General features: G+C 43.1%; 3 protein-coding genes and 1 long non-coding RNA gene across 5 annotated transcripts; 2 read left to right on the top strand and 2 right to left on the bottom strand.

Annotated features, from left to right (window-relative positions):
• Positions 1-10,649: 10,649 nt before the first annotated feature.
• On the top strand, positions 10,650-13,753 carry LOC120720325. Of its 2 annotated transcripts, XM_040009942.1 has the most exons (5): positions 10,650-10,689; positions 10,943-11,046; positions 11,454-12,195; positions 12,515-12,733; positions 13,393-13,752. In XM_040009942.1, the coding sequence occupies exons 2-5, from the start codon at positions 10,950-10,952 to the stop codon at positions 13,589-13,591; spliced, it is 1,257 nt and encodes a 418-aa protein (XP_039865876.1). In that variant the 5' UTR covers positions 10,650-10,689; positions 10,943-10,949; the 3' UTR covers positions 13,592-13,752. The 2 variants fall into 2 exon arrangements, with proteins under 2 accessions (XP_039865876.1, XP_039865877.1); XM_040009943.1 differs by lacking the exon at positions 10,650-10,689 and having other exon boundaries at positions 10,755-11,046; positions 13,393-13,753.
• Positions 13,754-14,660: 907 nt separating this feature from the next.
• Positions 14,661-17,231, bottom strand: LOC120720350 (G2/M phase-specific E3 ubiquitin-protein ligase-like). Its single transcript, XM_040009993.1, has 6 exons — positions 17,156-17,231; positions 16,749-17,059; positions 16,417-16,604; positions 15,909-16,081; positions 14,765-14,979; positions 14,661-14,665 (listed from the first exon to the last, which is right to left on the bottom strand). Exons 2-6 carry the CDS (start codon positions 16,861-16,863, stop codon positions 14,661-14,663), a joined length of 696 nt encoding a protein of 231 aa, XP_039865927.1. The 5' UTR covers positions 16,864-17,059; positions 17,156-17,231.
• A 9,281-nt stretch (positions 17,232-26,512) lies between these two features.
• On the bottom strand, positions 26,513-54,723 carry LOC120720346 (immunoglobulin superfamily member 1-like). The gene is made up of 6 exons (XM_040009989.1): positions 54,349-54,723; positions 53,926-54,070; positions 53,297-53,647; positions 35,147-35,497; positions 27,802-28,140; positions 26,513-26,830 (listed from the first exon to the last, which is right to left on the bottom strand). Exons 1-6 carry the CDS (start codon positions 54,361-54,363, stop codon positions 26,730-26,732), a joined length of 1,302 nt encoding a protein of 433 aa, XP_039865923.1. The 5' UTR covers positions 54,364-54,723; the 3' UTR covers positions 26,513-26,729.
• Positions 41,436-60,490, top strand: LOC120720347. The gene is made up of 3 exons (XR_005692903.1): positions 41,436-41,618; positions 51,213-51,224; positions 60,480-60,490. It is a non-coding gene; the product is annotated as an uncharacterized LOC120720347 (long non-coding RNA).
• Positions 60,491-71,670: the final 11,180 nt, after the last annotated feature.

Below are 71,670 nucleotides of genomic sequence, written 5' to 3'. Positions count from 1 at the left end.
GACAGTGGGACTGGCCATCCTACCTGTGTCAGAGAAGAGCCAAGGTTAAAGCTGTTTACAGTTAATCATTTGTGAGTAACCTAAATAAGGTACTCACCTGTCCTGGTTGCTTCTTGCAGGATGTGGAGCATAAGAGTGAAAGCAGCTTAATCACCTGTTTAAGGGCTCTTGGAGCAGACCAGTGTGCCAGGTTAGGGAGTATGGATAAAGAGGGTTTTAATTTATATAGTAATGGGTGAAGCTTATGTACCCTGGTCTCAAATATCTATTTTAGACACTACAGGTTAAGAGGATATAAATATTGTCATGTAAAAACTTTATTGTAAATATTTCATATGTGTTTAAAAAACAAAACAAGAGTTCAAATGCATTAAAAACGTGTTTAAAATCACAATAAATAGAAGTCAAGTGTTCATGGAGTTAAAGTTACAAGAAACCCAAAGGTTTGTTATCTAATGTAAAACAAGGAAAACTTTGTATTTGCTTCAAGTTGTTTTACAAGCTCATTTTGGGTTGTCAATCTTGTATTTGTTCTTATCCCATTGGTTGATGTAAACCTATTGTCCAATCAGACATAAGGGAGGCGGGATCTAAGTGAGGCGAAGAAAAGAAAAACTAAGCTAGTGAGAGTCGGCAGCAGCACGTTACCGGAGGAGGTTGTGTACCAGAGCTAACGGGAGAATAGTCAAAACAATAGCCGTGGATGCAGAGTCTACGTTCCTGTTATGGACTGTTTTGCCCTGTGATGAGTGAGTACTGAATGTGGAGTTAGCATTGAGCTTAAACGGGATGTATAAGTACTTAAAATGTATGATGTTAATCGCGAGTTAGCATGTTAGCATTTTAGAGTCTGTATTAGCTATGTATGCTGAGTATGTAAGCTACAGATTACTCTATGGAACTAAATAGTAATCTCTAATGCACAGTGGACCGAGAGGAATTCTCTGGACCCTTCTGCTGTGGATAGGATTTCCTTGGGTTTGTCCCAGTGTGCTCAGCAGCCCATGTATGCCGCTAATTCCGACCACGTTGCCGAGTGGAGGCCGCATGGTCACAAACCGAGCCTGCCCCTCAGCTTGTCCTCGCACTTAGCCCAAAGGATTTGTGAGTAGCCACGAGCACGTGCGTTTTGTTTTCTGCTTATTTATCAAGCGAAGCGGCCATTTGTGTGTTTTTTCTGGCCCAACGAGCCCGAGCAACGATCAGGCCTGCAACGGTTTCAGTAAAGGAGCTCTAAAAGGTTACAAATTTGAACTGAACTTGAAAGGGAATATCTTGGATAAATGTGTTGTGTCTAAACATTGACTGTGAATTGTGAAGAGGGAAAAACCATCCAATTGTAAGGAAACACTTCAGAACTTGGAATATTGTTTTTTTATTTAAATCATACTTTGGTTTGACTAAATCTTACATTTTGAATTTAAAGTTTTGTGTTGTGTCATATTTATGATGTGCAGAGTTTATAAGTGATAAGGGTTATTAAAAAGGTAAAAGAGAGGTTTAGCATGTTAGATAAATTCATTATTCTTAGTGAAGATTAAACAGAACTCCTTATTTTCACTAAGTGGAGGCACCGCCAACATTAAGATTTCTAAGTACAAAGGTTAAAACTGGTTAGCTATCGTTTCTCCTGTTTACCAATAAAATAAGTAACGTACCCAGGGCCCCGCTCAGAGTACTATCACCATCTTAACCGAGGGTTAATCCAGAGCTACTTGAGTTGGGTGCTACACTTATGTTATTGGTTTGTTTATAGTACGTGTTGGAAATATGTATATGTTTGTGATGTGCTTTAATGTTATTGCATGTTTGTGTGTGTGGAGGGTTATGTTTTCATTTTGATTAGTTAACCCCCATACTTGGGCTATTCCGGAAGAGTATAAAAGTGGTAAATGGCCTGCATTTGTATAGCGCTTTTCTAGTCCATAGGACCCCAAAGCGCTTTACACTACATTCAGTCATTCACCCATTCACACACAGGTGATGGCAAGCTACATTGTAGCCACAGCTGCCCTGGGGCGCACTGACAGAGGCGAGGCTGCCGGACACAGGCGCCACCGGGCCCTCTGACCACCACCAGTAGGCAAACATGGGGTTAGTATCTTGCCCAAGGATATTTGGCATGCAGACAGGAGGCAGCCTGGGATCGAACCACCGACCTTCTGATTAGTGTCTGACCTGCTCTGCCACCTGAGCTACAGCCACCCCAAAAGGAAGCCATAGTTAGTGTTCTTGTGCTCCTATCATGTTCCTTCATTAATAAAGTGCCAATCCATGGATGTCTTTTACTCCAGTCTTGCGTCATATTATTGGACAGAACCTATGACCGCCGGCCAAAACTGACACTGTTATTGAACTATTTAGCCAGTAAGACACTGTAGAAGACAATGTGATGTGTTTATTGATATGAGTAAGGAAAGTAACTGTTATGAAAGAAGATGTTAATTAGAGAAAATGAACCAGTAAAGAGAGTATATTTCACTGAGGATGTGAAATAAGTAAATGTAATTGATGTGAATGAGGAACCTGCTGAATTATATATTGAAAGCTCATGGTAGTGTTTATATAGCATTTGTTTGTGTGAAATAAATCAGACTCAGACACAATCTGGAGGAATACAGAGACACATGGTGTCTTCCTTACTCCGCTCTTCACCTGCTTTTACAGGTAACATATTTGTCATCATGGTCTTCATCCTTGGGACCCGTAACAAATCTTGGGGGCTCGTCCAGGATTGTCGACACCTTGCAGTTGAGACTGATCCAAAAATGACATCTGGGACCAGGACGGGAGCTGATGCGAGCTGAAAGTTGGAGCCGAGACTGATCCATGGTTGCTAAGACGGTGGGTCCAGCGGGCCTGGGTCAGCAAGAGGTCGACGCAGAGAAGGCTTCCCTGATGCAGAGATAGTTCGTGGAGCGCTCAGGATATTAAGGCCTGGAACTTTTAAAGATATGTTAATCAATAAAGACGATTTGACTGTACTTGAACTGAAGGGGTTTCTCCATGCCCACCTGAGAGAGAAAAATAGTACAGAACTCTTTCAAGAATTAATGTGTGCCAGAAAAGATGAAAGTGAGACACCACAGCAGTTTCTCTACCGGGTGACAGGGTTGAAGCAGTGGGTCCTCTTCACATGGGACCCAACCTAACCTTAACAGTAGCAAACCAAGTCTCCCCTCGCCAGTCACATCAGAAGTAGTTAACCAGCAGCAGGGTGAGGCACTCGCTACGTCTGGTGTTATGGCACCCCACACTAAGTGTGGGGCAGTTGCTAAGCTAATCAGTAAGAAAGCTCTCATACATTGCAGTTTGAATGGCTTAGCAGTGAAAGCAGTACTTGACACATGTGCTCAAGTTTGCATCATAAGTAAACATTGGAAAGACTGATACTTGCCTGACTTAGTCATGCGACCTCTGTCTGAACTCATCAAGGAAATTGATGAGTTGAAAGTTTGCGCAGTCAACGGGGAAACCATATCATTTGATGGCTGGGTACCCATCATGATCAACTTATGGGGGGTGAAGACCCCAGCCTCTCCGTCAGTATTCCGGTCCTCGTCAGTACCTTGCCTGTGGACAAACCATTGATCGGTTTCAATGTCTTGGAACAGATCATTGAGGAGCAACTAGAGCAGTTGATACCTACTCTTGTTACCTTGCTGTGTAATGCCATCTGTCTTCCCCCTGAGAATGGTGAGGTGGTCAGAAGCTTCATTCAGACAGTAGAGCCAAACATTACACAAGGGTACTTGAGAACAGTTGAAAGGGATGTGATTCTCCCTCCTGAACAGGTCACCTGGTTAAAGTGCCCCGTTCCATCAACCATGAATCCGCTTGATTGTTTTTAGTGCTGTTTGAGGATGATGAGGGCAACCAGGCCCTAAAGCGGTTCGATGTCTTGACGGGGTTAGTTGAAATACAGAATCCAGCTAACCCATACATCACCATTGCTCTAAGTAATGACACCAAACATGATATGACCTTAACAATCAAGATGGCCCTGGGCACCTTACAGCCAGTTGAACGTATTGTGGAGGTTGAGGCCTCAAACGAGTGCCCACCTGCAATAACAGTTCGCAAGATAATGGTGGAGTCAGCTGGACCTCTCCCACTGTCGTGGTATCCGCCAGTGAATCTTGATCATTTGGAAGAGGAACAAAAAGAGATTGTCCAGAGAATGTTGTTTGATGAGTGCAGGGTCTTTGAGTGGGATGGGAACAATATTGGTTGTAATCCTGATCTGAAAATGGTGATAAACCTAAAGGATGTGTTACGAACTTGTATGTCCATGTGTTTGTTTGTGCAGGTGTTGTGTTTTTTCTATGTTAATTTAGCTGTGCCAGGGCCCTGTTCCGATTGGTGCGTGGATATACTGCCCCGGCGTGATTGGATCCAGCTGGAGGACCCGCCCATTAAAAGGAGGCTGGAGTGCTACAGCGGGAGAGGTCCTCGCGTTTCTCCTCATCACCCAGCAGTAGTCCTGTGGTAGCCGCTGGCTGCAGTATACGCTTGAAAGTTTTGGAAGTGGAGTGGGTAGGGGTGAGCTGCCGTTTCTTTTGATCACCCGTTTTCTCCTGTTTTGAGTTAGTTAAGGAGGTCAGACTCTGTCTTTATTTTTGACTTTGTTTTGATAAGGTCAGGGGTGCGGGATTTGTGTAGGTTTGTTTTGTTTATTGTTTTGGCCTTGGCTCACCCTGAAGTGTTGACACTCCCGTTTTGGTTCTCTTTACTCACATTGTAAATAAATCACCTCATATCTAACGGATTTGTTTCGTGTGACTGCTTGGGTCTTAGGGGGGAAGCGAGTGCCTCGCTCATGTTATGGCCTGGCCCTAGACGGGTCGTAACAGATGACAAACCAGTGCAGAGAGCATATACCTCCTTTGCGCGGTCTTGTAGACAGGGATACAACGTCCTCCCACGGATTCCTATCCTATTCCTGTCTAAACGGCCCATCTGTGTCTCCTAAAGGATGACATACCAGTGCAGAGAGCATATACCTCCTTTGTGCGGTCTTGTAGATGGGGATACAACTTCCTCCCATGGATTCCTATCCTATTCCTGTCTAAACGGCCCATCTGTGTCTCTGTTCCTGTCCGTGATGTGGCCTCCCATGATTTACTGTCTGTGTGGGCCTGGATCCTTGTGTCATCGATTCACAGAGAGTTGGGGAATGGCTCTCAACTCTCTGTGAATGGTACTCATGGCCATTGATCAGTGTGCTTTGGTCAGTGGGCTTTGGTCAGTGGTTGTTCTCAATGGTCATGAGAATTTGTATATTAATGATCAAGGAACTGACCTCCCAGATCATTGTTACTTCAGTGGGCTGTTTTCAGTCATTATGCAAATGTACTGTTTATAAGATTGGGGAATCCTGCAGTCAACTGAGACTGAAGAAGTCACATGGATGAGTGACAAAACGTTTCTCCCACTGAAAACGTTACATCCAGATGAACAGAATCAGCTTTTGGAGATTTACTTAACTGCTTGATTGAGCATGTATTAAGACACTTTAAAATTTAGTTTTTACTATTACTATTACTAGGATATTACCAGTAGAAGCTCACAAAGCTTTCTGCTATACTTCAGTTTCTCATTAAAATAAATAAATAAAACTTTCAGATCTTGGTACATCACAAAAACAGACATAAAAAAGGCCATTCATTTGGTTTACATGTAAATATTTATTTAGCCGCAGCTATTTTATTTATCTGGAGATGCCCGGGGAAGAGGTTCATCGCGTTGTGGGAAAGTGGCTTTGTGGTTTCCCCTTGGGTATTACACATTTCTTAATTAACTCCACCTTCTCCCTCCAATCAAGGCTGCTCACCGGTCCGGACAGCCGGTAAATTCACAGCCTGGTACGCTGGTCCCGTCGTCTACATGGAAGCTGCCACACCACCATTACCATCTGTTTGTCTGTGAAGGTTCTCAGTCATCCAGGTCATCGTAGTCAAAGGAGCTTGCAAAGAAAAGCGTCTGGACTTTGGTTGGGGTGTGGACAGTGGTTGTGCTTTTGTAACGTTGAGGTATGGAGAGCTACACACTGAGGCTTTGAGCCTCAGTCCTGCCTGTTCACATTTTATTCTGTAAAAACTAAATTTTCACTGCTTTTATAACCTTTAGTGGGGAGAACGTAGCTAGGATTTGATGATTTAACAAATCTTTTGAATCCTTTGTCCTCCACAATGCTAAATGGCTGGGAGTCCTCAATCACCATGCTGACCAGGTCTTCATCTATTTGAGATTGTTCTCCTGAGGAAAGACAATAAAGATAAAGCACAAATATAAATATCACACACGTAACTTATAACAGCTGTATAATATTGTTATATAATTTAATAACATTACTGCATGCTATATTATCATGGCATTTGATGACTCACCTGGTCTTGCTCCACAATCGGTGTTCCCCTTATTCTCATGCAAAGCTCTGTAGTGCCTAAACATGGATGAGGTGTTGTTGTTATATCCCAGCTCCCTGGCACATAGCAAACACTTCACCTTGTACAAAAGTAAAGCCGCTTAACATAAATTGTATTGCACCATCAGTATTATGAAAATACATCTTCTGTAGAAATGTACATACCTTGTTGGGAGGAATAAGATCAAAATGTTCCCACACGGGAGGACAGCCTCCTCTTCTTAGCTGGCTCCATTCTCTCCTGACTTTCTCTCCTCACTCTCATAAACCTCCAAACTTTCTCCAAACTCTCACTAACCGCAACTCTCCATCAAATACCTACATTTTGAATGAAGTCTGAGGGATTTATATCGCTGTCATATCTCGCGGCAAAGTTCGAACCACTTCATGAACCAGTCACGTGGTACAGCCGGGCAGCGAGGCTTTGGACGTCATCATTTTCTGCTCCTCCCATTAATGAAGCAAGCCTCGATATGCGCATCGCGGAAACGCCCCCTCCATTACTCGACACAAGCTTCGAAGCCTCGATACAGAACGTCACATCAGTAGTTGTGCTCATAAGAGTTGATTCTCAGTCTATTGAAGGTTTCAAGCTTTGTGAAGCGCGATGTCTTCACAATCTATTGTGAAGACATTGTAAGGTGATTTGGAGCAATGGAAGGTTAAAACAGCATTCACGCTTACAGACAAATATGATTTAAATGTAGACCTTTGTAAGCAAAGGCCTTGAATTCATTTAGCTTCTACCTGCAGTTGAGCTTGCCTAGTAAAAAGTGACAGAAGAAGAGTGAAGAAAGTGTAAAGTCCCCAGGGGCTAATCGGAGAATGAATTTAATTACCATGTATCGAAGAAAGTACTGGAAAGAGTAACATCTCTGTCTATTTTAGCTATTTTTAAGTGATGATTTACTGTAACTTAAGCATAATTATGTACATTTGTGACGCAGAAGGGGCTGAACCCTGAGATGAATAAAACTATTCTGAATTGAGTTGTTTGGAGAAGATCTATGCTGATGAGTTGCAGTGTACATCTTCCCACACGTATACTCAATCAATCATCATTTGACTGAACTCTTCTGGGCCAGTGTTGGTTTGTTCCTTGCCTCAATATTTCGAATCGGGACACTACCAATACAGATCATTCACAGCTAGGCTAAAATAGAAGGATCTCAGTGATCGTGAAAACAGAGCTATTTAGGAGCAATAAGGCAGCGCAGCTAAAAGAGCCGAAGATCTCAAACACACTGAACACTCCTCACTCACTTGGAGAACCAACTTTCAGATTGATGACGCTGATGAGCTTTAAAGGTTTTCCAGCTCTCTTGATGACACGACACTCGTATGTTCCAGCATCATCTTGTCTCACATTCTTCAGAATCAAAGACACGTCTCCATCAGCTATCTGTCTGTCCTTCAGATCCACCTGGTTCTCAAAAGATGGATGCTGGTAATCTGGAACAAGTCATCCATGCTGATATAAAAGGACAAGTTCTTCATCTTCCAGGTCAGTTCTGCTCCACTCTACAACTATGACGATGTGAGCTTGAGCTTGACATGTCAGAGTGACGTCCTGTCCAGACTCAGCTGTGATGATTTTGTGATCTGAAAAAGAGGAAACAACACAGCACAGCGAGGTTAAAGGTCAAAGTAACACTGTTCACTTCTACAGCAGTCAATCAGAGTGATGATCAGACAGCACTAAACTGTACTTAAACACAGAGAATTTTCAATAATATCACTTATCACAAAATTGATGTGTGCAGGCTCATGTTGCCTGCACACACACAGACAAACGGAATGAATATGAAATAATCCTACTCAATTTCTTTGTCTTTATCTATCATTGAAATGGCATTTATCTCCTGACAGGTAAAACTCACCTGCAGAGGTAAACATGCAGAGGCTGAATAACAACAAAGCTGAGCAGAGTGATGCAGTCACAGCAGACATTTCCTCTAGCACAGATGGTCTTAGTTTGTTCTAAATGTCTGTATTTTCAGTGAATAACAGAACGTGAGTTTAAACCTGATTGCATCAGATTAAATTTAACGTTTAGATGTTCTTATGTTTCAGGTACATGGGCCAGACGTGGCCGTCAAAAAGGCCAGGTGGGTCTGGTACCAGGTAGTTTCTTGAGCACCTCCTCTTTTTGCATTCTTCACTTCACTTCATTCTTCATACTAAGCGGAGGAAAAGAAACTAACAAGGATTCCCTGAGTTTACATAAACGTTAAATTTAATCTGGACTCAGCGCTCACAGAGAGAGAGGAGAAAATAATTTCGGCTACGTTCACACTGCAGGTCTTAATGCTTAATTCTGATTTTTTGATCAAATCTGATTTTTTTGTCTGCTTGTTCACACTATAAATAAAATGCGACAGCAAACGCGCTCTAGTGTGAACCCTCAAAGTGGCCCGCATGCGCAAAAGAAGACGTCACACACAATGCACTCTGTTTAGACCCAGAGCAAACAATATTTTGTCTTGATGCATTCTCAATCATCCAGCAAAGTAAATCTCCAAAGTTGAATCTGTTCATCTGGACGTAGCGTTTTGTGGGAGAAACGTTTCGTCACTCATCCAAGTGACTTCTTCAGTCTCAGCTGACTGCAGGTTTCCCCAAATCTTATAAACAGTACATTTGCATAATGAATGAAACCAGCCCACTGAATCAACAATGGGCTGGGAGGTCAGTTCCTTGATCATAATTATGCAAAGCTCTCATGACCATTGATCAACAACCACTAACCAAAACCCACTGATCGAAGACCACCATCATTTCCATCAGTAATGGGGAACATCTAAAAGCTGACGTGTACTGTAAACCTACGCATACGGATCAGTATCTAAGGTTTGACTCTCATCATCCACTGGAGCACAAACTGGATGTCATCAGGATCAGGACGCTACAATACAGAGCGAAAACCATCCCCACTGACACAGCGGCCAGGGAGGCAGAAGAACAGCACATCAAGAAGGCCCTGAGTTGGCTCAGGGCCAACAGGAGATGTTGGCTGTCCGATTGGCCTCCCTGCTGCGGAGCCTGGGACGGTCTGCTTGCCTCCACCCCGGGGGGTGGTTAAACCCAACAATTTATTAATGACCCCATATGAGGAAGCATTTAGTCAAAGTCAGAAGCAAAAACTCCATTTGGAAAGGTAGAAACCTCCGGCAGAACCAGGCTCAGGGAGGGACAGCCATCTACTGTGACTGGTTGAGGTTGATGGGAAGGAGGCAGGACAACACACACTGTGGAAGAGAGCAAGAGATACATACTAACTAATGATTAAATGCAGAGAGGTGTACAAACACAGAGCGAGTGAATAAGAAAAACTACATATATCGTGGGAGATCGTCCCTCTTCTGTGGAACCAGCTTCCAGTTTGGATTCAGGACACAGACACTATCTCTACTTTCAAGATTAGGCTTAAAACTTTTCTATTTGAATATACCAGGCACTGCATCTACAAGGACAACACTCCCTTCCACTCTTTACTTGAAGCAGCTAAAGGTGAGTTATTTTTTTTTCTCATTTAGTCCAAAGTTCAAGAAGGCAGATCTGTAGTAAGTCATCTGCCTCTTTTCACAGGTGTTTGGTTTCTTTCTGTTCTTTACATCACTACCACTTTCCCACGCTGTCACTCTCAATACTTTTGTAGTTACTCTAGTTCAGTCATCTTCTTGCCTGCCCTTCAAACTTCATGCAACCCACATCCTCCCCATCTAACACGGTTTATTTTGAGGAGATAAACTACGGTGGCCCCTAGAGACAAAGCACATGCAAAATACAAAACACATGCAAAATACAAAACACATGCAAAATACAAAGCACATGCAAAATACAAAGCACATGCAAAATCAAAAACACATGCAAAATACAAAGCACATGCAAAATACAAAACACACGCAAAATCCAAAACACATGCAAAATACAAAACACACGCAAAATACAAAACACATGCAAAATACAAAGCACATGCAAAATATAAAACACACGCAAAATATAAAACACACGCAAAATCCAAAACACATGCAAAATACAAAACACATGCAAAATCCAAAACACACGCAAAATACAAAACACGTGCAAAATACAAAACACACGCAAAATCCAAAACACACGCAAAATACAAAACACATGCAAAATACAAAGCACAACGGAAGTGCTCCAGGACGCTAGGGGCAGTGTTGAGTTTTTGTTACCTAGTGGCTACATAAGCCATGACGTTTCTAATGACCGGATTTGGTGTGTGGCAGTAAAAGGTAAATCAACCTTCTTTTTTTTTTTAATTATTTGAATATATATTAGTGTTTGTCTATAAATCAACAACTAATACACATATGCTCTCGATTGTGTAATTTAAGTTATGTAGGTAGTTGTGTTTTGGAAGTTCTGTTTTACGCTAGCAACGTAGCTGTTGTGTTGGAAATGCGTTTGTGTATATACACTTTAGCTTAGGTCTGCCCTTTGCCGTTTTAATACTCTATTTTAAAAGAAAAATGCTGTGTCTTTCAGGATAAGAATGTTTTGTCCATATTGTGGCCATAACGTGGGAGAAGTTGTCAAGTTCTGCGGTTCATGTGGCAAACATATTGAGTTTTTGGCGTTTGTCGACAACAGTAAGTATTTCACAAATTACATATTTAAAAAAAAGGTTGTCTCAACCAGTTCACAAAGCTGCCATTTGGCTGTTTACAGTTTATTTACATTTGAATGCAGTCCTTATGTACTATATTATTTTTATGTTATATAAATTGCATACACGTTATTTTGCAATCATTTAAACCATTAAGGTATATCTGTGAAGATTCTTAGTCGTCCAGGTTAGGGTTATAGTTGTAGACTTTATTTGTCTTGAATTTACTGAGGCCCAAATAAGCAACATATTAATTTAGTTTAATAATGAAACAATACATTGGTTTTAAAATGTCATTGTTATTTAAAAATGCACATTTCTTGTCTGATGATCTATTTTACCATTTCCCATCTTTTTTTTTTTTTCTTTTTTTTAAATTCTGTTTATAAGGATCAATTCAAGAAAACATTTCCATCGAAGACCTCATTCAGAAATATTTCAGAGACGGTTACTCCTATAATGAAATTTTGGACATTTTGGCCTCAAAACATAAACAGAAGATCAGTCTGACCACACTTAAATGTAGATTAAGAAGTTTATCACTGTCCCGCAAAAAAGATTACTCAAGTCAGGCCTTGATTCGTGCTGCAATAATAGAAGAGCTGAAGGGACCTGGTCAACATTATGGATACCGTTCAATGTGGCAGACACTGCGTCAGAAACGCCATCTTTCTGTGAAAAGGCATGATGTCATGGTGATAATGGCAGAGCTCGACCCATCTGGAGTCCAAAGGCGCTCAAGGAAAAAGTTTGTACGAAGAGTTTACGATTCACCTGGACCAAACCACACTTGGCATGTTGATGGATATGACAAATTAAAGCCATATGGTTTGACTATCAGTGGTTGTATTGATGGCTATTCGCGGAAGGTATTATGGTTGGTTTGCGGAGCAACTAACAGCAACCCAGAAGTCATAGCTCAACACTACGTTCAGTGTGCTTCAGAGTTTGGAGTCATACCAGTGCGACTTCGCACAGACTGCGGCACTGAAAATGGGACGATGGCAGCAATGCATTGTGCCTTACGGTCATCTCATCAGGATTTTTTTGCAGGAGCTGCCAGTCATATGTATGGATCTTCAATAACAAATCAAAGAATTGAAAGCTGGTGGTCGTACTTCAGAAAACAGCGGTAGGTTTTAAAATTTTTCAAGAAACAACTATATTAAGCAGATAAAAGTGTGGCTGTAATATATAGTCTGTGATGCAGAAGCCTTGATGTGTATTACACCACCTTTCCTTTATAGCTTCAATGTGTAGCCATTATGTTACATACAAGTATAAGATAGAAAATATAAACTGTAATAGTCAATAAAGAAAGAGAGATGAATAGAAATCCAAAATGCACGCACTTTACGTCAACTCAAGAAACAATTTCATAAATGTAAGAAATAGTGAGGCTTTGAAGGCTGGTGATTTGTGATCTGATGGTATGTTTTTGTCTTTTTTAGAACACAGTTCTGGATGGACCTTTTGAGTGACATGAAGGAAATGCACCTCTTTAATGGTAGTTATGAACACATGTGCTTGGTGCGCTTCATTTTCATGGCTGTGCTTCAGAGGGATCTGGATGAATGCAAAAGAAAGTGGAACACGCACCTGATCCGTCCAGTTAGCCAGTCACGCTGTCCATCTGGTAAACCGGATGTGATGTATTACCTGCCTCATAGGTTTGTATCACTTGTCAATTACAAATGTGAAAAATCAAAATTCTTTAATTTAAGTAGAAATCACAAAAATGACTTCTTTTTTTTTTTTTTTAGCACCTTTTAATCTATAAACGGTAAATGTCCTGTATTTGTATAGCGCTTTTCTAGTCCCTAAGGACCCCAAAGCGCTTTACACAACCAGTCATCCACCCATTCACACACTGGTGATGGCAAGCTACATTGTAGCCACAGCCACCCTGGGGCGCACTGATCTATGCACTTGATCATATAGTCTTCTTTTACTGTATGGTCATAAAAAACAGACACCACAGTGTTTGTACCACCAAAAATTTGGACTAAATATGTCTACTTTTTTCACATGTTGATTCCAGTGCTAAAATTTATGAAAAGCTGTTTTATATTATCTCCTTAAATACATAACAAAAATCTGCCAATGTTTTCAGCAACATAACTACCTGTTCAAGACAGGTAGTTACAGGAACTCTGACCACCTTCTATTGTATTCGATGCCATAACACAGCCAATGGTCTTAAGCAAAAGCATATGTTCACTTTAAGCATAGTTCCCCCCCCCCCCCCCCCCCCCCTTAAAGAGACAAGGATGTTTTTGCATTTTCTTAGTATTTTAATATTAAAGATTTTCCTTGTACAAACTTTTAGGTTTGGTGGACGCGACTGTGGCCTTGCAGTTGGACATCAAGAGCTGAGCCAGTTCAGGATGAGTTCAACTCCCGATTTCTGTGGAGACCCTCACCTACAGGAATATTTTGAAGGACTAAACAGTGGCTTCAGTTCATCCCAGACATTTGAATCTTGTGTGGAGAACTACATCAGACTAAAAAGGCTTGCTGGGTTGTAATGCCAAGGTTCCCACACATCCCAGAACTGTGGATTCCACTTTGTGGTTATAATAATGCACCACCTGCACTTTTGTTAAGGCTAAAAAAAAATGTTTTTTGCTTCAAGTAGAACACAATTATAGTTCATCAGTTTATAGTCACTTAAAAAAAATTGCCTTTGTGTTTTTCCCAAATAAGAATATCAATTGTGACAGTGCGATCAAATAAATTCTTTCTCCTAACAGATGATATTGTGAAGACTCTCTTAACCTCCAGCTTAAATGCAAGACACGTGTTGGTATTATTAGCTTTATTAATACAGGTTGATATAAAATAAAGGAGTAAAAACACTCTAATTTAAGTAATAAGATTTATTGGTAACCTTAACAAGGCAAATTACACTTTGCACTGACATACAAATTGTGTAAAATGTACAATATCTATGAATACTACTATTCACCATTTAGAATAGATATAAAGGGAATTCTTTCTAAAGCTAAGGGTACTAAAAGTAATCATTTCAAATCACAGACATTTACTTTAGCATTGTAACTAAAACAAAGGCCTTGGCCCAACAGATATCTAGTCAATTTCTTTAAACAAACCTTTTTGTATAACAACAAAAACACAGTTGACATGAAGACTACATTACAGTATGAGGATCAAACTGTAAGTCGATCAATACAGACCAAAAACAGGAGAGTTTAATATTCCAAAGTCCATATCATCCTGGAACTGCTTATATGACTGAGCCATTGGTATCACAATGGTGTTTGCACATGTTTTCCCAATTGGGAAACGTGATGCATCACCAAACAGCAATCTTGGTCTTGGTTCCATTCCAGCTGGTGGAATGCTGTTTAGGCCCGTGGCAAACATCAGTATGTCTTGTAGGGAGACTGCTGTTTTGGTATCTAGAATTAAATAGAATGTAGCTAAAGATAAATCTTTATTTTCTAAAAATTTCAAATACAAAGCAGAATATCAGAAACTTGGATCCTCAAATGTTCCAAAGTATTATGTTTTTCCTTTTTTTCCAAGATTAATAGCACAAATACCTGTTCTATAGCAGAAATATCACCTGACAGTTTAAACTTAAAAAACATAAAAGTAATATTCATGAAAGAGCTGCTTTATTGGTTTGCACTGATCGTAGTAATTTGTTTGCAGTACAAGTTTTGTATTATACAAACCTTCAGCATCTATCAGATAGTCTCGCCAGAATCCAAGCACCCTGGTTTCTTCCTGCCGTCTTGAACTGCCAGGTTCGCTCAGGACCACAGCAAACATGTCCTCTAAAAAGTCAGATGTCAGTGGCTCTGGTCTTGAGCACATGAAGGGTTGGAACAACAAAGGATGCTGCTGCAGGGCATGGATTACACCAAGTGTTGCGAGGCCATCCTTAAATCTATAAGGGGAAAATTGTCATCAGCACTACAATAAAAACATGAAAAACACTTTTTGAATGTTTTATTTTAATTATTCCAAAAGCACAATGAATTTTAAATACTTTATTGATCCTAGGGGGAAATTAGATCTCAGCATTTAACCCATCACCCTTGGGGTGAGCAGTGAGTTAGTGCTGGCTGTCTTACTCAAGGACACACCTGGTGTGTGTGCTCTCATCAAACGTGCTACCTTCTGAATCCCAGTCTGTTTTATCCATTGCTCCACCATGCCACCTTCAGAATTTATATTTTACCATCTGCATTTGTATTCATCAGCAAGGGAATGTTGCAAACTGGAGCTTAACTTACTTCAGCCACAATGTTGCAAATGCATTTTCAGCCAGTACAGTACGGTTTATTCTCAATAAAACCAATAATGTAAAAGATCAAACCACCTACAAACATCAAATTTGCACTGGATTTTTTAAAGTACCTGCCTAAACATGGTCACTAGCTGAACTAGTGTTTGCAGCTTTGTCCGTTTTATGTGGGGACTGATAAGTAACAAGAATTCTAATAGAATAAGTGTTCAAAATTTTGAAATTTGATCTCTGTCCTTGCAGCTTCACATGATTTTTTCTATACTGAATAAACCACATGCATGATAACTCAAAACCTTTTTGCAAACATTAGTATAACAAACACAAGTATAATTAACCATGGAAACAATAAATAAAAAGGCAAGATGCAAAACTGTAAAATTAAGCAAAAACATACAAATTATTAGAAAAAAAATAGGCAGACCACTTCTGTAGCTGTGGTCTGTTATCAATTCAGTATAGTGTTGCTTACGGTTTAAAAACAATTTTGTTAAAAAACTATTATTAAAATAGTGTAGCTACATTGCCCCATTATTTTGTATCAGTCCAAATACTTACAAATATGTTACCTTTGGATTGAGAAGTGGTTGCGGTATATGATGTACCACCTAAGGTAGTCCTTAATGATGTTGCCTTTACCATCTAAAGAGTCCGGAAATCCATAGCAGCCAGCTGTCTGCAATAAGCTGCAATGCATTTCAATGCACCCATGGAGTTCCTTCAGCGTTGCAGCATTGGATATCTAGTGTTTACATAAGAAAAAAAGAAAATTGCAGTATCACAGGTTGTTGTGCATGACGTTCACATCAAAATTATTTTAAATGTAATTACTAGTGCACTTCAATGTTTGGTCTATATTTTAAAGCATGTTATTCTGGTATTGTTTTCTACTCCTGTACTTAAAGTCAAACATTTATCTTTGTTCATAATTAACAAACATCGGTACACTTAGCATGCTGATTAAAATTACAACTACTTTGGAGCACAGTGTTACAGTCCAATGTGCAATTAACACATCAATCTTTGTGATAACAAAAGAAATTGTAGTTTTAAAATAGAATATTTAAATCAACATACTTCCAACAGAAAAGCTTTTGTAGCTTCATCAGTTACATCTTCAATTGTGACCTCCACCACATCAGACTTTGTTGTCCCAATCAGATGCTGGTAGAGTGTCTTGGAGAGGAAGGCAGGCCCTGGACCACCATGTACCAATGATGTGGCAATCATTCTGCCAGCAAGGAAATATTCATCCTCTCTTGCAGCTGGTAATGGATGTATTTAGTTAGTTATGCTAAAATAATGCTTTAAATTAAATGCCTTTTTATTTTAATAAACAATGAATCATCCAAGCTTAACTTCAGAATGTATTAATTTAATTTTATAGTCAGATGGTATAACTTTCTCACCAGCGCTGTCAAATGTAAGAAATTTGCTGTCCTCAGGTCCATCAAATATTCGTCGTGATCTAAGGCATTTCATTAATAATGTCAAAAATTCACGTTTAGGACCACCATTATCCATTCCATCTTCACGCTGTCCTGCATCATCGCTGAACTTCACAAGTATATCATCAGTTGGGTTGTAAGACACACGTCTAAAGCCCCGAGCTGCTCCGTCCCAAACATTTGCTCTGTTTATATTAAATCTGCTGACAGATGTTTTTATTGTCTTAGACGCCAGCTCTTCAAGTACTTCTGCAGCAGTCAGGCCATTTGTACTAGAACATAAAAAAATTATTTAATATTACATAAAATGAGGATGTTAATACTCACTTTTAGCATATTTACATTCTCACATTTAAATGTATACTTACCTTTGTGTTTCACTCTCATCCTTTTCGATGAGAACTTCTTTGTCTGAGTCACTATCAATTACAATCGGTGCATAAACACTTGGTTATGTGCTGCAATAAAAAACATTTAGTGGGCAAAGTAGAACATTTCTTAAAATCTAAAGTTAACTAAGATTTTATTGGTCTAGTGTCTCAATACACAAATTTCTGTGTCCAAAACATACCTGTAGCAGGGACCTTGAGTCTAAATATCAAAAATATATGAACAGTTAATATATTTTATGTTTGTAGCCTGTATGACAATTATTAATGACATTTTTCAGAGTCTTACTTCAGAAGAAGTTTGCAAGTTTGACCCCCTGTAAAGAATTTAAATAATTTCAGAATTTACAATATAATACATAATAATGTATTTTGGCTCCTCACTATTCACGGTCGCCGCAGTGTATCCTCCACAATACAAAACTTACCTATTTCTTGAAGGTGCTCTTTCCGGGGTGCTGTGATTATCTGGAAAATCCCATACCTGATAAGTAGTAAAATAAGCTTAACAGCACTTTTTAAAACTTTAAACTTTTCTTGATTATATTGGTGTATACAAACACAGACACACACACACACACACACACACACACACACACACACACACACACACACACACACAAAACAATGGTAAAGAAAAAAAGACTAACCACAGTGTCCGACAGTGGGCTTTCTACTGCTTTTACTTGAACTTCATTGTCCTCTTCAGATTCACACTCTGTGTTGCAATCTGCAAATATTCAATGATTCAAAACATACAGTCTAATTTAAATATATGTATGTATTGAAAGCTATATCGAACAATTAGCAAACATATAGAACACTTTGGCTATAAATCACAATTTAAATATATTTAAAATCTGTGGCAAAACCATGTCACTCTCTGATCAACATTTTTTTGAAAAATCTTGAATTATTTTTAATATCGAAAATTTATGATTGTCACTGCATTATCAGAATCACTAACCATAATTTAAGAAGTCATCATGGTTGCAAATGTAGAGAGTTACTCTTTGATAGGCCTTCCCTATGGCATCCTTGTATTTTTGGATGTTGAAAGGGGTGTTGGTTCCAGGAATTGTGTTAACTTCCCTTGCATCAGGGTATAGCAGTACATAGGGTCCATCGGCCATGTCCTGGTTAAAGTCCTTATGTTTTTTCACGCCGGCAGACAAGATTTGCTCAGTTGACCAGTGAGAATGAACATCAACTGGAAGTGACTTTCCTCAAACAGGTCTTATACCATCACTGGTCCTTCTCATGATGCCAATCTGTATCTAGGAATGAGATTAACAATAACATGTTTTTACATCTTTGCTCCTACATGGTGTTCCCTGTCTTCCATTTTATTTCTGATCTGTAGTTGTGATCCAGCTGTGCTGTGACTCAAAAGACAACATTAGCGACTAAATATAGTTTTAACAGGGGGCATATATTATTGAAGGAATGTTGACCAAAGGCTGACAATTAAGAAATTCTGATCAGGTTAACAATTGTAAGCCCTGTATCAGTGGTGAACTACAATCCCCAAGAGCGGCAACTAGATCGTTTCTAGTTTCTTCAACGTTCCCCGAGAAACACTAATGTCCAAGGTTGTGATTAGCTGAACACACCATATGCAGGTAATAAACAGCAATCAGCCTCAAAGTAAATTAAACAGAGATAGTCTGGGGGGGTCCATAGCTGTAGAGGACATAGTTGGCCACCCTTGCAATATATACAGTTCCTTTCATATGCATATGGAAATTTACAGCGATGCCTTGGCAGTGCTACAGGTAATTTGGATTTTGTATTAGCAACAAAAGTGGTCAACTTCCACGTTAAAATTTATGACATACCTTAATTGGTTTCTGGTCCTTCTGTTCCTGGTGTTTCTTTGAAAAAAATGCCTTTCTTTCCCTTTCTTTCACATCCCTAAATTTTCTAAATGACTCCACTAATGATTTCCCAGCTATAAACAGAAAAAAAAATTATTATTTTAGGAAACGGACAGTTAAGAAGATTTATTTAATACAAATATGTTTTTTACCCTGTGTAGTCTGTATAGTTGTGCCAGTCAGGATGCTGGAACTGGTAGATGGAAGAGCTGCTGCCTCTTCACCAAGGGCAGGATTTCTCGACACAGTGCTGGTGATGTCCTTTAAAAACTTGATGTTTTTACCACATAGACTACAAAAGGCAGGACTGTCTGCCAAGAGGTGTCCACAGAAGGGACAGTACATCTGTAAAAATGACCCCATCAAATGTTTTACAAAATTAAGATTCACTACAACCCACAGAAAATACAAGTATTTCACATCTTACATTAAGACTCCTGAACCAAAAACATTACACTTAGATTTTTATAACCTCACTTGCAAATACTTGTTTGACCATGAGAATGTTTTTCAATCAATTACTCAGAGCAAAATATTCAAATAAGATTACATATTTTATCTTAACTTTCATTCTATATATGTATATAAACGGCACAGCATGCTACTTTTTATGTTTAGCAAGGGACAGAAATCGCTAAAACATGACGTTTTCATACTTTTATCCATTTTTTTAAACCAGTTCTCCATGAGCAAAGCATAAACCAAGCGTTCATAGTAATAAAAAAACAACAACAATCAAACTAACAACAGTTTGCACATTACCTTTATTATGAGGCGTGGTTGGTCTATCCTTGCTGGTGTTTTCTGCTGGTATCCATCTCCGTGTGTTTGCAACAAATTTGCCGTTTATTTTGCAAATCGAGCTCAACACTGCCCCTAGCGTCCTGGAGCACTTCCGTTGTGCTTTGTATTTTGCGTGTGCTTTGGATTTTGCGTGTGTTTTGGATTTTGCATGTGTTTTGTATTTTGCGTGTGTTTTATATTTTGCGTGTGTTTTATATTTTGCGTGTGCTTTGTATTTTGCATGTGTTTTGTATTTTGCATGTGTTTTGGATTTTGCGTGTGTTTTGTATTTTGCATGTGTTTTGTATTTTGCGTGTGTTTTGTATTTTGCATGTGCTTTGTATTTTGCATTTGTTTTGTATTTTGCATGTGCTTTGTATTTTGCATGTGCTTTGTATTTTGCATGTGTTTTGTATTTTGCGTGTGCTTTGTCTCTAGGGGCCACCGTAATAAACAGTCTGTGTGTAACTCTCCAATTGTTTAGTTTGTCTAATAGCAAAACCATAAACACTGTAGAATCACTGGTGGCTGGTCTTACATGCACACAGAAATGAAAATGAAATGAAACATGTTGCAAATTTTTCTTTTATTTCTGAGATCTGACACACACACAAATTTACCACGTATGAGACAAACAAAGACCAACAACAAGGAAAAAGGAAAAATGATCCTTTAATACAGAACATGAGCAGGGACCAGGACAAACCACAAATAAACCAATCACTGCTTTAAGACTGAGCCAGAAGCTCCTCTGAGATTTTTAGGGCGGTTCACCTCACAAACTTTATAGTGTAAGACATCACTGTGTTCACTTTGGTTATTAACCAGTTTGTGGCCTGAAACTGAAAATAAACACCAATCCACTTGATTTTATTTCAATTGGGAAATACATTTGTAGAATGCATGCTAATGTTCAAAATAAAATAAACACAAAGATTAGAAGAAAACATTGATTATAATTACAGAGCTTCTGTTAAAAAAAAATCAATATCATGGTCCACACTGAGATTTCTCATTCCATCTGACTTAAATACTCTATACGTGGACTTAACTGAACTCACTGCTCTCAACTATTAATTTAAATTTGTAATCTGACGAGACACAGTCTGTAAACATGGATTCAAAAATTCATGTTAAACTATATTTTGTCAAATTTGTCAAAAATTTAAAGTAATTTCACATTCAAATACATCATCTCCAAAAAAAAGTCGACTGTGACAGACAATCAGAAAAATCAGAATATCAGACAGCTACAACCTCAGCATCCACACAGTCAGACCATGAAACCTATAAATCGTGTCTTTAGCTCATTAATCCACTATGTCCACTGACTGCCATCTTTGTCCTTTTCCCGACTGATTAGAAATCATGGGACTCATAAAAATGACCAATAGTATGTATTACACGAAAAGCAAGCTAACAGCTAACTGAGTTTAGTTTTGGTACAAACGTATGTTTGGTATCTACTGTGATAATAAAAAAGTCAAATAGTGTCATTTAGCTGGTTCAGGTATGAAGCCTGGAGTTTGCCTCATCCCCAAATCATTAAATATGGTAAATGGACCGCTGTAATTGCTTTTCTACTCGAGCATAAAGCGCTGATATTACACAGATATTTATTCAAGGCTGCATAGAAAGACTTTTATTAACATCAGGTGTAGCCTCTGCACAAGGTTGGAGCCTAATTACTGCCTTTAACTCTGATAAAACCAAATCTGATGTTCCAACAGTGTTCAGGCAGAGAATTATTACCTGCAATGCTCCAGTTTGACCTCATGGTGGCAGTGCTGTCTCACTGTTGTAATGGCTACACTCAGACTACAGGAGATAACAAGAGGGCTCTACTACTGATGTTTCATGATGTCTTTATGGCATCATGCTGACGTCAGCCTCATGACATCATCAGGTTTTATAGATCATGTGCTGATGTCAGCAGTGTTAATATGTAAATCTAGTGCAGTATATTCATCTTTATGTCTGTGAAGGTTCTCAGTCATCCAGGTCATCGTAGTCAAAGGAGCTTGCAAAGAAAAGTGTCTGGACTTCTTTAAGTTACTTGAAGTTACGTTTCACCTCTCATCCGAGAAGCTTCTTCAGTTCTAAGGTCAAATGGTGGAGAGTCCCAGATATCCTAAATGGGCGTTCTTAAAGTCAGCAAAGAGGCACAGAAAAGAAGACCAGACACCAGCGAGGGAGGATAAGAAGGACAGACGCAACAACATTGTCATCCCCTATGTAGCCGGTGTATCAGAAAAACTCAGGAGAGTTTTCTCCAAGCATGACATCCCGGTGCATTTCAGACCCAGCAACACGCTCAGACAGAAACTGGTTCACCCGAAAGATAAAACGCCAAAACACAAACTTAACAATGTGATGTATGCTGTACAGTGCAGCGAGGAATGCCCAGACCTCTACATTGGAGAGACCAAACAGCCACTTCACAAGCGCATGGCACAACACAGAAGAGCCACCTCCACAGGACAAGACTCAGCAGTCCATCTGCATCTTAAGGATGAAGGACACTCTTTCGAGGATGCCAATGTTCACATTTTGGACAGAGAGGACAGATGGTTTGAAAGAGGAGTGAAAGAAGCCATCTACGTCCACTGTGAGCGACCATCTTTGAACAGAGGCGGGGGTTTACGACACCAACTCTCTGCCATCTATAATCCAGTTTTGAGATCCCTTCCCAGACGCCTTAACGCCCACTCACATCCTGGGCCATCTGACCTCAGGAATTCGCATGATAAGGTGGGGCCAGGTTTCACAATGAACTCACCCGAAACTCTGGCTGATTGGGACCCACGCCCAGTTTCACACCTTGTCTCAGGCGATTAGAGGATCATCAGGGTGTCCTTTTGTCCCTCTGTGGGGGGTCACTCCCACTAGGCTTATATCTGGGACTCTCCACCATTTGACCTTAGAACTGAAGAAGCTTCTCGGATGAGAGGTGAAACATCTTCAAGTAACTTAAAGAAGTCCAGACGCTTTTCTTTGCAAGCTCCTTTGACTATATTCATCTTTGTGTCAGTGTGAAGTCACATAATGTTGCACTGAAAAAATAATATTTTAAAAAGCTCAAACAAAGAGTGTTCATGTCCTCCAATGACTAATATATTGTTTTAATGTTTGGAGATGGAAACTAAAGCTTTGTCCTCACGTGACCCTGACCTTTGACCTTTGTATTTATTATCTTTACCCACATGATTGGAGCAGAACTGGAAATCTTAGGCTTTTATAACCTGTAAAACTACAGATTTTAAGATGTTTTCATGCAGTGTGTGATTTTGTGACTCTTTATGGCATCATTGTGACGTCGTATTGAAAAAATAAACTGTGTTGTTCCGCTCTCTTCATGTCCTTTAAATCAGACAACATGACAGTGGTTGTGTGTTTGTTGTCACGGCAGCAGCAGCCATCTGTGACACCAGCACACAAAAGCAACACAACAGCAGGTTCAAACACTCAAAGAGCTGCGTTACATTTGAATGTGCGACTGGTTGCTGAGCTGTTTGATGTTATGTGTCAGAGTTCAGCTTCACATGTTTGAAATAATAACACATTTCTGGGAGCAATAATGACAGAATAAGGAACAGGACAGACGATGACGACCTTCTTCTGTTGGACATGTGCACATCAGTTATATGCATTGATCCAGTGCTGCTTCACAAGTACACACACACAACAACCAGTGCAAGAGCACAACTACATGAACTAGTTATGATCTATGTAGAAAAGTATAAAGCAGATAAAGTACATGATATATGACACAGTGATGCTATCAAACAACAACACACAAACACAACACAAAGAGTCCAGATGAGCAAACAGTCGCTGCTCAGTGTGACCAGGACAGTCTGAGCTCCGTCCTAAACCTGAACAGCTGTTCACCAGAATCCTGCTGATTGCTGCTCAAAGCTGCTTTCAGAGAAAGTGAAGCTGTGATCAGTGTCAGTGTGTTACTTTATTACAAAACACTAAAATGTTACTTTGTGTCTCTGAGGGTTTCCGTCACATGTGAGTGTGTTCTCACAGCAGATCACTGAGTCGGCCTCAGATCTTCTTGAATCTGTAAAAACTGGAATCACAGGCTGTAGAATCACAGAGCAGCTGACTGGTGTCCTCTAAAAGTTTCACCTACAACATTCAGTTAAAGAGGAAAAACTCTGATCTGTGCTGACATCACTTCCTGGTTCAGACTGAAGGAGAGGATGAGGAGTTCACTCTAACACTTAAACACTGCGATGGTGTCACATGTTCATATGATGCACACAGCAGTGGGACAGCACTTTGTAACATGTGATGTGACTTTGATAAAGATGAAACATTCTTATTATTATTGTGACTTTGAGACATTGATGTCACATGTTTTACTCTCTCCACACTCAAAGACCTTCAGAGTGTCTGATTTAAACATCTTCAGGCTCTGACCTCAGAGGAAGGAACCAGAAGGAAACTGTCAGATCATCAGTGTGATCATTATTGTCTAAACTTCATTAAGCAAAACTGAATAAACATGTGTGTGTTCATAAAAGCCTTAAAATGTGTTCCACACAGACCTCAGAGCCATGTGTGAACAATCCTCAATGTCTGTGAGTTTGTGGTTTGGAATTTCCTTCTCGCTACTTTCAGCCACATTTACAAAAACAGTCCTCCTGTTCTGACTGTTAATAATCAGAGAGAAAGTGCTGAACTCCTGCTGACAGACTTTATCTGACACGATATAAAGGAGATGGAGAAAAAAAATCAAAATTAAGTCATGAACCCCAAAGAAACATAGAAACTTAAAGAACTTAGGAGCAACTAAAGGCATAAAATACCAGGAATGTGCATCAGGAATAAGAAAATAAAGACCCATAAACACTAAGAAATAACAGAAAGCAAAATATGAATAAAGAATTAAAAAACTAAAAATAATCCAAGCTACAAAGGCAGGAGTTTCCTGGAACACTTAGTGTAAGTATCAGTTCTGATGAAGGGAAATGCTGCTGGAATGTGTTATTTATATGACGTGTATCTGCGGATGGGTGTAACCTTAATTAAGGTCTTTAGGCAAATTTAGGGGATTTTCTTTTTCTAGCTGTTGTGGTAACTGATAAACAGCTGTGATGATTTGGAAGTTTTTGTTTTGCAGTTTGACCACAGAGTACTGTGCAAAAGACTTGAACCACCCCTAACTTCTTTGTCTCCTTAGAATGGAAACAAAGACTTTTTTCACATATGAAATCTTAAGAAACAGGAGCAGCTTTCTGAAGCTTCTCTTTGGACACTGGCTGCTTTTTCACTCATTTTCAGTCTTTGTAGCTCACAGACTATTTTGTTTATGTAAGACTAATAATGACTCTTTCAAGCAAAAAATCATTTCTAAAAAATGTCAAAGATAAAAGCTGCCATGTGGTTTGTTTTCAGTTGGTAGGCTCTGGTCCTCTTGTCATCAAAGTGCAAGAAACGGTCAATATCTTTAAATCTTTGAATTGACATAGTGGCCTTTAACAATGCGTTATGCAGAGGACTCCCCAAAAACACACCGACTGGTACATCCCAGTTCTTCTCAGTTCCTGCAAGAATGGTCAATCAAATGAAGGCCAGGAGCTTATGTTTGATTATATTTTTCCACTCTTTTCCCCTGGCTGTGGCTACTCTTTGTGCCTCCATGTTTGTGCATGTCAGCACCTCTTCTGTTTTATTAGAATTATATTCTATCATTTGTATTGCCCTACAAATGATCCAGGATGGATGGGCTCTTCATCCCATCCGTCCTGGATCATTTGTAGGGCAAGGTCCACAGGGATCCTAGCTGGCCTCATAGCAGCCATGTTACTTTAGATATAAAAAAATATATATCAGAAAGGACAATGTTTGAAATGCACAGGAAACTATAAACAGGGCTGCACATAAATGGTCCGCAGGTGCACAATAAAAATAAAAGACTCGTACCAGATAAGAAGTTGGAACGCTCGTTTGCGTACATAAGATGTTCTGGAGGAGGACAGACATTTGTTCAGAACTCTTAAAGATGTCAAAGAAGCAAGCTCTGTAAGCAATTACTTTGGTGTTCCTCCACCGCAAAAGAAGCGCATATTCTCTGAATTTCTGGGAATACTTTTATTTTGACAGTGAATGTGCACCTGCAGTCCACTTATGTGCAGCCCTGACTATAAATCATGTATGTTACTGTGTAAAAATTAATTCTTGATCCATCAGAAGTGTAAGTGGGTCAGTCAGAGTTGCTAAGAATGAAAGTTTCATAGAAGATTCCACAGGAACTGCTTGGGGTCATTTTTGACCCCACTTGTGGAAGAGTGGGGTAGTGATACAAAACCTGTATTTTTTTTAAATTAATGAAAAAAATAAATAAAAATAGAAATTGCCTCATGTTACAAACATATTTTATGAGGAATACCTGGAATATGAATATATTACAACTTTGCATTTTAAAGATTTTGAAGAAAAACAACCCGTGGGGTCATCTAAGGGTTAAAGAAAGCCACAGGGTGAAGACGCCAAAGTTGAGTAGCAACGTCTTCCAAAATTTTGGAGGTAAAGTTCGGTTTTTAAGGCACAAACCCTCTTACTTTGGTACAAAATCAAAATCAGGAGTGGAGCACTTCATTAATATAGGCGGGGGCCTCACTCCAAAAGGCCACAGTAACAAGAACAATGATTTTAAACACGGTCACAGCAGAAGCTTTCATGGTGAACATGATGATAATCAGAGACGTTTGACCTCTATAGCAGGCTGCTGGATGTTCAGGAGAGTTCATTTATGTCCTCACATCATCTAACTCACAGTTTAGTTGTGGAGATTGAAGATGAAGCTCAACATCATCACTTTCTTTCTCTCTTTGATGATCTGTCTTCTTTATCGATAACAATGACTCATTCTTTGTTTTTTAGTTGTTTTTTATGTATATACACCAAGCAATAAGAAGTACAAGAATAATAACCAAAACAACTAACAGAACTATCCAGGCAGGATGTCCTCCTGATGGACCTGCAGGTGAGAAACAGGTGTCAGCTGTCAGGTAGGTGATGAGTGAAGAACAGAACAGAATCCATTTCCTCTTTTAGTTAAATAGATCAGGTTATTAAAAATAAGTTATATTATTTATAAAGTAAGAAAATGTTCATATAGGTGGATTTTTGTGTGTTTTTTCATTCAAGAACAGGAAACATGTGGTCTGACCAAAATAGCAGCCAACATCTTGTTTTGGAAAATGGCTGCCACGAAAAATAGAAAAACAATCATAAAACTAGAAAATACAATTTAACATGCCTGTGAGAGGTTATTCAGGGTCAGATGTCATGTTGGTGCTTTGTTTGTATTGTTGTGCAGCCCAAATGAAAAGCTTGATTTTATTATTATTCTACAGTCTCTGTATACTGAATTTGGATCCACACTCTCACCCCTTCACGCCGTATAACATCAAAAACGTTACAAAAATGATTTGTGTACAACAACAAAAATGGGACCTCTCTCTCTCTCATGTGGACATTTTTCTGACACACTTTGAAGCTGATGGACGTTTTGTGTCTGCACTAAGTACGTTTTCACCAGCTATGGCACCGGCAGGATTCACTTTCACAGACTCACAGCCACCAGCTTCACCCCTCCCCTCCCCCTCCAGTTGTTACACATTTTATATTAAGATTTAAATCTAGTTGGTATTGGTATGGCGAGTAACCTTCAGTGAACGTCATAAATCACACAGCAATAGTGCATTCAAGTGTAGTTGTAAAAAGCATAATGATATATTAAATAATCTAAAGTATTCAGAAGACGCTACTCTGAGTAACGTTACGGAATACATTACAAAATACATTTTGGGGCATGTATTCTGTAATCTGTAGTGAAATACATTTTAAAAGTAACCTTCCAAACACTAGTCATACAACAAACAAACATCAACAACCAGGAAGCAGCTTCACCTCTGATCACACACACACTCAGCTCTACTCACTCACATGAAGTACCAACACGAAGGTAGGTGATGCTGATGGACTTCCACGAGTCTGTTTCTTCCATTAAGACACGACACTCGTATGTTCCAGCGTCATTAATCGTCACATCCTTCAGAATCAAAGACACGTCTCCATCCTTCATCTGTCTGTCCTGCAGATCCACCCGGTTCTTAAAAGATGGATGCTGGTACTTTGGATCAAACTGACCATCGTGGTACATAAGCACATATTTATCTTCCAGGTCAGCTCTGCTCCAATGTACAGATGTGATGTTGTTGTTTGGAGCTCGACATGTCAGAGTGACGCTCTTCTGTACAGACTCAGCTGGGATGATTTTCCTGTCTGAGAGAGAAACAACACAGAGCAGAGAGGTTAAAGGTCAAAGTACATTTATGATCAGAATGATTGACTTTAAATATTTTTGTTTATTTCCTTTGACATTTGAGTATTTAGTCATGTTGGATTTAATGAACCTCTGAACATCCAGCAGCTATTTAAATGTTTTCAAGTGATTGAACATGTTCTGTTGTCTCTTTCTCTTTAATATCTCTCACACTCCTGTCACACTGGTGTGTGTGACTGCAGCAGCATCTGCACATGTGCAGCTGTCGGCTGCTCCTCCTACACTCAGCTTCAGTCCAACCTGATGTGACTCTAACTCTATTCCAGCCATGTGATTGGTTCAGAGTGATGCTATTTTCATTGTTATTGAACTTTCATGTTACCTGTCAAAACAAGGAGGTAATAAATTTTTGAGTACATTTTACTTTGAGTCACTACATTTTTTAACAAATATGTGTACTTTCTACTTCTTTACATTTTCAGACAGACTGGTGACTTTGTCTTTGCCTATAGTTCATACTGTGAGATTAATGTGGGCCGGAAACCGTGCACCACTTTCTGTATGTTCAGCATCTTGCTAGCACTACAGAAAATAAGGAATCATGAAGGCAGTGAGGTTATTTTAAGTAGCAGGTAATTCAAAATGAAAAGTTTCTATCAGCTCAACAAACATCATCAGTTTGTCTCACAATTGTGTTGCTAGCTAAATGCCCAGCTGCTGTATTTCATAGGGAGCAAAAAGAAAGAGAGCTAACTTCTCTCAGCAATAGAGAAAGATAAGGAAGAAAGGACAGGAGAGGAAAAAGAGAGCTTAGATTTAAAGATAATGACTCCTTAGTGGAATCTGATAAACTGCAAATATAAACATTGCATGTAAGGTCCCAAAAGATTGATTCTGTTCATCTGGATGTAAATTTTTCAGTAGGAGAAACATTTCATCAGTCAACCAAGTGACTGCAGGTTTCCCCAACCTTATAAAGAGAACATTTACACAATAACTGAATCTAGTCCACTGAATGAACAATAGGCTGTGAGGTCAATTCCTTGATCATTAATTAAGGACATTGCCAAGACAAAAACCACTGATAAATGACCATGAGTACCATTCACAGAGAGTTGGGGAATGGCTACAATCACAGTATTGTAAGATGGTGAAAGATGTACCCTTAGTCCCCCTCCTCGATTCAGAGATGGTCTTTCCCTTTTCACGTAAATGGCCTCCTTGACTTCCTGCTCAAACCAGCGTTCCTCCCTGTCCAGGATGTGTACATCCTCATCATTGAAAGAGTGTCCACTGGCCTGTAGACTGCAGAGTCCTGGCCTGATGAGGTAGCTCTTGTGTGTTGTGGCATCTGCTTTGCCAGAGGTTGTTTGGTTTCCCCAATGTATAAATCCGGGCAATCATCCTGGCACTTAACAGCGTACGTACACTATGTTACTCTGTTTGTGTCGGAGGACCCGATCCTTGGGGAAGACCAATTTTTTATGTAGCGTGTTTTGGGGTTTAAAAGCCACAGAGACCCGTTGTTTAGAAAAAAAATGTGTGTCAACTGTTCTGATACTCTTGACACGTTTGGGATCACTACAGGTTTTCGCTACAGGTTTTAGTCAGCAGTTGTCCTTCTCTCCTGGAGCTTTCCTTAGGTGCCTTCCCAGTTTTGACAAATGTCGAGCTTGGATAACAACATTTACTCAGCGCTTACAGTAGATTTATGGTACACATGAGCTTTTAGATGTCCTCCATTACTCACAGTCTTAGAAGGCTAACCTGCCACTATTCTCATATCCTCCCAGCTGAATTTGATGTGTCGGCCCACCAAGTTAATGTGATCCGTGAATTGTTTTCAAGTAAAGTCAAGTCATCTTTACTTATATAGCACATTTAAAGGACATCAAGTGTCGTTGAAAGTGCTGAACAGAGACATAATAGCGGTTGTTATGTCCCTACGATGAAGATCTAGGGGTGTGTGTGGGGACTGGTAACAAATGGGTCCAGAACAGAATGAAAGGAGAACAGCCAGAGGTGTTTAGTAAATAAAATCGTTTTAATAATCGTTTTTATTATAGAGAACCTTGCATACTTCCTACAACTAAGAAGCACATGCTCAACCGTCTCCATAGCATTGCACCATCACACAACCCATAAAGACTACCATTTAAAAAGCAGTGGCCTGTTCGTATTCTACTGATAATAACCAGAAGTTCTTACTTTCTGCCCAAACTATACTTTTCCTTTGACAGTGGTATCTGTACATCTATATCGACTTGCTTCCTTCCTGACTCTTGGTGGCACTTGGTGTTCACTCGCTCTGTGGTAGGGTATCACTTCCTGTTTCTGCTCAAACACAGTGGTGTTTCTGAGTAGCTTATCTGCTTAGCAGATACTTTTACTTTTCTTTTTTTTATTTTATTTATTTATTTATTTTATTTTTTTACTTTTATTTTTTCATAGTATAATCTTCACGTGCTTTATCCGAAGCACACTTTCTGTGTACTCACTAACTAATTTATAGCCAAAGTATTCACCCACTGTCTCTGTACTGTTTCGCTAGCTTAGCTTAGCTCGTGGCCGACTCGTTAGCACCATGGCTACTTCACCTGTCCCTACTGCACTTTCCTGCTCATTGTGTCAGATGTTTAGCTACTCCTCGGCCTCCTTTAGTAGTAATGGTATCCGTAACAAATGTAGCATATTTGTAGCTCTGGAGGCCAGGATTACTAAATTGGAGACTCGGCTTCGGACCCTTCATTCACCTGTAGCTAGCCAGGCCCCTGTAGCTGGTGCAGCCGAAGATAGCATAGGCCCCGCTAGCTTTTCCCCGGCAGACCCCAAGCAGCTGGGGAAAGAGGGCGGCTGGGTGACGGTGAGGAGGAAGCATAGTCCTAAACAGAAGCCCCAGGTACACCACCAACCTGTTCATGTGTCTAACTGTTTTTCCCCACTCGGCAACACACCCGCCGGGGGTCAAACTCTGGTAATTGGTGATTCTGTTCTGAGACATGTGAAGCTAGAGACAATGGCAATCATAGTCAATTGTCTTCCAGGGGCCAGAGCAGCCGACATTGAGGGAAATTTAAAACTGCTGGCTAAGGGTAAACGTAAATTCAGTAAAACCATAATTCACGTTGGCAATCCAATGGTTACGCCAATCAGAGGTCACTAAAATCAATATTGAATCGGTGTGCAACTTTGCCAAAACAATGTCGGACTCTGTAGTTTTCTCTGGTCCCCTCCCCAATCAGACCAGGAGTGACATGTTTAGCCGCATGTTCTCCTTAAATTGCTGGCTGTCTGAGTGGTGTCCCAGAAACGATGTGGGCTTCATAGATAATTGGCGAACCTTCTGGAGGAAACCTGGTCTTGTTAGGAGAGACGGCATCCATCCCACTTTGGATGGAGCAGCTCTCATTTCTAGAAATATGGACAAATTTATTAAACCCCCCAAAATATGACTATCCAGAGTTGGGACCAGGAAGCAGAGTTGCAGTCTTACACGCCTCTCTGCAGCTTCTCTCCTTCTGCTACCCCCCCAAAAAACCCATCTCCATTGAGACTGTGTCAGCTCCCTAACAGACAAAAAACAAACTAAAAACCAGCAATAAACAACTTAAACATAAACAATTACAAAGAAATGTAATGGGGAAGGCTTTAGGACCCAGGGGACCCAATGGAGGGTATAAAAGAGGAAGTAGCAGCAGGTGCTCTTTATTTCCACTGACGAGCGGCTGTGAACAATGTTTGTGTGAGTAGGTGAAGAGCCTGAGAAGTTTTAATTGTCTGCTACACAAACAGTTGTTTTAAAACTCTACATCAGAGGTTCGAGGTACAGGCTGTCTCTCTTTTAGTGCTTTTTTAAATGTCAGATATATTAAGTTAACATACCTCCAGCAGACAACTGTGTTTGCTGCACACCTGGTTTGTCTTGGCTAATCTTTTAAAATCACTACTAAAAGCATAAAATACAATAAACATCAAATACATTTCAACAAATTTAAAATTTTTTGTCTGGGTTGGGTTTTGAAATGGGACGGTCTAGCCTTCGTCGCGCTGCTCAGGTTGCCTAGCACTCATGATATGTTTCATACAACACTGTTTGACAGAAATGAAGGAGAAAAAAATGTTTTTTGGTCATTAATTTTTGTTATGACATCACTTTGATTAGTTGAGTATCTGAGGCTGAGACCACGGGACTGTAAAACATGGTAGTTGGGCTTCTTTTCTATACTGAACAGTCATGTCAAGATTAGTTAGTAAATAACAATTAGCTAATGTTGTTCATGAGAATAAAATCATCTTACTCTGGTAATGTAAATATAATATGGCCAACATTATAGTTATTGTCAGATTATTATGATATAGTACAGCAGTGAGCTTGAACTCTGTGTCAAAGATTCAAGTTGCAGTCATTTATATTTCCTATCACATTGAATCTTCACTGAAAGACAAGTATCTTTGACAGTGTATATATAGATGTATTATATATAAGAGACAAATATTGTTCTTTCAGTATGTTAGCATAACATTACATTTGGCTCAAAGATTAGATATGTATAAAACGAAATGTACGAGCTGTGATAACTGTTTCTGATAAAATGAAGAGTAGACTGATATATTAAATATTCCTTTATTGGGTGAGAAAATCAGACCATGTCATAACTGCTTTAAGTCATACAGAATAGATATCAGAGCCTTAATCAGGCGGACTTCTGCTAAATGGGTCAAACTGGGCAGAAAGTATACAAACACATAACATCCTTATAGAATATGATGTAACACTATAGATCAACTTACCTCAGAATATATAAAGCATATAAACAATTACAGCAATATGATGCAACAAACACAGCAGTGCTACTAATCCAAAATACTCAAAGCTTCATAGAACTGAAACAAACATTTATTTTTAGCTCCATTCTGCTGCTGATACATACTTTAGGTTTCTGAATATTAAACTTGTTGCTGCCTTTTTCACCCTGGGCCATGTGACCTCAGGAAATCACATGATAGGGTGGGGCTAGGTTTCACAATGAGCTCACCCGAAACCCTGGCTGATTGTGACCCACACCCGTTTTCACACCTTGGCTCATGTGATTAGGTAGAGGTTAATTAGGGTGTACTTTTGTCCCTCTCAGGGGGACACTCCCACAGGGCTTAAATGTGGGAATCTCCACCATTTGACCTTAGAACTGAAGAAGCTTCTCGGATGAGAAGTGAAACGTCTTCAAGCAAGTTAAAGAAGTCCAGACGCTTTTCTTTACAAGCTCCTTAGACTACGATGACCTGGATGACTGAGAACCTTCACAGACCTACCCTGTATGTTCATATGGCTCTAACCGTTTAAGTCCTTTGATTTTTTTCCTCGTACTTTATTTTGCCTTTTCATTAACTCTGTCTTTGTATGGACCTGCCGAGTTCTCCGTCGTTTTGTACATAACTGTTTTTGGGGCAAATAAAATGCAAGTAGGGATTAAAAACGCAGAATTAATGATTACCAGTGCTGGAAATGCTAGTGTTTCATGCAGTTTTTTGATTTTGTTGCCACTTGTACCCACAATGCAATGCACGAAAGTCACATGGTCTGTCAATCTCTATATGGTGGACTGTTAAAGGAGAAGCCATATACAGGGGTGAGGGGAGGTGACCCTTTTGTGATCACCAGGAAGTCACACACACACATACACACACACGTGCTCGCACATGCATGCACACACACATACACTTTTTTTAACTTTTATGACACCATAGGGGTTTTACAATGGGAGGTTGTGTCATTTCAATAAAAGGACTGTAAGCAGGGGCTGAAGTTGGAGTTTGCAATGGGTGATCATGGCTCAAGAGTTGGCAGTTCATCTATAATCAGAAGGTTGCCGGTTTAAGCCCCGGCTTGGACAGTCTCGGTCGTTGTTTCCTTGGGCAAGACACTTCACCTGTTGCCTACTGGTGGTGGTCAGAGGGCCTGGTGGCGCCAGTGTCCGGCAGCCTCGCCTCTGTCAGTGTGCCCCAGGGCAGCTGTGGCTACAATGTAGCTTGCCATCACCAGTGTGTGAATGGGTTAATCAATGTAGTGTAAACCAATTTCGGGTCGTTAAGGACTAAGTAAAGCGCTTTACAAATACAGGCCATTTACCATTTGCTCGGGTGAGGAGCCTCCAGGACCCTGGTCCAGTGGTCTTCCCTTGCAAGTGAAAAACCAATTGATCTCTCTTTGTCGCTCTTTGTTAACGGTGATAAGTCTCTGAACCAGCAAGGCCTGCGAGCGCAGACGTAACAACACCAATGTTTCTGCTTGTAGTACTGTAAAATATGTGGAATGAAGACACAGTTCTAAAAGCAAACACATTTGGTTGGTGCTGAGAGTGGTCCTGTTGCTAGGGTTGGGGTCATCCTGTAATTTCTTACGAACTACCTTGAATGCAGTAACTGGGATGCAAGTGAAGAGAGATGTAACATGAAATAAGACCATTGTTTCATCTGCCTCTGACAGTTGTGCAGTTGCACATCTGGCTACAACTAACAACTTAAATTCAGTTGACCAATTCAACAAAGAGCAGCAGGTCAGATGCTCACACAGTAATCTAAGAAAATGCACTGAAGCTTATATTAGAAATTATTGTGAGTTGTGATTCTTTTCCCTGTGCCGAGACATAACACAGATCTCAGGGCACCGGCAGGATTCACTTTCACAGACTCACAACCACCAGCTTCACCCCTCCCCTCCCCTCCCCCTCCAGCTGTAGGCTTTAACATTGAGTTTCCCCACACGTGTACAGACGAGTTAGAGAGCAAGAGAAGAAGAGACTGATTCATAAATGTCTTTGTTTCTGCTCTAACCTTACCCAAACAATGCTGCTCTACAACTCTAGACTACCAGCCACAAAGACAACAGCTGGAGAAACATCTGTCTACCTCTGACATCCACCAGCTCATCCATACAACAAACAAACATCAACAACCAGGAAGCAGCTTCACCTCTGATCACACACACACTCAACTCTACTCACTCACCTGGACAAACAACAACAGTAAGGGTGGTGTTGCTGATGATCTCCCATGAGTGTCTTTCTGTCACGTAAACACGACACTCGTATGTTCCAATATCAGCAATCGACACATTTCTTAGAATCAAAGACACGTCTCCATCCTTCATCTGTCTGTCCTGCAGATCCACCCGGTTCTTAAAAGATGGATGCTGGTGATCTGGAACAAACTGTCCACCCTGGTACAAAAGCACATATTTATCTCCCAGACCAGCTCTGCTCCAGTGTGCAGATCTGATGTTGTTGTTGTTGTCGTTGTTTGGAGCTCGACATGTCAGAGTGACGTCCTGTCCAGGCACAGCTGTGATGATTTTCTGGGCTGAAAGAGCAAACAACACAGAGCAGAGAGGTTAAAGGTCAAAGTACAATTATGATCAGAATGATTGACTTTAAATATTTTGTTTATTTCGTTTTACATTTGAGATTTTAGTGTGACTCAATGAGGGAGAATTTTAGCCTCATGTTAAACATGCAAAGTGTCAGAAACTACAAGATGTTAGCTTCCACAGCAACAACAACATGTGACCATAATGTGTGAGAGAAAGCAGCCCTCTCAATATAAGACACAGTAAGTTTCTTAGGGGCATATTTATAGAAATTTTCTTAAAAAAACACATATGCAGGTGTTACATGTAGATAAAATGTTTCAAAATCAGTATACACATATTTCACATAAATATAATCTATAACATTTTTTTTCTGTTGCCCACATAATTCACCCCCACCACCGTTAGTGTTTAGTGTTCCCGGTCAATATTGACCGGTCAGTTTTAACAGCTGTTAAATTAACATAACAAACATTTTTCACCACCAAATTCATCTTGATGCATGCTCAATCATCCAGGTAAGTAAATCTCCAAAAGTCAATTCTGTTCATCTGGATGTAACATTTTCAGTGGGAGAAATGTTTCTGTCACGGTCGGGCGGATCACACACAGTAATTCGGCGTGCCCGTGTGGCGTGCTGGTTAGACCCAAGCGCGGCGAAGGCTAGCGGTGGGTTTGGAACAGACACGCAGTTACTCTAGTAATGATCAGAGCGCGAAGCGTGGCTTCGGAACTGTCGTTACAGACAGAGAGCGAGTGGAGCCGGGAAGAGAAAAAGGATTGAAAGGGATAATCACTCACGGTTGCTGAATCAGGCGGAGACTGACGTCGGCAGAGTTTCGGAGCTCCTGACACGAAGGGAATGATGTCTGAGCGGCGAACAGGTGGGTGGCGTCTCTCTTTTAACCCCGGCCCCGTGATCAGCTGATCACAGCCGATCACCGGCTGACAGGACCCCCCCCTCGAGGACCGGCACCCGACGGGCCAGGACGGCGGCGGCGGAAATCCGAGATGAGGGAAGGATCCAAGATGAAGCGGGACGGTACCCAGGAGCGCTCATCAGGGCCGTAGCCGGCCCAGTCCACCAAATACTGGACCCCCCGGCCCCGGGGACGGGAGTCCAAGATCCGACGGACAGTGTAGACAGGACCCCCATCGATGATCCTGGGCGGGGGCGGGGCCCGGGAGGGGGGCGCCAGCGGGGAAGCGACGTGCCGCTTGAGCTGCGAGACGTGGAAAACCGGATGGACCTTCATGGCGGGCGGAAGCCGGAGACGGTAAGCCACGGGGTTGAGCCGGGCAGTGACTTCGTACGGGCCGACGAACCGAGGAGCGAGCTTCTTGGACTCACCGCGCAGCCGCAGGTGCTTTGTGGAGAGCCAGACGCGGTCCCCCGGCTGGAAGGGGCGACCCGGGCGGTGGCGGCGACGATGCTGCCGGGTGTACAGAGCGTTGGCCCGGGAAATGGCAGCCCGCGCCTTGATCCAGGCCTGGCGACAGCGGCGGACCATCCGTTCAGCAGCAGGCACGTCGACCTCCGCTTCCTGATGGCTGAAGATAGGAGGATGAAAACCATGACAGACCTCAAAGGGCGAGAGGCCGGTGGCGGAAGAGATGTGAAGGTTATGAGACAACTCAGCCCACACCAGGTAACGAGGCCATAGCGACGGTTGGGCGGAGACGAAGCACCGTAAGAAGCGCCCCAACTGTTGATTGGTCCGTTCAACCTGTCCATTGGTCTGAGGGTGATAGCCGGACGAGAGGCTGGGAGATGCTCCAACCAGGCGGCAGAAGGCCTTCCAGAACCTGGCAGTGAACTGGGGCCCCCGATCGGAGACTATGTCCATGGGGAACCCGTGAAGCCGGACGACGTGGTCCAGGAGGAGCTCGGCCGTTCGTTTGGCGGAGGGGAGGCCGGCCAGGGCGACCAGGTGCACCGCCTTGGAAAACCGGTCCACAAAGGTGAGGATGGTGTCAAGACCGTCCACAGATGGGAGGCCGGTAACAAAGTCAAGGCCGACATGGGACCAGGGACGTCTCGGCACAGGGAGAGGGTGAAGGTCGCCAGCGGGCGGCTGGGTGGAGGACTTGGCCCGAGCACAGGTGTCACAGGCGGAAACGAAGTCACGGACGTCCCGAGTCATGGAGGGCCACCAGAAGGCACGACGGAGGAGCTGGAGGGTCCTGTCGGGCCCTGGGTGACCAGAGAGCGGGGAGGAGTGAGCCCAGAGCAAGGCCTCCTGACGGCACCGGGATGGCACATAGAGCCTCCCAGCTGGGGTGTCCGGCGGAGGCGGTTCAGTGGCCAGGGCATCCCGGATAGAGTCCTCCAAGGGCCACCTAAGGGGGGCAGCGAAACAATGAGACGGTAGGATGGGTCCAGGGTCTGACGTGAAGTCGTCCTGGGCGAACTGCCTGGAGAGGGCGTCTGCCTTGGTGTTCTTGGAGCCAGGGCGGTAGGCGAGGTGGAAGTTGTACGGTTCGAAGAATAAGGCCCAACGGGCCTGCCTTGGGTTGAGCTGCTTGGCAGAACGAATATGGATCAGGTTCTGATGATCAGTCCAGATCAGAAAAGGTTCTTTCGCTCCCAGGAGCCAATGCCGCCATTCTTCCAGGGCCCACTTGATGGCCAGGAGTTCCCGGTCGCCGACCCCATACCGTCGCTGCGTGTCAGAGAACTTCCTCGAAAAATAGCAGCATGGGTGAAGTTTTCCATCCGGGCCATGTTGAGAGAGGACGGCGCCAGCGCCAACTTCGGAGGCATCCACCTCCACCACAAAATCTCCGGCAGGATCAGGGTGGAGCAGGACGGGAGCGGTAGCAAACCGACGGATAAGGTCTCGGAATGCCTGTTTCGCACCAGGGGGGAGGCAGAAGGGCCTGGGCAGGTTAGCTGGTTTAGTGAGGGATGTCAGTGGCGCGACAATGGTGCTGAAATTGCGGATAAAGCGCAGATAAAAATTGGCGAAGCCCAGGAAGCTCTGTAGCTGCTTAAGGCTGGAGGGCTGAGGCCACTGGGTCACGGCTTGGAGCTTTTGCGGGTCCATGGTCAGGCCATTGGAGGAGACGGTGAAGCCCAGGAAGGTAGTGGACCGTTGATGGAAGGCACACTTTTCCAGTTTGCAGAACAGCTGGTACTCGAGCAGCCTGCTTAGCACGGCCCGCACATGGCGAATATGGTCCACTTCAGTGCGGGAGTAGATCAGGATGTCATCCAGATAGGCAAACACCCACCGGCCCAGCATGTCCCGCAAGACATCGTTGATCAGGTGTTGGAAGACAGCAGGGCTGTTGCAGAGGCCGAAGGGCATCACCAGATACTCCCAGTGCCCGTGAGGGGTGATGAAGGCCGTCTTCCATTCGTCCCCTTCTCTAATCCGCACCAAATTGTAAGCGCTGCGTAGGTCTAGTTTGGTGAAGATGCAGGCCTGGGAGAGGGAATCGAGTGCGGTGGATAGCAGAGGAAGAGGATGGCGGTTCTTAACAGTGATTTTGTTCAAGCCCCGGTAGTCTATACAGGGGCGAAGCCCGCCGTCTTTCTTCTTTACAAAGAAGAACCCCGCAGCTGCAGGGGAGGTAGAAGGGCGAATGAAGCCCTGTTGGAGAGCCTCAGCGACATACTCCTCCATGGCTTTGTTCTCTGCGGGTGACAGCGAGAACAGGCGACCACGAGGAGGGACCGCTCCCGGGAGGAGCTCGATGGCCATGTCGTAGGAGCGATGAGGAGGGAGAGCAGAGGCCCGCCTCTTACTGAAGGCCTCGGACAGGTCGTGGTAAGCCGGAGGGATCTTATCCAGATCGATGGGCTCCGGGGGTGACGCCTCTTCTGACTTTGAGTCCTGTCCAGTCCGGAAGAGAAGGCAGCGGCGTGAACACTGGGGACCCCAGTCCAGGATCCGGCAGGAAGACCAGGAGACGTGGGGGTCATGTTGACGGAACCAGGGGTATCCGAGGATGAGAGGAGAGGAAGAGGCCGAGACTACTAGAAACCGGATCTCCTCCTGATGATCCCCGACAGACATGCGGACTGGCTGGGTCTGGAACTGGACCGGGTAGGGTTGGAGTGGTCGCCCGTCTACTGAGGTCACCGGGAAGAATCGGTCGACGGAAGTCAATGGGATGCGAAGCCGAGAGGCTAGTTTTTGGTCGATGAAGTTCTCGGCAGCTCCGGTGTCCAGGAGGGCTTCGGATGAGAGCTGTTGGTGTTTCAGGTGGAATGTGACCGGTAACAGAAAACGAGAGGGGTCAGAGGAGTGGGAAGGGCCAGGTGGGACACCCCCGCAGTCTACCTGGCGTCGTCGTTTCCCGGCCGTAGCGGGCACTGGGGACGGCGGTGTCGCGCTGATCCACAGTAGGCGCAGAGGCCCTCACGCCAGCGTCTCTCTTTCTCCTCTTTGGGGAGCCCACCCAGCTGCATGGGCTCCTCGCTGGATGTGCTGCTTGGGCTAGCCGTGGCTCCATCAGAGGGGGGAGGAGGTCGCGACGACGTGGTCCGCTGAGGCTGGAAGGGTTTGGAGGCCCGAGGGGCGTGGCGAGGCCGCAACATCACACGTTGGTCGATCTTCAGGGCAAGGTCCACGGCCTCGTCCAAGGTCTTTGGGGCCTCACGGCCAGCCATCTCATCCCTGATGTAATCAGCCAGTCCCTCTAGAAAGATGGAGCGCAGAGAAGCATCTCCCCATTGTAGCTTGGCAGCCAGGGTACGGAATTGGGAGGCGAAGTAACAGACTGGTCGATTGCCCTGGCGTAGATGAAGCAGCTGTGACTCCACTTCCACTTCACTGCTGGGGGGAACGAATGTCTTTTTTAACTCCTCCACAAACAGAGCATAGTCGTTACACGCTGCAGATTTGTTGTTGTAGAGAGCCGCGGCCCATTCCTGAGCCTGGCCAGACAAGAGAGAGGTTAACATAGCCACTTTTGCACGGGCAGTGGCGTATTTAGTGGGTTGACATTCAAACATCATGTCTAAGGTGGCGAGCAACCCATCAGGCCGGCCGTCTACTCCGTTCCACTTATCGGGTAGTCCGATCCGGGGTTCAGCGCTCACCGGCGCTGGCTGACGTTGCAGCGAGGTGACGGAAGAGGAAAGCTGGAGGACAGTTTCGGTGAGAGACTCCATCTTTGTGCTCATCCGATCCACCACACCGCGAAGATATAATACTTCGGCTTTCAGCCGTTCGAATTCCGCTGGGTCTACATGCGGCTCAGACATCCTGTCACGGTCGGGCGGATCACACACAGTAATTCGGCGTGCCCGTGTGGCGTGCTGGTTAGACCCAAGCGCGGCGAAGGCTAGCGGTGGGTTTGGAACAGACACGCAGTTACTCTAGTAATGATCAGAGCGCGAAGCGTGGCTTCGGAACTGTCGTTACAGACAGAGAGCGAGTGGAGCCGGGAAGAGAAAAAGGATTGAAAGGGATAATCACTCACGGTTGCTGAATCAGGCGGAGACTGACGTCGGCAGAGTTTCGGAGCTCCTGACATGAAGGGAATGATGTCTGAGCGGCGAACAGGTGGGTGGCGTCTCTCTTTTAACCCCGGCCCCGTGATCAGCTGATCACAGCCGATCACCGGCTGACAGTTTCATCACTCATCCAAGTGACTTCTTTAGTCTCAGCTGACTGCAGGTTTCCCCAATCTTATAAACAGTACATTTGCATGATGACTGAAACCAGCCCACTGAAGGAACAATGGGCTGGGAGGTCAGTTCCTTAATCATAATTATGCAAATTCTCATGACCATTGATCAACAACCACTGACCAAAACCCACTGATCAATGGCCATGAGTCCCATTCACAGAGAGTTGGTGAATGGCTGCAATCACAGCATTGTAAGATGGCGAAAGATGTATCCTTAGTCCCCCTACTCGATTCAGAGATGGTCTTTCCCTTTTCACGTAAACGGCCTCCTTGACTCCGCGCTCAAACCAGCGTTCCTCCCTGTCCAGGATGTGTACATCCTCATCATTGAAAGAGTGTCCACTGGCCTGTAGGTGTAAATAGACTGCAGAGTCCTGGCCTGACGAGGTAGTTCTTCTGCGTTGTGCCATCTGCTTTCCCAGAGGTTGTTTCGTTTCCCCGATGTATAAATCCTGGCACTTAACAGCGTAAGTGCATGTGGTTTCAGGATGTGGTGTTCAGAGCTGCCCACCAGCGGCTTGAGGATTGAAGCCAGAAACTTGGAGATGTTATAGGTGACAGAGTTGATCATACAGGCAATTGGCCTTAAAGGTATCTTCGGTAAACCATACAGACTTGGTGTATAGCCTGTGGTATGAGGTCCGGTCGATAGTCTTGTCTTGTTCTAACTGCTTCAGACAGTCTATCACCTTCTTCCTGTAGCCACTTCCTGGGTCTCGTTTCAGTGATTCTAACAGTGACTCGATGAGAATAACTCTATTCCAGCCATGTGATTGGTTCAGTGTAGGGATGGGTATCGTTTAGGTTTTATCCGATACCGGTGCCAAATCGGTACTTTTGAAACGGTGCCGGTGCTTAAACGGTGCTCGAACCGGTGCTTAAAGAATGGAGAACACAAACTTTGTCCAAAAACCTCTCATGTTCAGCTGTTTTTTTTTTTTTGTAAAAAGATAACAATGTTAGCCTTTTCTGCAGCTATGGGGCATATATGGTATCACTCTTGGCTGGAAGCAGTGCTTAAACAATGGAAAAAAAACACAAACTTTGTCCAAAAACCTCTCATGTTCAGCTGTTTTCCACTTTTTCTTTGGTCATTTTAGCCTTTTTGGCCAGGGTGAAGGGAGCATCTGCCATCAAACAAGAGGACAGCCGCATGTAGCTATGATGATGTTTGCTAGTTCACCTTACATGCATTAATGTAATAACGTGGTTAGCCTACTCAACGTAAATTACACTCGAACAACATTAAGCGACTCACGCAGAGAAGAACGGCTTCATCATCCTCATCATTTCTGCTACACTGGCAGGGCTAGGGGCCAGGACTCTATTCTTCGGGTTTTTGGGGGATGTTGCTCCGGGTCCGATAACTGGCAACCCACCCAACGTGCACAGTGTGAGGTCTCGCAGCAAGCTATCAAATACGGCGCATTTCTCGGCTTTTAAAAAAACGCTATGCGTCGCCAGGTGTTTCATCGGATTCGAGGTGTTACCTCCTTTGACAGTATCACAGTATCAGCTTAAAGCACTTGTTGCAGGCTGCTGAGTTTGCATCTTTTGCTGTGAAGTACAGCCAGACTTTTGACCGCTTCGCCTTGGACATTTTTAATCTATAGCTCTGCTCTAACTGAACGTACGTACCTGGCCCCGCCTACTATCCTGGGAAATGTAAAATGATTAGAAGTGTATCACAGCTCAGGAAAAAAAAGCACCGAAATAAAGCACCGAAATGTGCGCTGCTTTTCGGTCTGGTTACTACCGTTTATGTCAGAACGACACCGGTACCCATCCCTAGTTCAGTGTGATGCTATTTTCATTGTTACTGGACTTTCGTGATGTCAAAATATGGCTGGAATAAATTCTAGTTTTTGTTTGTTTTGTATGCAGTTTGCCTCACAGTGTGTTGCAGCTAAAGGCCCAGCTGCTGTATTTCACTGCGAGGGAAAAGAAAGAGAGCTAACTTCACTCAGCGATGGAGAAAGATCAGAATGAAGAGAGGTTAAATTTAAAGGGAAGGACTGCTCTGTGGTGTTTGATAAACTGGAAATGTGAACATTACATGTAATCTCCTCATTTCAGTCACATGTTGGGTTTCCCTGGAAAACATCCTAAGATATTCTAACTATGAAAATACAGTTTAGTGGTTTTATGCAGAACACATCTGGTTGAATTCAGTTGTGTAAATCCATAAAGAAAAACAGGTCAGCTGATCACAGCTTGTACACTAAGAAAACCTACTGAAGCTCATAGTAGAAATTATTGTGAATTGTGATTTTTTTTTTCCCTTTGCTGATCCACTACACAGATCTCAGGGTTCCCCATCTGATGAATCTCAGTGTAACCCCTGACTGAATCATTTTACTGTTCGTGTGTGGAGGAAAAGTCACCCTCTACCCTTTAGACAACAGAAATAATCCTTCACTGGAGGTGTGCTAAAGAACAGATTCAAGCTAAGTAAATTCATCACATTTCAGGAGCGGGACCTAACCTCATGCACGCCCCTTCTGGCCGTCAGTCTGTAAATATGCCTCCTTCACTAATAACCTCTGTTCTGATTTCCATGCACCCCTGCTTTATTTTTTTCTTTTACTTCACTTATCACTACTTCATGGGGAACTGCCCGGCCCGGGAGCCGCTGCCAGTCCCCTCTGAGGCCTTCTCCAAACTGCAGCATCAGTTCACGGTTCCTAATCCATCATCATTCATCTTAACTAAGGATGTTGTCCCAGCTAGTGAACTAAAGCATGCAAGTGAGTTCCTGCAGGTTACACAAAACAACACCATGTGCTGATAATAAGTGAACATAATATGTGAGAGAAAGCAGCCCTCTCATTATAAGACACTGTGAGTCTCTGCATGCTGCCTTTATGGAGCTACAGCTGTTTGTATACAGTTCAAACTTCCAATGAGTCTGTTAAAGAAATCACAGTATAGCGACGTTTGGTAGGCTGGACTGTATGACAATAAGAAACACATTTGTTATGATAAGAGTTTAATAAAAAGAAGTTTAACAGGTTCAGTTCTTGAATGTTTATCATAAATAATATGAGACATATTTTATTGAACAAAATCTGCACTGTCATGAACAAATGTGAAAATGTAATTTTTCATGATTTATTGGGTTAACCCTCTGAGGTCTAAAATATAATTGGCCATTTTTGACTACACTTTTTTTTTTACATTTACATTCATTTTTTTTCTTGTCTTACATGTATCGTTCTTTTCAGCTCCAACCTCACATGTCTGAATGTGCAGTTGTTTTTTTTTCATTGACATACTGTAGTAACACTGACTGATCTGAAATCACACAAAGAACAATAAAAATAAAATCCCAGTAGTAGTTTTTTTATCTGCTTTTTTTTTTTTAAATTGTAAAATCCACACATATGTGGATTGTGTGGGCTCTCTCTTCTCTGATTTGATTGTTACATTTGTGATTGAAAGGACATTGACCAATCCGCTGAAAGGAAGAAAAATTGGCTGAAATTCATACTCGTAAGTTGAAACTGACACACAAACAGGAAACTTGAGCGCAGAGTTTTACACATAGTCTTTTGCTTTGTATCTGTAACCAGACCTTAACAAAACAAACTTTGTAACTTGTGTAAATATTTTTTAAAACAGAAAAATTCTCATTTGTAGATGCACAAACATAATTTTTTTCAGATATTTTGGTTGACAAGGTTACAAAACTCTGCATTTGATTTACAAGTACAAAATATTCATGAGCACAGTTTAAGCCCATCCACACATTACATTTGCGCAGCTCGATTACAGATGTTAAATCCACATAGACTCTAACCTTATGTCACTTTCAAACACATTAATATTAACATGTATTGTTCAGTTTCTAACAGTAAATCTCACCTGCTGAGACAAACACAACGACGCTGAAAAACAGGAAATTGGAGCAGAGTGACGCAGTTCCAGCAGACATTTCTGTGTTTCTGTATTAAAATCAGAATCTGCGCTTCAGACGAGACAACATGAGATGAAGTTTGAGGTTCAGATGAAGCTGAAAGTCCCTGAGTGAAAGAACAGCTCTGTAACTCCACACTTTTGAGTCAGAGAGAGAGGCTGGTGGGCTGGACTGGAGCCCTCCAATGGCTGCAAACCAGTTAAATAAATGAAAAAAAACTGATGAGCAGCCAGCCTTTAAATAGCGACACCATAATATTTATACCTGTCTTTGAAGAGGTTAGGACTCTTATTATACTGAATGATCGGAAGATGGCGCCGAGTATGGCAGCCTCGTCGCGAGCTCCCCCAAGCAACAACTGTTTTTTGTGTTTAATTTTCCTTTTCCTTTATTTTTTCACGAGTAACACACGAGTAACACGACGCAGAGGGAGAAGATCTGGCGTTCTGATTCGACTGAGACGGCGCACTAATAGACTACCACTACCCAGTTTATTTAATGTGCAGTCTCTGGAGAACAAGCTGTGCGAGCTTCGGGCACAGATCTCATTCCAGTCTGTTCTCTGTGCACCGCGCGGACAGGTCACAGGATCTTACTGGGAAAAAAAGAGGTGGTGGTGTGTGTTTCATGATCAACAACAGCTGTTGTGATTATGCGAATGTGCACCCGGTCAAATCCTTCTGCTCACCGGACCTGGAGTACCTGATGATTAAGTGCCGGCCATTCTGGCTACCAAGGGAATTTACAGCAGTGATTATTACGGCTGTTTACATTCCCCCACAAGCTGACACTGACCGCACACTCGGGGAACTGTACAGCGTGATCAGCAGTGAGGAAACCGCACACCCAGAGGCGGCGTTTATCACGACCGGGGACTTTAACAAAGGAAACCTGAAGAAAGTTTCACCAAAACTCCACCAACACATCCATTTCAACCCTCGTGGAGACCGGCTACTTGACCACTGCTACACCTCCTTCTAGGAGGATGATCTGATATCCTCATGTTGGTGTTGTTCCCAGATCATCATGAAAATGTTGTTCCAGGTTCAACATTGCAAGTGACCAATCACATTGTTGTGACGTTAATCTTTTGCGCGCCAAGCCATTCGTGCATTTATGAAATTCCAATGTTGCAAGGACAATATCAATTCTGCTTACTGTTTATTAAAGGGTTACGGTTAGGGTTAGGGTCAGGGTCCGTTGATCGGCGGACAGAGGCGGTTTCTCGCAGCTTAAGTACAGTTTTTTGTTTTACGCCGGTTTTTCCCGAAGTTGCAAAAGTATGACGTCACAACATTCTGATTGGTCACTTGCAATGTTGATCCTGGAACAACATTTAGTGTGATGATCTGGGAACAACACCAACACGAGGATATCAGATCGTGCCTTTCCGGGATGCATACAAAGCCCTCCCCCGCGCCCCATTCGGCCAATCAGATCACTGCTCCATCCTTCTCCTGCCCGCCTACAGGCAGAAGCTGAAACAGGATGCTCCAACCCTAAGGGCGGTGCACCGCTGGTCGGACCAATCGGAGTCTACGCTGCGGGACAGTTTTGATCACGCGGACTGGGAAATGTTTCACGTGGCTGCTGACAACATTGATGAGTACACAGACTCAGTCTGCGGATTTATCAGAAAATGCGTGGAAGATTTCGTCCCATCCAGAACAGTTAAATCCTTCCCAAATCAAAAACCCTGGATTAACAGAGATGTTCGCACGGCACTGGCGGCACGGAGCACCGCTTTTGCCTCCGCGAACACATCGGACTACAAACATGCACATTACGAACTCCGGAAGACGATCAAAGCAGCCAAACGTGAGTACAAGGACAGGGTGGAGTGTCCTCGCCCTGTCCGGCCTGGACGTCCTCGCCCTGTGCGGCCACCTGCCAGGCCGTTGCCTAGACATCGTCGTTGTCGCGGCCGGCCTCCAGACCTGCCCCGCTGTTGCCATTGCCATCTGCACGGTTGGCCCCCTGAACTGTCTGCCCATCGCCGCCGTTGCCGTCCGCACGGTCGGCCCCCTGAACTGTTTGGGTGTTGTTTTGGACTCATGTTTTGTTTTTTGGCCCTCTTGGTGCTCTTGTTTTGGTTTGTGTCTGTAAGTTCAGTCTGTTATGTTTCCTGTTTTACTTTGAAAGTCCTTGTCTCATGTAAATGCATCTGGTTGTGCTTCCTTTGCCTCGTTAGGCCTGATTTGCCCCAGCTGTGTTTCCGTCCTGTTACCCATTCCCTGATTGCTCCCTTTGTGTATTTAAGCCCTGTGTTTCAGTTTGTCCGTGTCGCGATCTACCCTCATTTATGCTCTGTGTTCTGTCTGCCTGCTTATGTAAGTTTATTTGGATTTTTGTTACGTTTTGCCATCCAGCAATAAAAGCTGAATTTTGAAGTACACTTTTGCCTGCTGTGAGTCTGCACTTTGGTTCCACCATTTCCGGCCTGCCCACAGCCATTTCATGACAGCTACTTGTCCGGACGAGATTCCCGGCCGCATTCTCAAGTCATGCGCGGCTCAGCTGGCTGAAGTGTTCACACACATCTTCAACCTTTCCCTCTCTCTGTCTGTAGTCCCAGCCTGCTTCAAAATGGCCACCATCTTCTCTGTACCCAAATCCTCCACTATCTCCTCATTGAACGACTGACAACCTGTAGCCCTGACCCCCATCGTAAGCAAATGCTTTGAGAAGCTGATCAGGGACTTCGTTTGCTCTGCACTACCCGACTCACTGGACCGTCTACAATTTGCATACCGCCACAACAGGTCCACTGATGATGCCATAGCCCTGACACTACATACTGCCCTGTCACACCTGGAGAAGAGAGACACGTATGTGAGAATGCTGTTTGTAGATTACAGCTCAGCATTTAATACCATCGTTCCCTTGAAGCTGGACAGGAAACTGCAGGATCTAGGACTGAGCAGCTCCCTCTGTAGCTGGATCCTTAACTTCCTGTCTGACAGAGGCCAAGTAGTCAAACTGGGCAGCATCCCCTCATCCCCCTTCACACTGAACACTGGTGCTCCACAGGGGTGTGTACTGAGCCCTCTTTCTGTACTCACTCTACACCTACGACTGCACGGCCACTAACAACTCCAACATCATTGTGAAGTTTGCGGATGACACTACAGTGGTGGGTCTTATCACCAAAGGTGATGAGACGGCCAACAGGGAGGAGGTCAGCGCCCTGACCCACTGGTGTCAAGACAACCATCTCACCCTCAACGTCGCAAAGGCAAAGGAGTTGATAATGGACTTCCGGAGGTGCAGAGAAGTACACACCCCCATCACCATCAACGGCGCTGCTGTGGAGAGAGTGAGCAGCTTCCGCTTCCTTGGTGTACATCTGGCTGAGGATCTTACGTGGTCAGTACACATAAACAAAACCGCGAAGAAGGCGCAACAGCGCCTCTTCTTTCTCTGGAGACTGAAAAGATTCGGCATGAGCCCCCGCATCCTCAGGACCTTTTATCACTGTGCCATTGAGAGCATCCTCACTGGATACATCACCACCTTGTAAGGCAACAGCACCGCTTACAACCGCAAAGCTCTCCTGTCATGCGGCGGCTGTATGAAGGCAAGACAGGACCCAAATGCACGCCTCTAGACACATGGGGATGAACTCAAAGGCAGGTCTTTATTAAGAGGAACACAAGAAGTCATACAAAACTATACTGTTTTGTATGACTGTTTTGAGGCGCTGGGAAGACACGGGAAATGCACACAACGTAGAGGGACGACGCAACACAGAACAAAGGGACACTCTGACATAAATACACAGAAGGTAATGAGGGAAGTGGGCACACACGGGGAACACAGCTGAAGACTATTACTCATGACCGAGCAGGGAGGACACGAAACTGAAAATACTGACACCAAGATGTGGACCTTAAACACAACACAGTACACAGAGATGAGCACAGAGAGAGAGGCAGAGAGAGAGAGGCAGAGGACAAGGATGAATACGAGGGGATGAGGAGAACACAGAACACAAAGGACGGGAACACGGTACCACGGTACAGTACGGAACAAACACCACAATAAAAGCATGGACACAGGAGGAATCCAAATACCAAACCAAACAATCCAATGGACATAAGGAACAAAAAACAAAACCACAGGAAAACTGAGAACACTGGGTCAAAATGACCCAGGACCATGACATCTCCAGAGAGTAGTGGATTTTATCGTGGCGATCGTGGCTCAAGAGTTTGGAGTTTGCCTTGTAGTCAGAAGGTTGCCAGTTCGAGCCCCGGCTCGGACAATCTCGGTCATTGTGTCCTTGGGCAAGACACTTCACCTACCGCTTACTGGTGTTGGCCGATATGGCAGCCTCGCTTCTGTCAGTCTGCCCCACGGCAGCTGTGGCCACAACTGTACACAGCAAATTCAAAAGTCTTAAATGTTTTGGTGTTAATAGTCTTCTTGCAAAAGTAGAGTTAATTTTACTCTAAGCAGAGTCACATTCTTTTAATGTAACTCTGAGGTGTAAAATGATAGTAGTTAAAATCGAGTGTTAAAAATGAGTGTTTCTATTTCAAATCTGGAGGTGTTACAATGGAAACATTAACTCTTGACCTCTTAACTCTGAACTCCTACAGGGGCTATGACACCAACAGAGTAAATTCACAGACTCCGCCCCCAGCACGGCTCCAATCGAAGCTGAAGTGAAGCCGTTTCAGAACATTTTGCTCTACATATTTGAGTTGTTTGCCATGCTTGGTAAGTCATTTTTTCAAAGGTTGTTTCAATTATTATTATGAGCTTTTACTTCTGTGGCTCTTTGGAGTTGAGACAAAGCTGTGTGAAAGGCATTAGCCATGTTGCTCGGTGATAGCATAATATTCTGTTTTAGCTAGCTGAAAGGTATTGTTTGCGGGCAAATACCACAGCCTTGAAAAAAAGCTTGCATGTGAATTTTCAGTCAAACCTTTGGTCAAATACACCTAAAACAACGTCTAGAATGTGAAATGTTGGTATAATGGTGCTACTTGAAGCCTGAAAACGATCGCTCATAAAAAAATACAAAAAAAAAAACGAGCAAACAGCAGTAGCAGACGTCCTGACTGGGTTCTACGTTAGCATTTAGATCCCTCCAGAGTTTTGTGCACACGGTTTAGGTAAAAATGAAAAAGGTTGAGGTTTTACATTTAGTTCAGTATTACCTGTTGCCTGCGTCTTTGTTTTTTGGGAAAATACTTTTACACAAGTAATGGCTCAAAGAGGATTTCTTTTTTTTTTTTACTGTGCTGCAATTGTTTACTGGATTATTTGTGCCATTAATTAGTGTGAACTAATTTTTATTCAATCTCCGCACAGGATATGCTTGTGAAGATGGAATATGGGGGAGAGCAGAAGTGCGTTGAAGTTCCACAAAGTGATGAATGAAAGACATGCATATTGTATTGAAGAAATAACTGTTGAGAATGCTGTTATTTGCATTTACCATGTCAGACCTTTTGATAAACAAAATTCTAATGAAAGTGAGAACATGTATACTGTTACATCTTTCAGAAAATGTTTTGAAATTGTGGTGCACAGTTCAGAAAAAATGTTTTTCAAAAACCATTGCGTCTTTTTAGTAAATGTTTATTTCCAAGAGAAATTTCTAGAAGTTCAGAACAGTAAAATTCCCGCTTTTTAGAATGAATTAGAAGATAACTCTTACGTAGTTAAACTAAAATACTCTTTGAGAGTTAATATATAAACTCTTAACACCAAGTGTTAAATTATCAACTCCAGACAGATTTGGTGTTTAACACTAAATCAGAGTTAACGTACCAACTCTCCAAAAAGAGTTAAATTAACACTCTCTGGTGTGGACCCATATAGACACTTTAATAGTGTTGAAATCAAATCCGACAGTGTTAATTTGGACATGCTGGATTTGCTGTGTAGTTTGCCTCCACCAGTGTGTGAATGGGTGGATGACTGGGTGTGTAAAGCGCTTTGGGGTCCCTAGGGGGGACTACTAAAAAGCGCTATACAAATACAGGCCATTTACCATTTATGGCAGAAACATATTTAATAACAGTCATGACCAGAGATGGGCAGCAACGCGTTACAAGTAACGTGTTACTGTAATCCATTTACTTTTTTTTCAAGTAATGAGTAAAGTAAGGGATTAATATAGCAAAAAGGGTAATTAGATTACTGTTACTGTCCCGTAAACACGCTGCGTTACCGCGTTACTAAAACCGTGATTTTTTTTGTGAGAGTGTCTCATGACAGTGACGTAAGCGAGTGCGACGTTTGTGGCAACAACTGTGTGCAGATCAACAATGGATAATATATCGAGTGCAGGAGAGAGTATGAGCGTGCAGCGTTTAAAGCGTGGAAGTACTGACCTTACTTTGAGGTTGTTTCCGTAAAAAGTGACAATTAGGGCTGGGTATCGTCACTGATTTCTAGAATCGATTCAATTCGATTCGATTCGATTTAAATCTGGGAAATTTTGACAGTCAGAAATATTATAATTCAGATAAGTACATTTACATATTTTTGTATCAATAAAAAGGAAGCTGAGACACGCAAGACTTTATCAAAGGTGTGAGCATCACAGCAGATGCCTTTGTGTCAAAGTAGCTGAAGATAAAACACACAAAAACATGTAGGTGATTTTCCTGGCCTAGGATTTTATAAAAATATTCTGCAGTACATCAAAAACGAAAGAAAACCATTAATTAATGAATATTACCTCTGACGTTACAGCGGTTTTATTAGAGACACAGCTAAGCATTTTGCATTTTGAATAATTTTAAAAAGTTTAAATTTGTTCAGTATTGAACAGCAGAAATGAGGTTTTGTTTTCGGAAGAATGTAAAAGGGAAAAAAACAGCGGCCGACAGCACTGTAAGCAACAGTAGACTTGTGCGTAACAAGCAAGCGAATAATGAAGAAAGCGAAACTGTTCGAGAGAGACAGAGAGGGGGGGGGAGAGAGAGAGAGCTGCGCATTGCAATGGATGCAAAACAGTAAAAGAGTGAATTCATGACGATGTTTATGTGAAGCGTTTGGATCTTCTTTTGCTGCTGGTTCGGTCAATATTGTTTGGAGAGACATTAAACTAACAGCTTTAGAATCAGCGCATAAAGGGCGTGAACACAAAGCGCCGACCCGCCGACAGATCAGAATCAGCGAGCTGTCGGCTTTCAGCCCTGACTGTGAGAAAGGCGACATCTCACTGATTCTGATCCGCAAGTCGCGCTGTGTGTTTAAGTCTATGTGCAGAATCCCTGTACCTGCTCTCATTTACTGTCTTAACTGTTTGGTGGTTCTTGAAATTTTGTGAGATGTCACCAGAGATTCTGGCATTTTGGGCAAAATAAATTTATATTAAAAAATCGATTCAGGATTTTAATGAATCGATTTTACGTCATCCAAGCCAGAATCGATTTGAATCGATGAATCGATTATAAAAACCCACCCCTAGTGACAATAACATTAGTGGCCGGTGTTCACTGCGTGTAGGGTAAAAACATAGTAGCAGTAGTGTAAAGACGCAAAGTGCAAATTCAAATTCAAATTCCTTGGTAACAGTTTAATCAAAAGGCATTTCTGTAAGGTTTATAGTGTTGGATTGTCATTTATGCTTAGAAGTCTATAATTGTTTGTACACAGCAAAATCTCCAGTGTTAAATTAACACTAGAGAGTGTCTATATGGGTCCACACCTCTGAGTGTTAAATACAACACTGTTGAGTGTTAAATTAACACTTTTGACAGTGTTATATGCTTAAAAGTAACCTAGTCAGTTTTGAAGATTAACAAAGACTAACACTGAGCAGTGCTGATTTTCTAACACTGGAATATTTCTAACATTTTGAGTTATTTTCCAGTGTTAGAAAATCAGCTCATCCATATGTAGCCAGATGGGCTACTCGCCTTCCGTTTTTTTCTTCTCTCTCACTCTCTCTCTCTCCTGCGCTCGTTCTTTTCGCCGCACAACTAGGTTAATTGGGAACCCACCTGCACATTGATTGCAGGGTGGCGCTAGCCCGTATAAAGCTAAGCCGGTGTTTTGTTGGATTATTTCCTCCCTTGCATTTAGCTCAAAACAGCAGTAAATGCTGGCATACTGCGACGGACTGATCAGCAAGAGCCGATTATATGACAGCTACAGCGCTGTCATGTTCATAACCCCGCCGACCACTTGGTCACACATACAACAAACATCAACAACCAGGAAGCAGCTTCACCTCTGATCACACACACACTCAACTCTACTCACTCACCTGGAGGAACAACACAAAGGTAGATGATGCTGATTGGTTCCGTGCTGATGTCTCTCCTCCTGCGCTTTGTTCCACTAACAAGACGACACTCGTATGTTCCACTATCAGCAGTGTTCACATCCTTCAGAATCAAAGACACGTCTCCATCCTTCATCTGTCTGTCCTGCAGATCCACCCGGTTCTTAAAATATGGATGCTGGTACTCTGGAACAAACTGTGCTTTTTGGTAAAAAAGCACATATTCATCTTTCAGGTCTTCTCTGCTCCAAACTATAACTATGATCTTCTTGTTTGGAGCTCGACATGTCAGAGTGACGTCCTCTCCAGACTCAGCTGTGATGGTTTTCTGGTCTGAAAGAGGAAACAACACAGAGCAGAGAGGTTAAAGGTCAAAGTACAATTATGATCAGAATGATTGACTTTAAATATTTTGTTTATTTCCTTTGACATTTGAGTTTTTAGTCATGTTGGATTTAATTAATGAACTTCTGAACATCCAGCAGCTATTTAAATGTTTTAAAGTCGAGTTTTCATAGTTGAACATGTTCTGTTGTCCAGCTTTCTACAGCGTCTGCTGGATGTTCACCATGATTTATTTATCTTTCTTTGTGTTTGTTCATCTGACTCACATTCATGCTGAAGATGCTCTGCTACATGTGGATCAGCAGGATTCAGATTACAGCCTCTGTAGATCAGGATACCAACAGCAGCTGCAACAAGAAGAAGAAGTACTGCAGAAACTGTCAGACCAACTATTAGTCCAACATATCCGTCCTCCTTCCCTCCATCCTCTCTGTGTCTCCTCCTGTGTGACCTGCAGGTGAGAAACAGGTGTGAGGTGTCAGCTGTCAGGTAGGTGATGAGTGAAGAACAGAACAGAATCCGTTTCCTCTTCAAACTGCTGTCAGACATTATCTACTGCACTCTGATCACATCACTCAGACCAGCTGCTTTCTACAAAGTCTCATCAACAACATCTTTAGAAAAAAACATCAACAACCAGGAAGCAGCTTCACCTCTGATCACACACAGACTCAACTCTACTCACTCACCTGGAGGACCAACATGAAGGTAGATGATGCTGATGCGCTTCAAATACTTTGTTCCTATCTGGACGATACCACACTCGTATGTTCCAGCATCATTAATCGTCACATTGTTCAGAATCAAAGACACGTCTCCATCCTTCATCTGTCTGTCCTGCAGATCCACCCGGTTCTGAAAAGATGGATGCTGGCTTGTTTGATCAAACTGCTCATCTCGGTACAAAAGCACATATTTATCTCCCAGGTCAGCTCTGCTCCACTTCACAGCTCTGATGGGTTTGCCTTGTGGAGCTCGACATGTCAGAGTGACGTTCTGTCCAGACCCAGCTGTGATGTTTTTCTGGTCTGAAAGAGGAAACAACACAGAGCAGAGAGGTTAAAGGTCAAAGTACAACTGTTCATTTCTAAGGCAGCCAATCAGAGAGCATAGGAGAGACTAAACTACATTTATTTATCATGTAACTACTCAATCATTTGCTTCATTCACCCATGCACTTTTTTCTATGTCAGTCATAAGCCAACACAGGAGAATGAAAGTGCTCGTACATGTAAGGTTGCAGAAGAGTATGTCAATTTCTTCTCTTATCACTCCACCCCAAAAGCCATGACACTTCGTGAGATAAAAACAGAGACTCTGAAAGACCAGGTTCTGCAGAAAGTCATCGGTCACATCAGGAACAACACGTGGCATCTAACAGATAAATCCCAGCATGCTGACATTTTGAAATCATTCAAACATGTTCAAAGTGAACTAACAATAGCCGACTCATCTGACTTCATACTCAGAGGCACGAGGATAGTCATTCCAACTGTCCTACAAGAAAGAGCAATACAACTGGCACACGAAGGGCACCAGGGTATCGTCAAGACCAAAGCGCTGCTACGTACCAAAGTATGGTTCCCAGAGATCGATCAGAAAGCAGAATCTGCAGTTCAAAAATGTCTGCCATGCCAAGCTAGCACACCTGTCACACACACTGACCCTCTGCAGATGTCACCATTACCCGAAACGCCCTGGCACAGTGTCAGTGCAGACTTTTATGGACCACTCCCTACAGGGGAATATCTGCTCGTCATCACAGACGAGTATTCTTGCTATCCAGTCGTTGAAAGTGTACGCTCAACATCAGCATCTTCTGCTATCCCAGTCATTGACAAAGTGTTCTCCATGTTTGGAATCCCAAGGACAGTAAAAACTGACAATGGTCCTCCTTTTATCAGTGAGGCTTTCTCACAGTTTGCAGACTACCTAGGATTTCATCATCGCAAAATCATACCTTGTTGGCCTCAGGCGAATGCCGTTGCTGAGAGATTTATGAGAACCCTAGGCCCCACTGAGAGTTGCCGAGACGCAGGGCACACCATGGAAACAGCAACTAAACATCTTTCTTCATGAGTACAGATCTACACCTCATAGCACAACAGCGAGCTCACCAGCTGAAATACTGTTTCAACGCCAGCTATACACCAAGCTCCCTTTCGTTAACACCACTCCACGCAAGTGTTCAGATGCTGAAGTGAGAGCAAGGGATGATAGTGCAAAGATCAAGATGAAGGTGATCGCAGATGCAACTTGTCGCGCCAGACCACACTCACTAAGTCTGGGTGACACAGTGCTGCATCGCCACCCCAAGCACAACAAATTATCCACACCATACAATGCAAAACCCTACAAAGTGACTAAGGTTAAGGGTTCTGAAATTACAGCTACAAGGGGTGGACACTCGATTGTCAGGAATGCCTCATTCTTGAAGAAAATCAGACATGGACTTGAAGATGCCCCACCTGGACGGCATGTCGACCCCACCTTAACAGACAAGCCCAGATACCCCGTCAGATCAAACAGACACGTACCTATGCTTCTGTCTGATTACATCAGATCTAAGACTTGAATATCTGAGTGACCAGTTAAAGGTTATGCTGCGTGTAACATGTTTGTTGTTCCTGAATCTAACACTGTGACCAGTATTATAGTGTTGAATGTTGATAGTGTTTAGTCAGAGATCTGCGCAAATGCAGTGCTGTTTAAGTGATGTTTAGGTGTGGAGAAACTCAAGTAATAAGAACGTTCAGTAATTTTATCAGGTGTCGTTGTCATAGGTTCAGATGAATAATTCACCTCGCTGAATACCTAAGTTTGTTAAAAGAAAAAAAAAGGAGGTGATTGTGATGTTTACAGAACTTTTATTTTGAAAGGTCGAATGTAAGGCGGAAGGAGGATATAAAAAAAAAGGAGACAACAGAAAACGGTAGATGAACAAGTTAGTGCTGCAGACTGTGTTGCCGCTGCAAGCCTGAGAATTAAAGAATGGAACTGAGAAATAAGGAAGGTGTCATCATTGATGTTTGAGGCATGCAAACATCACAGTACTCAATTACTCTACGTTACCGTGTTTTACTTACACTTTTCAGTTGTAGCTGCTGACAATAAATAATATTGTTTGAATAATTAATGATTTTAGTACAAGATACTGGTCAGTATAGATACCTATTTCTCAAATGTTTAAATTCAATTTTAAATAAAAATATTAAGTATATTTAAAGAAGGTATTCTGTGAACCACATACTGAATTTTTTTGTCTGAGATAAATGTAAATAAATACCTTAATATAACACAAAAACATACGTTAATATTTTAGATATTTATTTCAACTTATCAAATTCAATAATTACTAAAATGATATTCATAGTTTTTATCATGCTTATCTAACTTATATTTATAGTGATATCTACTAAGCCTCTGAATTACTTTTTAGAGTGTAGCTACCAGCAATAAAGCTGAGTTTTTTCTGTTCATTTTTGCCTCCACGAGTCTGCATTTGGGGTCCTTTCTACCAGCTGCATACAGCAAACATGACGAAAGAACATGACCATAACGTGACACAGACTCTCCCTCCTCGGAGTACAACGCCATTGTTGCTGTTGTTTCTCTGCTGTGTCTTTCCCCCCCTTTTTTTCTTCTGTCCTTCCATTTTTCAACTTTCTCCCCAACGTCTCTTTCTTTCTTCTTTTTCTGCTTCGTCCCCCCCGGTTATGCCCGTTGTGATTGTATTGACTCAAAATAAAAAATCCTAACACACACACATTACACTTCTTTGTCTCTGTCACAGCTGGATTAAAGTCCACACAGACCCATGCAGCCTGATGCAGCCTTTACACGCACACTGGACCAATATGAAAAGAGTTGTTTGGCTTTAAACATATAAACCAGCTGAATTTTATTCGCCTTTATCACGAAGTACAAACTGTTTAAATCCAAGTTAAGCCTCACCTGCCGAAACAAACAGAGACACAGACAAGCATCAAAGTGCAGCAGGGTGACAGTTACAGCAGACATTTCCGTGTGCTGTAGTTCTGCTGATCTGGCTCTTAGTTTCTTCTAAATGCCTCAGTCTGTTGGTTTTGTGAAGTGTGGTTCACAGCACAGCGATCACGTGATCATGGAGTGCCGACAGATGGCCCACCTGCTGCTTCTGCAGGCAGGTGAACCGCGAGGATTCCCACCTGAATTAATCTTTTACTATCAAGGCTCCTATGACTCATTGGTCAGAGGGAGAGAGATCGGCACGCTGCAGACTAAATTCATTCAAGTTCAAGTTTTCCCAACATAAAACGTCCATGTCATTAAGCACGAAAACAAAAACAGGCTGAAGAAGTAATAACTCTGATCTCATTTTTTTTTATACTTTTGACATAAAATATTGTTAGTTGGTCTGTTTGACTCCATCCACACTCTGACCCGCACGCAGGCAGAAGCTGAAGGCCGTGGACTCAGGCTGATGTCCTCCACAGCAGAACAGAGAGTTTCTTCATCCTCTGAACCATTGCATGTCTGCTCCTGGTTTATGATATAAATTGGATTAATTCTGCTTCATAAAAAAACAAACTTACAGAAAGTGCAGTTAAATGTATATCATCAGTTTCTGTGTGAAAGCAGCACAGCCCTTAAGACTCACAGGCTGAGTGTGAAGACTTCTCCCACCTTGGAACTGAGCCAGATGAGCTTTCTTATGAAAACCTGACAACTTTCCAGGTAACTTGTAAGGATTTTAGCATTCGGGAGTTATTAGTTCGCAGCCATTGGAGGACTCTGGTCAAGCCCACCAACCGTCTCTCTCTCTCTGACTGTTAAGTGTGGAGTTACAGACCTGCTCTCTCATTCGGGGACTTTCAGCTTCATCTGAAATTCAAAGCTCATCTCATATAGTCTCGTCTGAAGCTCCAATTTGATTTAATACAGAAGCACAGACATGTCTGCTGGACCTGGATCACTCTACTCCACCTTGCTGTTTTTCAGCATCCTTGTGTTTGTCTCTGCAGGTGAGATTTACTGTTAGAAACTGAAGATGAGTGAAGAGTATCAGCCTGTTTACATGTTAATAATATTTCTATAAGAGTTATCTTCAGATTGATTCAGTTTGTCTGTGCGGACTGAACATCTGGGGCTGTGATCCAGATGTGACAGAGACAAAGGAGTATGTGTGTTTCCAGGGATGCTGTCAGGGATTTCTTTTTATCACTCTGGGCCTCATCACTTTAATATTACATGGATCCAGGTTTATTCAGATGTGGATCAATGTTCTGCTTCAAGAAATAGATTTTTTTTTATTTCATGGAAGATTGCTACTGCTTCTACATATTTATTTAAAATATTAGTATTGGCAAGTTACAAAATCCTTTGGACATGCATTTTCAAACAGAGTATATTCTGTCTGTCCTGAGACTGAGTGGATCTCAAATTTCAATGTGCTTTAGCTCAATAAAAGCTCTCCTCATGTTTAGCATGAGGCTAAAATTCCCCCTCAGTGGGTCACTGGTGACCTGCTGGATGTTCAGAGGTTCATTAAATCCAACATGACTAAAAACTCAAATGTCAAAGGAAATAAACAAAAATATTTAAAGTCAATCATTCTGATCATAATTGTACTTTGACCTTTAACCTCTCTGCTCTTTATGATTGCTTCTTTCAGATCAAAAGACTGTCTTAGCTTTGCCTGGACAGGACGTCACTCTGACATGTCAAGCTCCAGATAACAAACCTGTTACAGGTGTAAAGTGGAGCAGAGAAGACATCAGAGATAAAAATGTCTTTTTGTACCACAAGGAGCGTTTTGATACCACCAATCAGCATCCATTTTTTAAGAACCGTGTGGATCTGCTCCTGCTGCTGCTCCATAATCCTGCGTTGATGCCAACCATGGAGAAAGACACGCTGATCATCATCTTTAGACTTCAGACCAACAGTGTGTGTCTGTGCTGTCTGTCAGTGACTCTGAGCCTGAGTCTGTCAATACACAAATCTTTACTTTAATTACTGTAATTAAACTGTAACAGCTGATCTCTACATGAGGACGTTTGTATGGTTCAAAAATTTAAAAAAAAACACACTCATAAGATCATGTTTATTTGTAACACAGTTTGACTTTATGTCAGATATCTCTCTGATGTGAACCGTGAAGCATGTTTCTCATTTATCAGACAGTTTCTGGCAGGTAATTCAAATAATGTAAAGTTCTTTATCATCGTCTCTGTTAATAAAGATTTGCATTCATGAATTTTGACATTTTCAGTGTTTTTGTCGTGTACAGAGTGTATGATTTATTTATTCATTTATTTTTTGTAACAAACTTGCTGTGATCGAACCATTTCTGCATCTGCACCTGTAATAACCAGTGCTAGCATTATTACACAACAAATGCAATGTGTTACACATTACTCGTTACTTTTCTTACAAGTGATGTGGTACCTTAGTTAATTAAATGCTGACGAAAGTAATTTGTTACAGTACATTACATTACTTTTTCATTAGTCTGTGAAAGAACCTGAAACACTACTAACAACACAAGCTTTAGGCTAATGCGCCACACACCAAAACAAATCAACACCAACAGACACGATCTCTCTTTTAGTGTTTAGGTATGAACACAAAGCCAATGGCACAAAGAAAAGATGAAAACCAGCACAGCGATTTCAAACTGATTGCTCATCACTGCTGTAGTCAGCTGTTAAATTTCCGACCTGGCTGCTGGTTGCATTCGCTCAGTTTTAACATAACTCTGGGTTCTTGGCTAGCTTAGCGTTAGCTGTCTGTGCCTGTGATTGAAAAGAGCCAAAGTTGTATTAGCAGCATAATCCAGCTGTTTCTGTCCTGGATGCAGTTTACACTTTACCGTTACACTCATTTTCGAGCGAAAGAAACCCCAAAACCAAGTAACTGATACTACAATGCATTATATTAATGTGATTACTGTCAACTATGTGGCTGTCTGTAAAAAAAAATATTGCCCCTGTTGTTAAATCATGAGTCTTCCACCGTTAAACACATTTTTGGAGATTGTTTCAGTTTCACTCAGAAGTGTAGATTAAAGAAATCACTAAAATATAACCAGTTTGATGTAGTGCCAGGTAAGACTGAGTCATCCCCCCCTCAAAGGAGCCCAGAGGGATTGATCAAATGTGATGGAAGAGGCTGTATCAAGACTAATGAGATCTATTAGATGGTTTTTAAATGGACTTTTATATTGGTTAGAATTAAGATTATTTTTATTTTTCCAGTTAATGAGGACCGTTTTCTTGGCAATGCATACGGCCGTAAAAACAATGTGGGCTGTGTTTATTTCTGTAGTGACCTCATCCAAGTTGCCTAGCAAGCACACTAAAAGGGATTAAATGTTACATTTCAGGCACTTTGATAATTCTTCACATATCTCGCGCCAAAACTTCAATGTGGGGACAGCTTCTGCTGTCCCCACATTGATGACTGGGATGTAGGCAACGCCCTTATCCACCTGGACCAAACAAGGAGAGGCCAGCAACCCAACTGGCAACCCGGACTCAGAAGGCTCAAAAAGCACAGCCTGACCTGACAACTGCTGAAAACAGGTAGTGGCCACCAGCTGCATGACACCACCAGGTATCCGCACGGCCCGCGGGCCCTGTACCTTAACGGTACCGAAAGGGTCCTCTGGGGCTTGGGCTGCAGACTGGTGACACTGATGTAAGGCCTCCAAAACTGGTCTCGGTTCCTGTGACACAGAAGGAGTATTAAACAAGGAGCCACCGAAAGCCCCAAACAGTTCTTGATAACAGCGGCGGATTACGTTCATTCCTAAGATGCCAGGGACAGAGGGCGTAGCGAACACCGCCTGAAAATCTTTCTCTTTCCCATCTAATTGCTTCCCCCCCCCACACACACAGGAAAGGCTTATACCCCACGGGTCAAACTACCACTCGTGCTGGTAATAATTATTCTCAGGCATAGGCCGGTCTGGCTCCCCACCGGCTGAGACCGGCAACCCAGGTGATTTAGAGTCCCAGCACGACACTTGGGCAGAGAGTCACTTCAGCCCGATCACAGAAGCATGGGTACGAGCAACAGTCCAAAATAAAATAGAAGAACACCAGGCGAACCAAAAAAAAGGGTAAGCCTACTTAATAAAAACAAGATAAGACAAGACAGCAGCTAGGCAGGCGTCTCGACTCTTTGCTTAAAAATCAGGCAGTTGGTCCCTGAGAAGGTGCGACAGCAATCAAACCCTACAAACAAAAAAAGGCAAAGATAACCTTAATCGTCTCTAATTTAGAAATACTAGCAGCTATAATATAAGCGGGCTTACCCCAAGACTGGAGGCGCTATACTGTACGGTGAACGCAACTCACGCAACTCACGCGTCTCTCCACCACAGCTGGAGTAACGAAAGAGAAACAGCCGCGCTATAGCGGGCCGCAGAATTATGACTACCAGTTACTGACTTTTGAGAGAAAGAGGTCGAAAGGAGGCCTACCTGTAGCAGTCACATAATCCGATTGTATCGGTAAATTAACCAATAGGCCAGCATTTACTGCTGTATCGCACCAGAAGCTCAGGCGGAATGATCCAACAAAAAAACCGGCTTCCCTTTATACAGGTAAACACCACCCTGTAATCAATATGCAGGTGGGTTCCTAATTAACCCAATCACATGATACAAGGAGCGAGTGCAGCGGAAAGAGAGCGAGGGTGGTAGAGCGAGCGAGAGAGAGAGAAAAAGAAGGGCGAGTAGCCCATCCGGCTACATCATGAACTGGAAAAATAAAAATAATCTTAACTCTAGCCAATACAGAAACCATCTAATAGATCACATTAGTCTCGAGACAGCCTCTACCGCCACATTACATCAATCCCTCTGGGCTACTTTGATCGGCTCCATCACCTAGCGGGGGTGGGGGGTCGATGTTTGGTCCCGCCTTCGCCATTGTGGTTGATGTGGAGGTAGGGACAGGCTTAGGTCGTCTGGAGAATCCCTAGGGATGTAATCACTGGATGGCTTAACCCAGGGGTTGTGGTCATAACCTGGTTAGTGACTCTGGTTGCTCTTGCGGCTGTGTGCAGCAGGGCTGGGAGAGGGTCTGTGCTGGCGGACGTAGGTTACTGGCCTTGTAGTCTGGCTGCCCCTGAGTGGATCCGGGGCAGGCGTGGGGGCTTGGGGTTCGGGGGTGCTTCGCCTCCGTGCTAGGGCTCTGGCTGGGTCTTGGGGGCTTAGGTCCTTGTTGGTGCATCGCTGAGGTTGTGGGCCGGTGGGTGCACAGGGGCACAGCAGGGAGCCTCCGGTGCATCGGCCTAACTAGGGGGCTCTTCAAATGACAGGGAGTTTGTTCCATCCTTGCAGGAGTCCACTCTGCAGTTGGGGGAGAGTCACAGGAGAGGTGGAGAATAAACTTAATATGGGTGTCTGCTGTCTTGTGCAGTCTGGGAGATGACTGAATGTTAGGGTGGGTACAGTTTCCTCTGCGGTGGGGTCGGGTGGGCTGCCCCGGGTCCTGTTGCCGTAGGATAGGCCTGGGCTCCCTTGCCTTGGTGTTGCCGAAGGACGGGGGTAGCCTACTGGGGTCAGTGGGGGAGCTGGCCCCAGGGAGGGGTATCTTGCTCCTCCCATCTTTTCCTCCCCATCCCCAGCTGCCTCCCTCTTCCTGCACCATCACACCCACCCACACAAGTAGGGCTTGGGGTGCGGGTGTGTCACCAGTAGGGTGATGGCACCGGTTCTGACATAAACGGTAGTAACCAGACCGAAAAGCAGCGCACATTTCGGTGCTTTATTTCGGTGCTTTTTTTTCCTGAGCTGTGATACACTTCTAGCCAATCATTTTACGTTTCCGAGGATAGTAGGCAGGTCCAGGTACGTACGTTCTTTTAGAGCAGAGCTATAGATTAAAAATGACCAAGGCGAAGCTGTCAAAGTCTGGCTGTACTTCACAGCAAAATATGCAAACTCTGCAGCCTGCAACAAGTGCTTTAAGCTGATACTGTGATACTGTGCAAAGGAGCTAACACCTCAAATCTGATGAAACACCTGGCGACATATAGCGTTTTTTTTAAAAGCCGAAAAATCCGCAGCATTTGATAGCTTGCTGCGAGACCTCACACCGAGCACATCTACTGTGGGTGTGGTGCCTGTTATCGGACCCGGAATTAGCAACATCCCCCAAAAACCCGAAGAGGAGAGTCCTGGCCCCTAGCCCTGCCAGTGTAGCAGAAATGATGAGAATGATGACGGCAGCAGCAGCCTTTCTTCTCTGCATGAGTAGCTTCATGTTGTTCGTGTCTAATTTACGTTGAGTAGGCTAACCACGTTATTACATTAATGCACGTAAGGTGAACTAGCAAACATCATCATAGCTACATGCAGCTGTCTTCTTGTTTGATGGCAGATACTCCCTTCACCCTGGCCAAAAAGACTAAAATGACCAAAGAAAAAGTGGAAAACAGCTAAACATGAGAGGTTTTTAGACAAAGTTTGTGTTTTTTCCATTGATTAAGCACTGCTTCCAGCCAAGAGTGATACCATATATGCCCATTAGCTGCAGAAAAGGCTAACATTGTTATCTTTTTACAAAAAAACAGCTGAACATGAGAGGTTTTTGGACCAATTTTTTGTTCTCCATTCTTTAAGCACCGGTTTGAGCACCGTTTAAGCACCGGCACCGTTTCAAAAGTACCGGTTTGGCACCGATATCGGATAAAACCTAAACGATACCCATCCCTAGTCACCAGGGTGCAGGGGAGGCACCTGAACTCCCAGGCCTTCCAAAGGCCTATCTCCCCTCACCACACTCCCTGCCGGTAACTGGTGCCCTCAGAGGTCGGTGCGTTGGTGGTTCTTGGTGTTCGGGGCTGGGCGCTCAGGTATGTACCAGCTCACTCCCGGTGACTACCTGGCGGGGCCTGGTGCCTGTTGCTCGGTCAGGCCTCTTCCGGGGCAAAGGGGGCCCTCGGGCCTCCGGGCCTGCGGCTCAGTTCACTCTGGCACAGCTGGCTGCCAGCAGAGCGGGCGGGCACACCACTGCAGCCCCCTCTGGCTTCTGTTCCGTGGCTAATGGGTGACCCCTCATCTGGGGCTCTCCTCAGTTCATCCCAGGCGGGTGGCACAGATGCCCCTCTGGTGGTCCTCCTTGGGCTCTCGCACTCTGGATGTCTGGAGCCTGGATCTCCTCCATGCCTGCTTCATGCCCTGGGGGACGGGGCTATGGCTCTCTACATCCTCTTGCAGACCATTACATGTGGAAACCATTTGAATACAAGCGCGCTGATCCACACAGGTATGCACGCGGATGTTCACTGCTCGTAGACTTAAATTACACCTTTCTTGGCTGATACTTCAAAGCACACATTGTGTGCTGTCTGTCCTGCGTGCTGCACAAGAACACAAGAACATTGAATATTTAGTATTTACTGCTGTTTACACTTAGCTAGATTAATGCGATGGTGTTGTGTTTAGTATGTTGCTTTGGTTTTTTTTGCTTGTTTTCTATTCTTTCTCTCTCAACAGGTGATCCAGGAGATTTTATTTTATTTATTTATTTTTTCCCCCTTTTTCACTGTCCCTCTCTCCTTCTGTTTTTCTTTTCCTTCCTCTTTCTTTCTCCCTTTCCTATTCCTCACTCATGTCTGTCCCATCTGTAACAACTGAAAATAAAATAAAATAAATAATAAAAACAAAGGTCGATCAAATGGACCAATACGGCAATGCCACGATGATCCATTTGGCAAAATAAATCCATTGGGTATCCTTGTTGGTCTTCAGACAACAATTCTGATGGCTAAAGAAACAAATGGGACAGGCAAAAAAAAAGAAAAAAAAAAGAATTTTCCCTTTCCAGTTCACAATCAATCCCACCCCTAGGTCAAAAAATATGTATAGGACAATTGGCCTAATCTAATATTTTGTATGAACCTGTCCAGCTGTCCATTTAGTTGAATGTAGGATTAACTCATAAGTCTTGCTAAAGTACCTTGTATTCTGATTCATCGCAGCAGCAACAGCAGCAGTTTGGTTGGATGATGTTAGCAACTGCAGCAAGTGTCTTGCTGACCGAATAATTTCATCCTGCATAATCTGAAACAAACACATAAAGACAGAAACAATTTATAAATTAACGTTCGATAAAATCTAAGAATGTATCATTTATTAGATAACAATATGAATATGTCTAACAAAAAACTTGTGTGGAGCAAAGTTACATTCAATCAAGATGGTCTGGCATGCTACAACTTTATAGTTGTTAAATTCTGGGTATACATACCCAACTTGTACACGTTTATTATTATTATTATTATTATTATTATTATTATTATTATTATTATTATTATCCTACCCAATTACATGTTTCTTTTAATCAGAGTATGCTGTTTGAATGACTTTACAATATCATTTACATTGCTTTCCTTACATTTTCCCAAATTGTATGTTATATTAATCCTATATTTCCGTTTTAATATTTCTAATGTTTGCCTTGTTTTCTTCGCTGTCTGGTCTGCCTCTGTTTTGCCTATATGGATGCATTTACACCGAAATGTCCCCAACAAAGGATGTTTTAATTCACCACTATTCCAGTGAAACACGAGTCTCCCATCTTCCTGCTACCGGTCTGGAGTTTTTGTTCACCAAAGCACTGTTGAAATCTCCCAATTCTTTTAATCTTTGGGCTGAAGGAAGGACAGTACTCGGTGTGAAAATGCTCAATCAACAATCATTTATTTCCATACAATTCAACACTTATGAGCATTAGAACCATCATGATGGGGAGACATGCATGAAGAGGGTCACAGCGAGTCTCAAAATGGTGACGGGTTACTCAGCTTCTTATAGTCTCTAGTGGCCCCCACCTAGTCGTAAAAGCCTAAACATTCACATTCTTTCTCTCTTACGGCGCCTAAGTTATGACCTCGGCTCCCTGTCTTTCTGCTCTTCTGAAAGGTGGGGGTCTGTCTCTTCTATTATCAGCACAAGGTCCTCTGCACACAACATTCTCTTCATGATTCAGCAGTAAAACATGTCAAGACACAGTATAACACATTTAACAGTGTCGAGTAATACCCCCAAAACATCTCCGACAACACCACTAAACAAAAAAGAATTGAAAAACTCAGTTCAGTAGTCCAACCCCAGCCCAAATGGCAACGAATATAGTTCTGGGTGCTGACCCGGTGGGTGGCAAAACGGGCGAGACCTGCTGTGGGTAGGCAGAGGCTGAAAACAGTTCGGGTGGCCTACCTCTAGTCCATTGGTGGAAGCGCAGGATCTCCGGCGGGCGGCCACGGGTCCAGCAGCAGCAACGAAACAGTTCTGGGGGCCTGCCACTGATCCAGTGGCGGCGGTGCTGCATCTCTGGTGGCCTGCCATGGACTGGGTGGTAGCAGCGCTGCAGCTCCGGCGGGCGGCAGAGTTGAACGGCCCAAGATCCCCGACGTGCTGGACATGGACGGCGTGGTGGGCGTGCTGGACGGCGTGGTGGGCGGTCATTGACCACTCTCCGAGCTCCCTGAGCTCCTCCGGCAGCAGCGCTGGCTCCACCGGCTCGCTGAGCTCCTCCGGCAGCGGCGCTGCCTCCACCGACTCGCTGAGCTCCTCCGGCAGCGGTGCTGGCTCCAACGGCTCGCTGAGCTCCTCCGGCAGCGGCGCTGGCTCCAGCGGCTCGCTGAGCTCCTCTGGCAGCGGCGCTGGCTCCACCGGCTCGCTGGGCTCCCATGGGCAGGGCCAACTCCAGCTCCCGCTCACCTGGAGCCTATTGCAGGCAATCAAGCCAGAGGGATTTTAAACCACACGTTGATGTTCATTCACTGCCAGTTCGTCATCAACACATGTTGGTAACAGGCCTTATGCTTCAAGTTCTTGCTGTGATCTATCTTGTTTAACACGACTCTCTTGTGCTGCAGTTACTGGATTCATCTTGGCTCACGCTCCACCTCCGGATTCAGGATACCAAGCAGTCATTCTGAAAATCTCTCTGTGCCTCACCTGCCTGCCCTCCCGCCATCACACTCCATCTGAAGCCCCGGATCTCAGGCCAGCCTTTCCACGCCACTCAGCCTCCCCTGGATTCTCTTCACCCCCCTCTCAACACTCCATATCCCCTACTGCAAGTAAGAATTGCTACTCTTACAACTGGCCACTTCAGAGCTGCCTCCACTACCTCCCTAACTCCTCGATCTTCTCTCTTCAGTGTGACCGTTCCCTGCTCAGCTCCACTCCGCATCTCAGGCCTCATTCCCTAGCCACGTTCCCCAGGCCACACCTCGTCAAACTCCACGTCTTATTGTTTTTTTTCTTTGCTACGTCTTCTTTTTGCACTTTAAGCCTAATAAATTGTTACACCATCTGCTGTCTCTGCTCTGGGTTTCTGCACCTGAGCCCTGTTCAGTACAGGCCACTTGGCCCCGTGACAGAGTTACTAACTGGGCAACAGACTGAGTTGAGGGTAATATGGCTATTATGAATGGTGGAGAGGATGAGAATGTTACAGCTGGCTCAACAAATTCCAGGGGTCCAGAGGCAACTGAGGCCTCCAGTTAGGCCTCTGGGGAAGCCCTGGGGAGAACTTCTGTCTCCATATGGCCAGACTGGGCCATCTGGGTCTGTATGCTGTGAACTCCCTAGCTCCCAGCTCACAGTCTCAGAGTGAACATCTTCTGAGTCTTTGGAGGTAAAGCAAACAGTTTCTGACCCCACCGACTCTGAGCTAACTACCTCAGGGCTGTCTAGGCAAAATTCTGCCCCAGCATTAGCACTCAGGCCACATTCGTCCGTCGGTGGTCCAAAAATCCCCACTGGGAGTTCAGTTACACCTCTTACAGTTTCTCCATTGTTAATTGCCATAGTGGCTATAGTCTCTATTTCCATGTTCACAGGAAGGGAATTTACAACACCGGCAGAGTCCATTTTACTCACTGTGGCGTCCAGAGCCGCTGGTCCTGAGCCTTCGACCAGCACAGGAGTGAGTGTAGATGTGGCTGAACGCTGCTTGCGAGGACGCCTTCTCCTCCGTGAAGGCGGGGCCGGGTGTAAGGAAACCGTCCTCTGCTGTTCATCTGTGTTTTGATTTTCAATGGCAGGATTAATAGACACAAATGAGTCGGGTTTACTCACTGCGGTAGTGAGTGCTGTCGGTCCGTTGCCAGCTGACCGGGCTGAAACCGCAGGAGTGGGTTGAGGCATAATGGGATGATGATGCCGAGGGCGGCATCCCTTCTGTAATAGAGGATCAAACAATTGTGCCACAAGCATCGACGGGAAAGTCCTCCGCCAATGTGGGAAAAACCAAGCGGCTAGGGCTCCTAGGTGAGCAGCCGAACCTTCATTGCTCAGACCGCCCAAGCCGAATAATTCAAAACTAGAGCTCTCCCGTAAACTAGTGACCAATGGCTTAAGGTTGTAAATGTCCAAAAACCACAGCACAGCATTGTGCAGAAAAACACACACATCACCAAATAATAATAACAAACAGTCAAAACTGCTCACGGACCCCGAGTCCTCCAGAGCCGGGTCCGTGACAAAAACTGCCTCTGCAGACAGGCATGGGAGGCGTGGAAATTGTCATTGAGTTAGTGAAATGTTTTCCTTAGTTCGAGTAGATGATAAAATAAAATAAAAATAAATGGGATTTTAAATAGGACTAGGCGTTCTGTAATGATCTCTATTTAGGAGAAAAACTTAATCACTCACCTTTAAACAGGTCTCTTTTAGGAGACACACTGCTGGCTAACGGTGTCATGTTAATTTAATTGGCTGAGAGCCACTCGACTCGATCTGGTGCTGATTGCTCTGGCTTGGGTCATTAAAGTTAATCACTTTTGCAGTTGAATTTTTGCAGGTGAATTTTTGCAGGTGAACTTTTTTTCAGGTGAATTTTTGCAGGTGAATTTTTTTCAGGTGACTTTTTGCAGGTGAATATTTTTGCAGGGAAATTTGGAGGATAAAAATTCAGTGTTTTCAGGCATTGTGTGGAGGTGAGGAAGAAGGAACCCAAACGCAGGACTCGCAGGTAGGTGAACACTGGTGAGGGTTTATTATAAGGAGTGGATGAACAGAGGGTGAACGGACACTGACTGGCTGGACAACTGAATGGCTGACTGAACTGAGGGAACACACGGGGAGGACATCACATGAACATCAACATCATCAATGACACGACACATTTGATTTCCATGTGTGACAACTGCAAGTGTGCAGAGTGAGGTCAGACTGAGGGACCCACTGCTGCACATCATCTGTGAGGCTTTGCACCCCTGATGATCCACCAGGACAAACTCAAAAGTGTGTGAGGAAGAGGAGGAGGAAGAGCCAGCAGCAGCTGACAGATGGAGAGAATAGACAGACTGTTCCCTGTTTGTGAAGGACTGATAGAAAAGTTTGAAATAACTAATTGTCTGTCCTGAATCAGTCTTATTAGGTAATGTTCAAATAATTTTATCATTCCAGTGTTTTCAGTGTAGAAAGTACTCAGGGCCTTCAAGTTACACACTATGAAAGGCAGCAACAAGTTTAATGTTCAGAAACCTAAAGTATGTATCAACAGCAGAACGGAGCTAAAAATAAATGTTTGTTTCAATTCTATGAAGCTTTGAGTATTTTGGGTTAGTAGCACTGCTGTGTTTGTTGTATCATATTGCTGTAATTGTTTATATGCTTTATATATTCTGAGGTAAGTTGATCTATAATGTTACATCATATTCTATAAGGATGTTATGTGTTTGTAGACTTTCTGCCCAGAAGAAGATGGCGCCGGTGAGGTCGGCTGCCGTCACAACTGCTCCGACCACTTTTTCTTTGTCTTTGTTTTTTAAGTTAGTTTTCAGCGTTCTAAATCGGCAAAATCATCACCATTGGGTACATTAGGTATGACAGTGACACTCTTGTTTCTATTGGTATACAATGTACTCACAATTCGAAGTTTTTACCTCCGGATCTGAGCTGGCCGAGTGAGATCTTGAGGGAGAACAAAGGGAAGCGGCGGCGGCCTAGAGGGAAGCGAGCCGGCGTCAGGAACAGGCTGAGAGCTCGTGCACACTGTCATGATATGTGATGAAATGGACATCTTCAAAGAATTTGCTGATGTGTTTGAGGGGATAGGTTGCCTTGAGGGAGAACACACCATTCAAATTAATGAGAGTGTGGCACCAAAAGTTCATCCACCGAGAAAAATTCCTATCACTTTGAGAGAAAAACTCAAAGTAGAACTGGACAGAATGGAAAAAATGGAGGTGATTACAAAAATTGAAGAGCCTACCCAGTGGGTAAACCCAATCGTCATTGTAGAAAAGGCTACTGGACGACTGAGAGTCTGCCTAGATCCACGTGACCTCAATACAGCAGTCATGAGAGAGCACTACCAGTTGCCAACAGTTGAAGAGATAACGAGCCGACTGGCAAAGGCCAAATACTTCACTGTGCTGGACGCAAGCTCAGGATTTTGGCAACTTAAATTGGATGAAGCCAACTCTCATCTCTGTACATTCAACACACCTTTTGGTCGTTACAGATTCCTTCGCCTGCCTTTTGGAATTAATTCAGCTCCAGAAGTATTCCACAGGACGGTGAGGCAGCTGTTTGAGGGGATTGATGGCGTTGAGACATACATAGACGACCTTTTGATCTGGGGAGAGACTAAAGTACAGCATGACAACAGACTGAGGCAAGTGCTGGAGAGAGCAAGAGCAAAAAATTTTAAGCTGAACAAGGACAAATGCAAGGTAGGCCTGGAGGAAATTAAATACCTTGGCCACATCTTCTCGGCAGATGGTTTGAAACCAGATCAGAGCAAGATAGAGGCAGTAAAGAAAATGCCTACACCAGAGTGCAAAAAAGATGTCGAGCGATTTCTGGGTATGGTGACATACCTAGCAAAGTTCATTCCAAACATGTCGCAACACACAGAGCCATTACGCGGCCTTACCAGAGATGATGTTGCATGGCAGTGGGAAGGTGAGCATCAGCACGCATTCAACAAATTGAAAACAATTCTTACTGAAGCTCCTGTGCTCAGATACTATGATGTACAGCTTCCAGTAAC

Source organism: Simochromis diagramma, unplaced genomic scaffold (genome assembly GCF_900408965.1).
Source record: "Simochromis diagramma unplaced genomic scaffold, fSimDia1.1 OVJJ01000578.1, whole genome shotgun sequence".
In the NCBI taxonomy this organism is placed as follows: Eukaryota; Metazoa; Chordata; class Actinopteri; order Cichliformes; family Cichlidae; genus Simochromis; species Simochromis diagramma.
The sequence above is the reverse complement of the archived record's forward strand: the minus strand, read 5'-3'. Positions and strand labels throughout refer to the sequence as shown.

Excerpts from the sequence above, each read along its gene's own strand:
- LOC120720325 (XM_040009943.1), top strand. The coding sequence starts at position 10,950 with ATGTTTTGTCCATATTGTGGCCATAACGTGGGAGAAGTTGTCAAGTTC. Across the intron at positions 11,047-11,453 it reads TTTGGCGTTTGTCGACAACA|GATCAATTCAAGAAAACATT; the intron begins GTAAGTATTTCA and ends TCTGTTTATAAG. Across the intron at positions 12,734-13,392 it reads ATGTATTACCTGCCTCATAG|GTTTGGTGGACGCGACTGTG; the intron begins GTTTGTATCACT and ends ACAAACTTTTAG.
- LOC120720350 (XM_040009993.1), bottom strand. The coding sequence starts at position 16,863 with ATGGATAATGGTGGTCCTAAACGTGAATTTTTGACATTATTAATGAAA. Across the intron at positions 16,082-16,416 it reads CAAAAGCTTTTCTGTTGGAA|ATATCCAATGCTGCAACGCT; the intron begins GTATGTTGATTT and ends TGTAAACACTAG. Across the intron at positions 14,980-15,908 it reads AACCACTTCTCAATCCAAAG|ATTTAAGGATGGCCTCGCAA; the intron begins GTAACATATTTG and ends TTCCCCTTATAG.
- LOC120720346 (XM_040009989.1), bottom strand. Across the intron at positions 35,498-53,296 it reads CCTTTGTGTTGTTCCTCCAG|CCCAGAAAATCATCACAGCT; the intron begins GTGAGTGAGTAG and ends TTGCTCTTTCAG. Across the intron at positions 28,141-35,146 it reads TACTGTTGTTGTTTGTCCAG|ACAGGAAAATCATCCCAGCT; the intron begins GTGAGTGAGTAG and ends TTTCTCTCTCAG.